Source organism: Pelodiscus sinensis, chromosome 12 (assembly GCF_049634645.1).
Source record: "Pelodiscus sinensis isolate JC-2024 chromosome 12, ASM4963464v1, whole genome shotgun sequence".
Lineage (NCBI taxonomy): Eukaryota > Metazoa > Chordata > Testudines > Trionychidae > Pelodiscus > Pelodiscus sinensis.
The window spans coordinates 15,356,383-15,428,471 of NC_134722.1; positions in this window are offsets into that span (position 1 = coordinate 15,356,383).

Genomic DNA, 72,089 nt, shown 5'->3' on the forward strand with positions numbered 1-72,089 from the left:
GCACAATCCCAGCCGGGAGCAGAGCCTGCAGCTGGGTAGGGAGCCTCGACCTTCCCTTGTCCAGCAAACTCCATTGTTTGAGACCACTCAAGTCCCGAGGGTGCTGGACAAGGAAGGTCAAACCTGAACATCTTTTTTTAAATATGGGTTGCTATGATGGAGTGTCTGCCCTGCACTGGCCTAAGAATGGTTAAATCCAGCCCTGGCAAAGGGCTGGGGTTATGGAACAAGCAGCAGTAGCACATATCAGCCAATTAGAGCCCAGCTGAGGGTTGTATAATTGAGGTCTCCTGGAGGGACCAAATGTCAGAAAAAAAACCTTTCAGAAGTGCCCTAATTCCTTATAAAATGTGTAATTACAGGGCTTCCAAAAGAGCATATCTGCTCTTCCGAAAAAATGTTGTAAGAGCAGACATGTTCCCTGGATGAGGTGTTTTTCTGGGATACCAGAGGTGTAGTGTAGACATAGCCTTAATGTAAGATGGCAGAAACCCTAACACATAAATAGGATACAGTGGGTGAAACACTGGTACGAAGGGGGGCACTCCAGGATTGAATTGAGCTAATTCCCTGAGTGACCAGCAGGAGGCACAGTAGTGGCGAGTCATGCTGTGTGCCTGGTAACCAGACTGTGCAATATGAGGTGTGTGCATACTATGGGTTTATATTGGAATTATATTTTCTGTCATTATCTATTCCTTTTCTAATGCTCCCTAATATTCTTTTGGCTCCTATTTCTGCCACTGAACATTGAGTATTTCCCAGACAACTGTGTGCACTGATCCTAAAATCTTTTATGAGCAATTGTGATGAATTCTCTAGGGTGCAATCCCTTGCAGTACCACTCTGAGGGTATGTCTACACTACAGAGTTAGTTCGAACTAATGGACGTTAGTTCGAACTAACTTTGATAGGCGCTACACTAGCACTCCCCTAGTTTGAACTTAATTCGAACTAGCGGAGTGCTTAGTTCGAACTAGGTAAACCTCATTTTACGAGGATTAAGCCTAGTTCGAACTAGCTAGTTCGAATTAAGGGCTGTGTAGACCCTTAATTCGAACTAGTGGGAAGCTAGCCCTCCCCAGGTTTCCCTGGTGGCCACTCTGGCCAACACCAGGGAAACTCTATTCCCCCCTCCTGGCCCCGGACCCCTTAAAGGGGCACGGGCTGGCTATGGTGCCCGTGCCAGGTGCAAGCCTGCCAGCACCCAGCCAGAAGACCCTGCACCTGGCACGAATCGAGCCAGCCACCCGATGTCCCCCAGCCCTCCCCCTCTTCCCGGGACCAGGCTGGCGGCTCCCGGGAGCTTGCCCGGGACCGCAAGAGGTGGGCACCCACCTGGGTTAGTGTGGACATCGTGTACCCTGTCCGCGATCTCCGCACTAGCCACAGGAAAGTGGCTGGCTAGGGCAGGAGAGCTGCCAGCCTGGCCACCCAGGAGCAGGTGTGCAAGAGAATCAAGGGGGTCCACTGAGACCCCCGACCCTGAACCCTGAGCTTCAATGGCTGTCCTGGGTTAGACCAAAGGTCCATCTAGCCCAGTAGCCTGTCTGCCGACAGCGGCCAACCCTAGGGACCCTGGAGGGGATGGACCGAAGACAGTGACCAAGCCATTTGTCTCGTGCCATCCCTCTCCAGCCTTCCACAAACAGAGGCCAGGGACACCACTCCTACCTCCTGGCTAATACCACTCCATGGACCCAACCTCCATGACTTGATCTCACTTCCCTTTAAAATCTGTTCTAGTTGTAGCCTTCACAGCCTCCTGCAGCAAGGAGTTCCGCAAGTTGACTCTTTGCTTTGGGAAGAACAACTTTCTGTTACTACTTTGAAGCCTGCTACCCATTCCTTTCCTTTGGTGTCCTCTAGTCCTTCTTTATGGGAACTAATGAAGAACTTTTCTGTATGCACCCTCTCCACCCAACTCCTGCTTTTAGAGACCTCTATCCTGTCCCCCTCCGTCTCCTCTTTTCTAAGCTGAGAAGTCCCAGTCTCTTTAGCCTCTCTTCATATGGGACCTGTTCCCAACCCCTGATCATTGTAGTTGCCCTCACCTCTCCCAGCCTCTCTCTTCCCCTCTCCCACCTCCTTTTCCCAGTCTCCCCCAGTTTTGTCCAATAAAGACAGATTCCATTTTTGACCACAATTGTCCTTTATTTTGTACATCAAGAAAAGGGGCTAGGGGAGGGTAAGTGGAAGGAGGCGAGGGAGGAATGGGGTACAAGCCCCCGATGGGGAGGACTGGGCTGGCTCTGCGGGCTTCTAGGGTTGGAAGCTCTCCTGCAGCCTACCAATTGCCCCCTTTCCCCAGATGGCAGCCTGCGGCAAGTGCAGCCGGGCTGATGGCCGAGTGGTGTGATGTGCCCAGTGTGGGCACTTCGGGCACTCCAAGCCAGGACTGGTTTTCAAGCGGGGCACCCCTGAGACCTGTCTGTCCGGGGTGGGGGTCGGGTCCCTTTAAGCGCAGCCCTCGGCTAGCCTGAGACAGCTTCTCCACGCTCTAAGTCCTCCTCTGATGCCCTGCCGGCACTGCTTCCGGCCATCCTTAAGCCCTGTTCAGGGTCCACTTAATGTGGACATGCTAGTTCGAATTAGCAAAACGCTAATTCGAACTAGTTTTTAGTTCTAGACGCGTTAGTTCGAATTAGCTTAGTTCGAATTAACTAATTCGAACTAAGTTAGTTCGAACTAACTCTGTAGTGTAGACATACCCTGATTTACCAGCCTGGGCTCATTCTTGCACTGTCATGCTGTGACAAGCTGCAAACCTCTCCAGGTACTGCACTTATCACAGATATCCAGGGGCAGAGATGTACCCAGCTTGTACTGCATGGCTGCTTTTGCCAGCTGCTAATAAACCTTCAGCAGAGATGCTGCAGCCAATTTCCCATAGCTTCCCAGTTTCTGACCCCAGAGCCTTTTCATTTAAAATGTAAGCGTACCGATCAATGCTGGTTACTAAAGAAATAAAAAGTAAAATTGTAATCTGAGGTCTATAAAATAGAAATCATTTAACTCAAGCCGTGTCTCACCCTGATGGTAAAGTAGAGTTCCTTGATATCAGTCTGGCATTCTCTTTTCCTGCCTGGAAACATCTCTCCAGTTCATTTTTTTTCCTCCACATGTGTTTTTAGACATTCAGTTGTGGGGGGAGTGAGTCCAAATAATGATGACACTTCTCCTCTTTTAAAGCTTCCTCCAGCTTGCTGGAAGAATCTTTTGCTCTGACGCGTCAAGCAGTCCACATTGTTTATGTGCTGTCTTTGAGAGGTCTCCACTGTGTACAGTTCCTAGAGAGATCCTTGTGAATCTGTATTCCCCTTACTAATCCACCATCAGTGTCTGCTTGACTAATTGTTGTACCTGAAAAACTGGTTATAGGCATTTCTAGTCTTGCAGCATATCACAAATGCACATACAATTCCAGAGAATACTGATTTTCAACAGATCAAGGTATTTAAAATGATACCTCACAGGGCATACTTTGTACAAACCTATCATAATTGTAACACTATAATAAATATACATACAGAATGGTGGGATCTAGGGGAGCTGTTACCATTGTGACACGCTATCCCAGGGGGCTGCTTTAGGGGTAGAGTGTCATAATGGTAACATAGACCTCCACCATTCTCTATGTATTTTTTCCAATGTGCATTATTTTGCACGTCAACATGGAATTTCATATGCAATTTTGTTGGCTAGTCACTCAGTTTTGTGAGGCTCCTTCAGAACTCTTCTGAGTCAGCTTTGGACTTAGCTATCTTAAGTAACTTAGGGTGTGTCTAGACTACCTAGTTTTGTCGACAAAAGTGGACTTTTGTCGACAAAACTATACCAGCGTCTACACTACCGCTGAGTTCTGTCGACATAACGTCGACAGAACTCAGCAGTTTTGTCGACGCTGGTATACCTCATTTTACGAGGCATAACACCTTCTGTCGACAGAACTCTGTCGACAGAAGGTGTTATTGCCTGTAACGTTGCGTCCAGACTACGGAGTTCTGTCGACAAAGTAGCTTGCTTTGTCGACAGAACTCAATGTGTCTGGACGCTCTTTGTCGACGGAAGTTTTGTCGACAGTATCTGTCGACAAAACTTCCGTCAACAAAACGCGGTAGTCTAGACGTGCCCTTAGTGGCATCTGCAAACTTTAGCACTTCACTGTTTACCGCCTTTTCCAGGTCACTTATGAATATGCTGAACAGGTTCCATTGCATATCCTTGGGGACATCACTATTTATTTTTTTTTACATTGTGTGAAAATTGATTATTTTTTCCTACCCTTCATTTTCTTTCTTTTAACCACTTACTGATCCATGATAAGACCTTCCCTCTCATCTCAATCCTGCTTTATTGTGCTTGGGCATGGTTTCTTTTCAGAGGTCTTTTAAAAGTCCAAGTAAGCTACTGTATCAGATGAATTATCTTTTTACACATACTTGTTGACACATTCAGGGAATTCATAACATCGATGCATAAATTCACTTTACAAAAGCCATTTTGACTCTTTCCCAACATATTATGACTAATAAAGAATAGACTGGTCAAAGCTTTAACCAATTTTTCTGTATTGAAGTTAGGCTTTCTGGTCTGTAATTGCCTGGATCACCTTTTGAACTTTTTTTTTTTTTAAATCAGCATTGTGTTAGCTATCTTCCACTCATTTGTTACAGAGGCTAATTTAGGTGATAAATTGCAAACTTACTGAATGAGGTATTAAATTTCATATTTTAGTTCCTTCAGAACTCTTGGGGGAATACCATTTAGTTCTGGGGACTTATTACTGTTTATCAATTTTTTCCAAATCTTCTTCTATTGACCCTTCTAATCAGGGACAGTTCCTCAGGTTTGTCACCTGAAAACAATGGATTAGGATTGTGAACATGAGGTCTAACCAGAATCTTCTCTGCATTTACAAAAACTAATCAGTACCAGTGGAAAGTTAGTAAGTTTGTGCTCCATAATAGGGCTTAGTCGTTGTCTGCTATAGTGATATAACAATAAAAGATGAGCTTCTGTGTTGAAGAGCCTGCTTAGGTCTCACCCCTTTTGAAAATGTTCTTACCAGAAAAGTGGAGGTGGTAGAAAAATAAAGGTAGTTATCCTGTCATCCTAAATATACAGTGCAATTGCTATTGTGTCTGGAAAAAAAACCCAGTACTAAATTAGTGAGAGAAATTTTTAAATTAAGGGATTTTTTTTTCCATTGTTTGCCCAAATGTCACCCTTTTGGGCAAAGGTGTGTTATGCATGTTTAGCAGCTACCAAGTATCATTGAGGAATTGCATAGACTAGAATTCTGTAATTTGGGTTGAATCTTTAGTGATCTTTAGTGCATGTCATAGCAATTGTAATTTTACTACAGTCCATGAAAAACATGGGCCTGACTCTCCTCTCATTCTCTTAGGCTATGTCTAGATTGCAAGCCTCTTTTGAAAGAGAGCGTCTAGACTGCATGCGGAACGTTTGAAAAAGCAAGCCGCTTTTTCGAAAGAAAGCAGCAAGTGAGTCTGGATGCTCTCTTTCTAAAAAGCCCTGTTTGCTATCAAGAACACCTTTTTTCAAAAGAGCACTTTCGAAAAAAGGCGTTCTTCCTCGTGAAATGAGGTTTACCGCCGTCGAAAGAAAAGCCGCGTTCTTTCGATTTAATTTCGAAAGAACACGACTGCAGTCTAAACGCAGGTGAAGTTTCTTCGAAAAAAACCCTGAGTCTGGACACAGCCTTATTGATGCCTGTAGAACTACATTATGTGACTTAAGCTCATGTGAGTGGAGAATCATTCATATTGTGACCCAAACAGATGGAGGAAAGCAAGTAATTGAAGTTAACAGATATTTCATCTCAAATTGTGTCAAGGTACCGGGGGGGGGGGGGGGGGGGGAATAAAATAGAGGCTTTGGTGGCATGAATTAACAATGCAGTGTGAGATTTAAGCATCTGGAAAATGAGTGAATTTCTGACCTTCTAGACAGCAGTGGTTCCTAAGGAGATGCAGTCTTCTGTATTAATGTGACAGTCTGTCATGTAGTAATCTGGTGTGTTGATCTCATTATTACACATAACACAGGATTGGGATAATGTTTGAATCTATTGGACCTTGTCTGGGAGGGAATGGGAAATGTTGCATGTTTATGAACATGATAGGGAACATTTTTTTATTCAATATTTCCAAAATATGAAAAATCATCATAATCTGAAATAACTAATAAGGCCTTTTTTGAGACACTATGAACTTTCAGTCTTTATTATTGACTTAAACCAAAATACACTTGAAGTTGTATGTGAGTTATTTAAAGCCCTTGATAGGATTATCCAAACAAAGGAGGATAAAAGCTCTTCTATTTTCATCTATCGTTGCACATTAAAAGGGTGGTTGACCTAAAAGCTTCACTTCTATTGTCTTAATCAGTGAATCTGTATGAAGTAACTACTCTCTCTAGAATGCATTAGATTGATATCTCCATACTTTCCCTAGATAACATAACTGTCATGTCTGGAACTTGACAACAAAAGTATATCCACAGCTGATGTCTATTCTGTTGCAAAAATCATGGGATGTAAGATGATCAAAATTCTGAGAAGAATATGGCCAAGAGTAGCCTGAACTGTCATTTTCACAAATGGGTATCATCTTTTTGATAGAGTTATAGACATCTGAATTTGATTTAGATGTTGCACACATCTAAATCAAAACAATATTAAAACCAAAGTACTTAAATTAAGCATTTATTTTTGTTGCAGGTAAATCCAGAGATAGAAATTATTACTAGAACTCACACTTGCAGCATGCATGTCATCTTCTAAAATGACTAAGGATACATATTATAATACCAATCTGTTTATCTTCCCATTATTTGATATCTAGATACATAGGCACCAGCATATCTTATATTTATCAGTTTATAATGCTGTGTCGGTGAAGAACTTTCTTCTGTATCTACCTGGATGGGTGGGTCTCAGGCAGAGAGGAGGCAGCATTTGTAGCCCTATAAAACTCCTTCTTAAGTCCAGAGAGGTATGTCTGCCAAATTCCAGGGGAGTTGGTTAGTCCCTATGGCTTCAAGAAAGCAGAATTACCTTAAAAGCAAAGCTACACTTTCTTTCTAATCTGTGGATTGCTAGTGAAAATGACGTGGGGTAAATACCATATTCCTGTTTTCTTCAGTTGTTAGTCACAATGTTCTTCTATCTGTGTAAAAGAAGACGTTTTGTAATGAAAATGAGAACTACTAAAATGAAGCAATAAGAAAATGTATCAAATCTCAGCCAGCTTTCATATTGGTGTCAGGTTGTTTGAGGGAACAACCCCAAATAATAAACTGGCACTGTCATATGAATGTTAAATATGGAAGACTAATTAGATCACTTATTTCCTTCCCTTCAGAGTGCAGTGTTGTTCTATAAAGCATATCTCATAGAACTGAGACAATTTTTTTTAAATGGTTTAGTCAATGAGCTATATATAGTAATTTTCCTTGGATGACTATTCCACATTGTAGTCAGTCTCCTTGAGCACACAGATCTTCCTCTATAATTAAATACTCAACCAAATAGTCAAAAAGCAGCAGCATTTATTCTGTAATAATGTAGACCATACATATATTGGAGTATGGGAGAGGGAGCACTGGAACTTCTCTGGTATTTATCTGTTCATTCTACTATTTCATCAAACAAAACTAAGGGAAATTAAGGAAAAGACGAAAAGCAATAGGCACTTAAGTAATGAGAAAAGGACACCTACAGCATTCTCCTGTAAAATGTTTTTAAATTCACTACTTGTTCTGATGCATGAGGGGAAGAGGACTGTTCAAACTTAATCCAATAACTATTCTACAAAACTCCTTGTTTTTCTTTCAAGTCTTGGTGCCTTAAATGTTGATTCTACTCATAAGGTCCCTACTCTCTTATACTATGTTCATCTCTTCAGTGTGCATGTTGACCTTTTGAAGCTGCTCCCCTTCTTTCTCACACTCCCATTCTCTCCCTTCTTTAATCTTTCCATACATATTAACTCCGCAGGATTTTTGCTCTAACCTTAATTTTTCTGCATCCTGAAGCTTCATAGCTAAAAGGTTGCTGATAATCCTTTTTTTCTATTTCTCCTTCCATACAGTGTATTTTGTTCATCCACTTTTATCTCCTGAAACACTCTGTGTACATAGACATTTACTCAGACTTGTGTATGCTCCATAAGAAACTGCTTTCATAAGCCATCTTTAATACATCTGAAGATCACAATAGGGGTCAAATATAGAAAAGTGTCTATATGGTGGGAAACATTTTTCTATTGAAATTGTATTCATCATACATCATTAAAGCTGTACAGTGCTGAGAGTCTATCCACAATGGTAGGGTGTGGATGAAATAACTCTTCTTCACAGGGATAGCAGGCACAGGAGGTCTTTGTACCTGCCCTTTCTTGCCACAAAATTGGGGGACAAGATACTGATCAATGTTTGGTGACAAACAAGGTCTTCAATTATTTGCATTATGTTATACTGTATTCTCTATTTAAAAGTCTCAGAGGTGTAGCTGTGTTAGTCTGTAACTTTAAAATCGAGTACTCCAGTGGCTAATATATATAACCTACTACTTCAGCCAAAAGCTCACGATATTATATGTATGTTTTGGTTGGTCTGTAAGATGCCACAGGGCTACTCCTTGGATTCTCTATATCATTTTACACAAACTAGGAGAGAGGTTGGGGACAAAGGACTTTTAAAACACGCTTCTGTTCCATAGTCCTGGCACCATCCAGCCTCAACTTGTCCCAGGTGCAACATAGAGCAAGATTAGAAAGATTATCTCTTGTTATTTATCAAAAGGAAAAGAACAGATCAGCTTTGATAAAGGCTCACCTGTTCATTGTCCTATGAACCCACAAGTCCTGGTGGGACATACCACAGAGAGTCCAAGGACTTGCCGGTTGGTTGTTAATTCCAGGGAAGATTGCAGAGGTCCTGTGAAGGGGTTTCTGGGACATGTAAACAGTCCTTGGGGAAGACCGTCAGAGCATGCAAGCTACTAGAGAAGAGTTGAGCTTTGTGAACAAGGTAGAGGGTTGGTTTTGACTTATTCAGGAGAGCTGTGTTGTGGAGTAGATGGGCTAGAAATTCCTCTACACCTTATACTTTCTCTAACTCAACACAGTTTTACAAGAACTATTAATAAAGGCTTCACGCAGAAAAGCCAAGGACATATCACTGACCCAAAAGGATCATTTATGCTTCTGGAATTCCAGAAAAGAGAGATCCTGGCAAAGAGGGCTGGTGGTAATTAACAGGAAATTTCTGTATTATTCTGCACATACACTTGTTTATTTGGGTTTCTTTAATTACAGCATGTAGAGCTATAAATCCCTGATGAAGGCTTTACATATAAAATATTGGAAACATACAAGCTTTTTGCTCAAGCATCTGTCCAAACACAGAGGCAACCTGCTCAAGAGGATTAAGCATGTACTTCTTGTCAAGAAATGCTGTATGCAACACTGACCCCACTGATGGCAAACCTTCTCTTGATTTTGCTTAAGTCAGGCTTTCACTCCCTGGGCTCGTCTACACTGGCCCCTTTTCCGGAAGGGGCATGTAAATTTCACCAGTCATCGTAGGGAAATGTGCGGGGGATTTAAATATCCCCCGCGGCATTTAAATAAAAATGTCCGCCGCTTTTTTCCGGCTTTTAAAAAAGCCGGAAAAGAGCGTCTAGACTGGCCCCGATCCTCCGGAAAAAGCGCCCTTTGAAGTAGGAATAAGAGCCTCCGGAAAAGGGCGCTTTTTCCGGAGGATCGGGGCCAGTCTAGACTCTCTTTTCCGGCTTTTTTAAAAGCCGGAAAAAAGCGGCGGACATTTTTATTTAAATGCCGCGGGGGATATTTAAATCCCCCGCGCATTTCCCTACGACGACAGGTGAAATTTACATGCCCCTTCCGGAAAAGGGGCCAGTGTAGATGTAGCCCCTGAGTCTTAATCTTGGTGCCTTGTTCAAAAGCAACTCACACTTAATCTGGTTTTACTTTCCCCAGCTGTTCAATGGGAATCTCAATGCTGTGTGGCCAGGGGGCATTCTTACCATTTACACAGTGCTATGCACAAAAGATGCTACTTATTATGGTTTTGGTTACATTAGAAAGCACCTTTTCAACTGGAAATTGACTGAAAAGAGGAGTGGAACCGGGGTGCTATTTACAACACAGTGGGTGTGTCTAGACTGCATCCCTCTGTTGAAAGAGAGATGTAGATTAGGCACATCGAAATTGCTAATGAAGCAGGGATTTATATATCCTGTGCTTCATTAGCATAAACATGGCCACCACTTTTTTCGAAACGGAGTGTTTTAGGAAAAAAAGGCAGTCTAGATGCGGATCTGTCAAAAATAAACCCTTTTTTGACCGATCCTGTAAACCTCGTTTTTTGAGGAATACAGGATCTGTCAAAAAAGGGTTTATTTTTGACATATTTGTATCTAGACTGCCGTTTTTTCAAAAAAACTCTGTTTTGAAAATGTGGCAGCCATGTTTATGCTAATGAAGCATGGGATATTTAAATCCCTGCTTCATTAGCAATTTCAATGTGCTTGATTTGTATCTCTCTGTTGGGATGCAGTCTAGACTTGCCAGTCAGAAATAATTTCTCTACTGAAATGCATTCACCTCTAGGTTGGAGCAGGAGGGGCAGACGATCAGCCTAGAGGAACCTTATCATCAAAGATGAGAGGTCTCATCAAAATGTCCATGAGGGAACAAATGTGGAGCTTTTCATCACCTGGTGCAAAACATCCACCATCAGGACAATCAACAGAAGCATGTTTTGCTGCAATCAATTGACTAACAGTTGAGCTGAAATTACTAGGATTTGAACTTTTCTCTAAGCTAGTGTTTCTCAAAGTAGTCTGTGAAACCACTAAGAGGGTATGTCTACACTACAAAGATAATTCAAACTAATGGACGTTAGTTCGAATTAACTTTGATAGGCGCTACACTAGCGCTCCGCTAGTTCGAACTTAATTCGAACTAGCGGAGTGCTTAGTTCGAACTAGGTAAACCTCATTCTACGAGGACTAAGCCTAGTTCGAACTTACTAGTTCGAATTAAGGGGTGTGTAGACCCTTAATTCGAACTAGTGGGAGGCTAGCCCTCCCCAGCTTTCCCGGGTGGCCACTCTGGAAATGGAATGGGGCACGAGCCCCCGATGGGGAGGACTGGGCTGGCTCTGCGGGTTTCTGGGGGTGGAAGCTCTCCTGCAGCCCCCCAATTGTCCCCTCTCCCCAGATGGTAGTCTGTGGCAAGTGCAGCCGGGCTGATGACCAAGTGCTGTGATGTGCCCAGTGTGGGCACTCAGGGCACTCCAAGACAGGACTGCTTTGCAAGCAGGGCACCCCTGAGAACTGTCTGTCCGGTGTGGGGGTTGGGTCCCTTTAAGCACAGCCCTCGGCTAGCCTGAGGCAGCAGCTCCACGTTCTAAGTCCTCATCTGATGCCCTGCCGGCACTGCTTCCGGCCATCCTTAACCCTGGTTCAGGGTCCACTTAATGTGGACATGCTAGTTCGAATTAGCAAAACGCTAATTCGAACAAGTTTTTTAGGCTGGATGCGTTAGTTCGAATTAGCTTAGTTCGAATTTACTAATTCGAACTAAGTTAGTTCGAATTAGCGCTGTAGTGTAGACATACCCTAAGACACCGGCTAAATGGCCACTCTGGTGTGTTTATTTACTAGTTTCTCAGCCACGAAGCCTCGCAGCTCCCATTGGCTCAGGGTTGCTGTTTGCAGCCAATGGGACCCACAAGGTTCCATGGCTGCGGAACTGGTAAACACACACACCGGAGCATCTAGTTAGCAGGTTTCTTTGATTGGTTTCATGGGCAACTTTGAGAAACACTGTTCTAAGTTTTCTCTTCTGCTTTTCCACTTCAGTATGTGCTTGTAGAATGTCCAGTTAACACACATCAGAGGGAATTATTTGTGATGTAGGAGGGGAAGGTTCTTCTCCAGTAAATTAACAAACTTGTTCATTTTCGTTAGGTTTCATCAGGTACAAAATAAACGCTCATTAAACCATTTAAAAACTGTCTATTTAAGCAAAATTCCTCCAGGGTGGGGTATGCCAGCTCTTTCTCCTGCAATTAAAGTAACACTGATAAAGCAAATGAAAATAATTAAGATATGAAGGCATGGGGCATGTTTCTGGAGATATTTTTAGGAGCAGGGATCATCTGACAATTATGGGTCCTGCCATGAGGGCAGGGGACTGGACTCGATAACCTCTCCAAGTCACTTCCAGTTCTAGTGTTCTATGATTCTGTGTAAGTCATAAGAATATGTGCAAGTAATCCACCCTGTAAGATTGTCCTTATCTAATTCAGAAAAAAAGCATAATCACACTCATTGTATTTGAGGAGAACAAAGACTACTTCAGTCAAAACTCTAATGCCTGGTCTACACAAAAGAGGAAAGTTGACTTAAGATATGCAACTCCAGCTACATTAATTATGTACCTAGAGTTGATGTATCTTAAGTTTGTGTTTTGGGCTGTCTGCACAGCAAGAGCAAATGCTTCCCCCAAATTCCCTTAGTCCTCATAAGGAGCACTGACAGTGGTGCCCTCTCAGTTCAAATTAGCAGGTCTTTGCTAGACTCCCTAATTTGAACCCCCAAAATTGACTGAATCAATGTCGATCTTCTGTGTAGTGTAGACCTGGCCTAAAAGAGTGGCATGATGGGAGAGTTCTAGGTTCTATCCCAACTTTGTTCACAGTAAGCAGCAGAGTTGGACAACATAAAATGAGAATACTACGACTGGAAGGACCTCAAAAATCATCAAGTCTAGTCTCCTGCAGTTGCAGCCAGATCAAGGACCATCAAAATCACCCCTCACAGAAATTTGTCTAATCTACTTTTATTCCATAACCTCCCTAGTCAATTTACTCCCGTGCTTAACTACCCTGACAGTTAGGAAGTTTTTGCCCAACCTAAATCTCTCATGCTGCAATTTAAGCCCATTACTGCTTATCCTGTCATTTAAGGAGAATAATTTGCAGGGCTGTCCATGCTTCAAGGAAGAGGAAAACTGGGAAATTTTTTCTGCAGCAAAAATGCATAAGGAGCAAAATATTTTATTCATCATCTTTCATTTTTATCAACTTATTTTTAAGTTCTACCTTCTCTCTCTCTTCTCCTTAGAAAGTGGAAAGGTAAAAAGGGTGAGGAGGGACCCAAATTCAAATGTTTACTTCAATTTAAAATCTAGAGGTGTGGGTGTTTTCGTTTTTTTGTGGTGGTGGTGGTGTTGTTTTTTGGGGGGTGGTGGTGTTGAACCACAATATTGTGTTTTTATTCAAAGGAGTTTTGGTGAAAACTTTCTTAGCAGCTGTAAATGTTACAGCCTTATGCATGTATCAGCAGCCATATTTATGTTATGGATATGACCTGGCAACTTTTCCCTCAGAAACTGAAAGCAGTTGAATGTTTCTTTTTAGTGACAATATCAGAGGTTCCCCCCACCCATTTTTTTAATGAGCTCCTCAGTTTTTCAATAAACACTGCAATTTTTCTCCTCTGGCAGAATAAAAATATCTTGCACTCTTTCTTTGCCATTTCAATAGCTTTATATAATTAGGGAGAAAAAAACTGACATGATGATGTCTGACAGTTATAAACATTGCACAGCCAATGAGCGGTGACTGCTCCCCACGTAACCTGGTACAAAGTGATATATTAGTCTAGGATTATAATTTGTCCCCCCAACGGATTTCATTTTTAGAAGCTGAAGCTGATAACGGGTGGCAAAATACTTGCGTTATCCCAAAGTCATTAGTTACCCCATGAACCTGCTGATACAAATGAAGTATGGGTAGCTCATTGCTGCTCTATATTGCCAGTGGTATAGAGTAAACTTTACAGAAATTCTTTCACCTGGAATGTAGAAATCTGTTGCCAGTGCATATTATTTTCATGCATGCATCTTAATACCTGACTTTTTTTCTAAAACTGTTTGCATAGTTGCATATCCAGTTGTCATTAAATTGCATACTAAACTGCTAATCACGCATTTGTAGGTGAAAATGACTTGAGTATGCCTCATACTCACCATTTGTACACCAAAACACCTGGCATCGGGATTCAATCCTAATAATTAGGTGCACAGTTGAATGCATAAACTCTTTTTAAAAAATCAGACCTTTAATCTCTTTGTCACTTGGCTGTATGTGAGCTTTCATGATGAATCTTAATTGTGGTTGTGTCTTTATTTCTATAAACTGAATTCAAAGATAATTTAACCTGACAGTAACTAGTCCAATTTTAATTGTCTCTTACAGAGTCTACTCACATCTGGGGAGTAGGCACTCTTCTATTTTTCTGCACTTCCATTATATTTAAAGATGCAAGCCAAGATATTAGGTCAGAACCACTCAGGGGCTATGTCTACACTGCAGGCTTCTTGCACAAGAACTGTGTTGCACAAGAGTTCTTGCACTAAAGGTCTTGCACAAGAGCACATCCACACTGCTGTGTGCTTTTGCGCAAGACCCTCCATAGCAACATGGATGGTCTCATATGCAAGAAAGCTCTGATGGCCATTTTAGCCATAGGGATTTCTTGCTCAAGAAACCCCTGTGGCCCCTCCATGCTGCCTTCTTGCACAAGAGCTCTTGCGCAAGAGGGCTTATTCCTCGTGGGGAGAGGAATAACTCTTGTGCAAGAAGCCCTCTCTTCTGATGCTTTACTGTAAATTTACATGCGCAAGAACACACGTGCAGCATAGACGCTCTGCAAGTTTTTGTGCAAGAACGGCTGTTCTTGCGCAATAAGCCTGCAGTGTAGACGTAGCCATCATGCTTTATGGAAAGGCAGTGGATCCCCTGAACATGCTCTCTGTGGGCAGCAATGCTCTGTTTTAGATCTGCAGTGACTCTGAATCATGCACACACTTTCAACCTCTATGTGGCAAGTATTATAAAGAACAGAGAGAGCGCAGCATCAGTGTTTTAATAAGCTGGTGATCATTGACTTGTGGAACACTCCTTAGGGGGTGCTGGTTGCTAGTGCAAGATGGAGCAGCTATGGGGCTAACTTAGTTTGAGACAAGCACTAGTAAAGCATCCAAATGGCCACAGTCTAGGGTGGCTAAAAAGTAGCTGGGTGCCATCTTTACCCCACTGACAAGATTTAAGCTGCACCCCGTGTCATTTATATTCAGCCTGGGATCTGAAAACAGTCTCTGTATATTATAGAAAGGAACAGAAGCATATTGCTTGTTAAATTGGGGAGGTGGGTAGAAGAGATGGGAGAAGCCACCACATTTAAGAATAGCAGCATGAGCTCTCCAATGGTTTACATATGAAAAATCTGAACAACTTTTAATATAAATTATATAGTGTCATCTTGATTTTGTTTCTTTTAAACAATCACAGTGAATATTGAGGGACAACACCTTTTAACACCTAAGGATATTGCTACATGGTTGGAGAGAGAACGTAAGTGCAAATGCTATCCAGTAGTCATGAGTGGCATCACTTTAAAATCTTACTGTGCCCCTGAGATCTTCAGGATCTGTCACAACAGCCTTACAAAGAGGGTATTTCCATACCTAACCTACTGACAATTATTTTAATTTGTTTAAATTGTTATAGCCCTGTGGACAGCTTACTTAAAAGCTCCACATGCTATTATGTGTTCATTCCCTAAAGGCTCTTTTTACTTTAGGCAGACTTTATGACTTGAATTAATTATCACTCCAAAATGTACTTTTTGACTCGGCTTAGTTCTAGTCACATGAAAAGCAGTGTGTGGAAAAGTGGTGATTGTCACATACAATAATTTAAAGTCCATAATGGTTTACAAATGTCAGTTCAATTAGTCTCTAAAGGAAACCATGCCCATTGTCCTGAAATTAACTGAACTGAATCTTTAAAGGCTATTAATTGTAATGGCATACAGTCTACTTTAAGCCCACAATAACTCAAAATCTCCACAAGTGGTCTTTTTCATAGAATATTCAACACAGTGACTTTTAAAAAAAGAGATCTGTAGGTCCTCCCTAAATATTGAGATAATTGAACATCAAGAATTGAGCCTAATCCAAAAACCTACTGGAAAGACTCCTGTTGACTTCAATGGGTTTTCATCCACACCATCAGAGGATAACATTAAGGGCCGATGTGCATTAGAAAAGCATCTTCATAGTCAAACGGGAGGAAAGAGAGGGCCTGAACCCATAGCCTTCCCTTCCGTAGTCACAGAGCTCTGCCAAGAATAGAACTAACTGGAGTACCCCACAGAGATGCACGGCTGATGCATGCTTGTGGCCAGAACATACAGACGCATGGTTCATGGGTAGGCTGGAAAAAAAAAAGAGGCAGAACTAATGATCCACCAAATGTTCCTTCCCACAGGGGCAACCAAAGTAGGTGGTACAAAGGATATATCAACCTTAAAGCTAGAGATGGGACACAGAGCAGTGCTATTGCCACTGTGCCTCCTGAATGGTTACCTGGGCAAAAGAAGTTGGAGCAGAATGAATGCTCAGGAAACATCCAGATAAACTATTATCTACAAACACCAATTATCCAGTGGCTACTCAATGAGCCCATTATGAAAAGATGAGACTTACAATCCTAAGCAAGCAATGCCACCCAAAATGTCTCATGTTGGAGAGGACAACAACAGATACAACCTAATAAGATAATAAGGTAGTCCTTATGGGTAATATTGCCATACTAATTATTATTATTGATGGGGAGAGTTCCAGAACACTTCCAGTTCTGATGAGTATTCCTCATTTCTCAGTACATACCACAAAAAAAGTCATAACCTTGGATATCAAAACAGGTGTCAAGGAGTGGGAAGTTGTGGTGTCATAGGACCAGCATAGAGCCTAGTGACAAGTATTATTACCAACTCTGGGAGACTTGCAATAAGTCACTGATATTTGATATCTGTCCTGAAGCCCAAACAGCTGAAATCAAGAAATTGCAAAAAACAAAACAAACTCAGTAGTCCCTTTAAAAATACTGTTGCCCTCATAAATGTAGATAAATACATAAAGTGAGTTGCACAGAAATGGTTTGAAACAAATAAACCCAAAATGTTCACTTTAAAAAACAATGTCAACCAACAATCATTCAACTGGTGTAAAAATAATGAACTTTTGCCTTTTTTAATGTTATGTTGTAGTTATTTTGGGGGGAGGGGTAGAGTTGGTGAATTAAGGGAAACAATAACCATATTTTCCAAATCCTAATGTTTTTCTCCTACTTACGATGGATTTTTAGAGTGTTTACTCTTACGGGGCAGGGGAGATTTTAAAGCTGTGCTCATTAGAAATATCCCAGGAGTACCTGAAGACAATCATTACACTACACAGATGTTTGGCAAATAGTTTTCATTTATACACAGTCAGCAGCAGAAACAATACCACAAGGCAAAGAAGACTGGTCAAATATCACAAATAAATAACAATTTGTGAAACTGCAAAGTAAAGTATATATGCATTAAAAAGTGTTAAAAAGCTGTTGTGAACAAAAAAAATTGTCATAATCATCAAAAACACAAGGGATTAGCGCACATGCAGGCAGACTTGTACAATGGGTCTTATGACAATAAAAATTAAAGTATTCTAGGGTAACATGTACACACAAAGAGACTTGAGTTTATGTGTATGCAAGCCCATTACTATATTTGAGTATGTCTACACAGCAAAGTTATTTCGAAATAACTTTACCACCGTCTACACAGCCAAACCGCTATTTTGAAATTAATTCAAAATAGTGGAGGGCTTATTTCGAAATTGGTAAGCTTCATTCCACAAGGAATAGCACCAATTTCAAAATTGCTATTTTGAAATAAGCGCTATGTAGACACTTATTTCGAAATAGGGGGCCTCCAGCCCTTCCTAGGGTGCCCTGGTGGCCATTCTGGGCACAACCAAGAAAACTCCTCTCCCTCCCGCCCTCCCTGGAGCCCTTAAAGGGGTAGACCACAGTGCCTGTGCCAGTTCCAAGTGCCTGTGCCAGTTCCAAGCCTGCCAGCCCAGAGTCAGCAATTGCTGCACCTGACCCAGTGGCCCCAGCATGATCCAGGCAGCCAGTGCCAGCCAGCCCTCCACCACTCCCCAGGAGCAGTCTGCCAGCTCCCAGGAGCCTGCCAGGGGCCAGAAAAGGTGGGCCTGGTCCAATGCGGAGATCAGGGACCTAACTCAGGTTTGGGGGGATGCCTCCAATGTCCATGATCTCTGCACTAAATGGAGGAACACAACCGTCTACAGGCAGTTGGCTGCCAGCCTGGCCACCAAAGGCCACGTGTGAACTCAGGAGCAGGTTTGCATGAAAATAAAGGAGCCATGACAGGTTCATGCCAGGGCCACAGGGGGCAGCTCCCAACCAGGGGAAGACCAGACCCCTGCCCCTATTTTGATGCCATCGATTGCATCCTGGAGGGCAGGATGGTCCGTGCCCTGCAGGTGGTCATCGACCCTGGGGCAGAGCTTGCTGCCTCCTGCTGCTCCAGCCCCTGATGCCTGCTGCTCCTCCTCCTACTCCTTCTCCCCCTCCTGCTTTTTCCTCCCCACACCTCCAGGGATGCCGAGGCCCCCGCACTCGTGGTGCTGGGAGACAGTTGGGTGGTGAGACCCTCAACCCTGAGCCCTGAGCTTCTCCTCCCCCTGCCAGCTCCCTACTACCAGGTTTTCCCCTCCACTCTCCCACCTTCTTTCCCCAGTCTCACCTCAGTTTCATTCCCCCCCCCACACACACACCCCAGCCTTGTTCAATAAAGAGGCTTTGTTGTAATGAACACGTGTCTTTTATTGTACAGCAGGAAGGGGAGTTAGGGAGGGGTAAGTGGAAGGACGTGAGGGAGGAATGAGGCACAAGCCCCCAGTGGGGTACACCAGGGAGACTGTTACTGGCTGCAGAATGTGCTGCCAGACTCACAGCAACACATCCAGGAGAAGTACCAGAGTGCTCAGGGGCAGCTTGAGCTCCATGCTCCAGAGTGCTGTGGTGTCCTGAGTGAGGGCAACCAGAGCACGCAGAGAAAAAAATGCTTTGTTGTCCCTCAGTGAGGTAGGCAAGCAAGCAGGGATACATTAGAATCAGCTCTCTGGGCGGGTCCCTTTAAGCATAGGTCTCAGATACTTTCTGTGGCTGTTGCCTGCGGCTAACTCCTGACCTTATGCCCTGCCAGAACCGGTTCTGGCCGGCTTTAAATCGATTCAGCGTCCTATCAGTGTGGATGCACTATTTCAAAATAGCAAAATGCTATTTTGAAATGAATTTTGTGTCTAGACGCGTTATTTCAGAATAAGATATTTCGAAATGACGCTGTAGTGCAGACATACCCTTTGATTTCAGAATGGTTTGGAACTAACTTTTCAGTCTTGGTCATATACATGTTTTCTGAAAAGTAGTGATGTGGATCTGACTGCAGATCTATGTAAGTTGCATAAGTGGATTGAGGAGTTGTTACATAAAGGCTGTGTCTACATTGGCCCCTATTCCGTAATAGGGATGCAAATGTAGCTCTTTGGAATAGGCAAATCCATGGGGGATTTAAACATCCCCCGCGGCATTTGCATTAACATGGCTGCCACTTTTTTCCGGCTTGTAGATAAGCCGGAGAAAAGCGCCAGTCTCGACGCGATCCTCGAGTGTAGAATATCTATACTCAACCTCCTAGTGACTTGTTGACCAAATCTGAAATGCAATACTGACTGCTGAACACAATTTTTGTTTACATTGACAAAAGGATTTGATGCCCAAAGAACTTGAATAAAAATATCGTAAGTAGCACTTTAGTGGGTTTTTTTGGTGTAGGCTGGGATGGGTTGGTTTAAATTTAAAATCATTAAGATTGGCTCTACTCTGGACCGTACCATGCTTTTGTAAGGTTAATGTTATTGAAACAGTGCATCTAGTGTAAGACTGCCTTTTGAAGTATCATGCTAAAGGACATACTAGAAAAAAAGAATCCAGGCAATTGATTGATCATGCAATAAGGAACATTGCTGCAGAGTGTTTTGTTTCAAATATGTTATCACAGAGAATATAGTATAGACAAAGGATTCCAGGACTCAATCAGGGGAGAGATACATGTGCTAGCCAAGGTTATCATAAACTACAGCTTCCTCAGCATGTGGCAACATTTCCACTCATTCCAAAACAATCACAATCATTGCAAATCTATTCTGTTCAAGGCTTTCATAACAGATATAATGGCCTCTAGTAGGGAAGGTGCTGTATACTTACTGAGTGCCCCACACCTCCATTGAAATAAATGGAACTTAAGGTGCTTTAAAACCTTTAGAGACCAAGGACAAAACACAGAACAGAAGGAAAATTAAATCTTGACCTTTTCAGGGTCCAACTGGGCTTGGCACAGGACACAAAGAGAGCAAAACACTGGAAGTTTCATGGACTACAAGTTTGGCCTCGGGACTTTGATTTCCCCCTTCCCCACCATGATTCATCTTGATTGGTAATTCTGCACCAGTCCAATATTTGTTCTAAATTATAATGGAAATACAAGGTCTCCTTATTCAACATCTTATCTGTTTAACAGAGCTGGAATCCATTTTTTCAAAGCTACAATGTCAGTTGACCTGGCTTTCCTAGAAAGTTCTGTCTCTACTATTGTCATTGGCAAAGATACTGAGATTGTTTGGGGACAGCAAGAGGCTAACATGAATTGACTACTGACAATGCACTGCTGCCTGTAATTCTTTTATTGCTACTCCTGTTGAGTTTCCTGCAGCTGACTGCTTAGACCCAGATTGAATTTTGTGGGCCATCTGAAACAGATGAGCCCCCCCACAATCTTTCCAGGTGGGGAGAACTACTTTCTGGATCCACAATGTGACTTAACTTACTCCCGTCCATCAAAACTGTAATGCAAGGATATGCTATTAATTTTACTTGCTGTTTGAAACATTCAAGCCACTTATGCATATATCACTTTTTAGGAGCTCTCTTATTCATCATACTGTACCTCAGTGGCCTTTCTATAACATTTAATGATGTGTCATTTTGTGCTTAGGTCTCTCTCTCTCTCTCTTTTTAAAGAAACCTGTATTCCAAAGTGCTCACTCTTAGCATCTTTGATCTAGCCAAAGCAGTAAATTATATTCACAAGGAGTGGGGTTTGCATGGTGAGGGTGAAAAATACATGTCAGTCATGCCCTTTTTGATAAGGGAGCAGGACTCCGTGTTTTCAGTAAAGTACTTTTAAGGTTACCAAACCTCTTTGACACTCAGCTGCTAAATATGTTTGGTTTCTCAAAAGGTTGAGAGACCACCTACCAAAGCTGTACATTTGTAGTTGGTACTCCAATGACTTTGGAGAACACATTGTTTATAAGAGGCGTTTGCTCCTATAGTGAGACAGCCTTCCTGGAGGCTTCCAATGAACTCTCCTCGGATGATGAAAACCTCTTTTGTAGTGGAGAAGTTGAGCCGTTTAAACAGCCATCCTACATAGCTGTTGCTTTCTTTGTAAAATGCAGTGTTCTGCAAGGAGATTGGTTCAGTGTTTTACTTTTAAGGGTTGGTATGTATCCTGTGTTTAGAGAGTGAAATGCTTGAGGAAACAAATCTTAGTTGATACAAGTAACCAAGGTTATGTCTGTACTGCAAGCCTCTTTCGAAAGATACTTTCGAAAAAGCCACTTTCGAAAAAGAGCATCTAGACTACAACCAGTACTTTTGAATAAACAAGTCGCTTTTTCGAAAGAGTACCCAGGAAGTCTGGATGCTCTCTTTCAAAAAAGCACAGTTTGCGTTACATAGTGCCTTTTTTTGAAAGAGCACTTTTGAAAAAAGGCGTTCTTCCTTGTAAAATAAGGTTTTCCACACTCGAAAAACTGCAACTTTTTTTGATTTACTGTCGACAGAATGTGGCAGCAGTCTAGACGCAGGGGAAGTTTTTAAGAGAAAAGGCCACTTTTTTTGAAAAAACCCTTTCGTCTAGACACACCGCTACAGATCTTCTCATAGCTATAAGTATGAGAAGCATATGTGATGAGGTTGCACTCTTTGCAAGTGTAGGAGGCAGGGATACCTGTATAGTAAAGAATATGAAATAATATGCATGATGATGAAATGTGTATTATGGGTAATGAGCTCTCCTCTTTCTCCCTCCCCCCCATATATTGAAATTAAGTCAGAGGGTGCTTGCTCCTTAGGAGTAGTGTTCTGAATGGGACACAGGGGAACTGGGGAAAGTACATGGTGAGGCTCAAAGCAATGCACCCACATGGACTGAACAGTGCATAGGATTTCATTAAGTTCTGTTTGTTCAACATAACTTGCATACAGCTTCATACGTTGCTAATGAATCATGGTGGTGTCGGAGCTGAAAGTTCTCTGAAGGACAGGAGCTGGCAACATGAGCTCTGGCACTCAGTTTGAGGCCCTTTTGGATTTTTTTAGACAAGTACCTAGCCCAGCAATGGACCCGGTGGAAGGAGGAGTTCAAGCTATATACAGACCTGCCCATGTGTGAGTAGGAAAGTTATCTCTTCACAACTCTGTTCAGGGCCAGATTAAGAAAGGGGCTTTAGGGGCTGCAGCTGAGCACTTCACATTAAGGGGGCCCCTCAAAAAGATCTCCAGGCTATCAAAAGTGCAGATATTTTTGCAGATCGTCCTCTTAGGCAAGAGCTATTGGCTGCAGCCACTAAAGCCCCTGCATTCTTGCCCTTCCTAGAGTAGAGGGGGGATCAGAGCTCTGCGCACTGCCCTCTCTCCACCCCACCTGAGATGGAGCTGCAAGCACTGAGAATCTCCATCTGCCTGTAGGCTCTGTTCCTGGGAATCACAACCAATGAGTTACTAGGGGCGGTGCCTGTAGGCAAGCACAGAACCCTCTGCCTCTTCCCTTCCCCCTGGCCTGAACCACCAAAGGGGAGCTGCCCCAGGTAAATGCCCTGCACTCCAAACTCCTGCACCAGCCCTGAGCCCTGTACCGCATCCTAAATCCCACCCAGACCTTGCAGCCCTACCCCAACCACCTGCCCTGAACCACCTCCTGCTCTCCAGTCCCCTGTACCTCAAACCCCCCATCCTCTGCCCCACCACAGAGCCTGCACCCCCACTTGAATCCCCCACTCCTCCCAAACCCCAAATCCCTGTATGAACCCACATTCTGAAGTGTTTATTTTTGGCCCCACCCTGGAGCATGGGGACCCTTGCAAAATCTAGTAGGCCCAGGCACCCTGAAGAATTAATCTGGCCTTGGCTTTATTCCTCACTCCTTCAAGCCTCATAACAGACAGAGAAATTCTGAGGACCTATTTCCCCCAAACATAAAGTTGAGCTACATTCATTAAAAGCCAATCCAAAGGGAAATGGACAGACAACCCTATTTCTTCCTTTCTGCCTGCAACATACAATTTTGAAGACTTTACAGTCTCCCTAATTTGTGACAGGAGAGTCTGTGCAAGGGCGTCATTTTGAAAGGGCTTGGGAGCAGTAGTCATGTGTACCAGTACACTGCTTGCTTTTCTTGCCGTTCCCTTGACTAGCAAGGAGTGAGGGGACAGTACACGGCTTCTGTACATGCCTCTCATTCCTAGCTGGTGAAGGGAGGCATCAGAGTTGTAATTCACAAAATCTGTATATTTTCTCTTTGCTCCCTGATAGTCAGGGAAACAGGGGGGGAAAGCAAGCAGCATCCCGGTATGCACATCTACTGGTCCCTCCCAAAATGGTGCCTTTGAGTCTATGACATGGGATCATTATATGTGGGAGCAGCTACTCCAAGAAGGTGTTACGGTATCTCTTTGACAGAATTAGGGAGGATGTCTTAAGGACAACTTCGCCCGAGAGTTATCCAATAACTCGGCTCATTCGCAAGGGATGGTATATCAGGCAGTGACTTTCAAATCCGTATCTGATCACCGGGAGTGCGAATCTTAGATTTATATGGCGCGCAAATGAAAACTAGAGACTTGGATTTAACTGGAAACCACAAGACTATATTATTAAAAGCAAACAAATTTAACAAGCAGTACCTCAAATGAACAAATGAGGGGGGCAGTCCCCTTTTTACACTAATGGACCATGAATGGTCCCTCCAGGTCCCTCCAGGTCCCTAATGGTCCCTCCAGGTCCCTATACCTACACAGAGTCTACGACGATAGATGGTTGATGCGGTGCTAGCGACCTGCAACCTTTGGGCTAGTTGAAAGCCTTCAGGGAGGACAACTAGGCGTCCCTCGTCAGCTGATCTCGACGCTAGGTGACCTACAATCCGTTGGCTAATTAAAGCCGTGGGAGAGGAACAGCCCAGGAGGTCCCTTGAAGCACGGATGGAGGACGAAGACGGTAGGTCCACCTTCCGCGAAGCCCTCTGGTCCTCGCTGCCTCTTCTCTGCGCTTCGGTGCAGCCAGATCAGACGATGGAAGCTAGACTCCTTCCTATCTATCCTAACTAAATCTAAAAATAAAAACCCTATCTAAACCCGACGAGCCCGACGAACAGACACGAAGACGGCCGACGTGCATGGACCGACGCAACCTGACGTACAAACTCGATGACGGGAGCTAACCTAAGTAAACACTATCTAACTAAATACCTAACCTAATCAGAGTAGGTCTGACCTTCCGTCAGCCTATCCCTGTAAAAGACTAAATTAGACTAAATTGAGGGAGCATGACTTTCTGTCAGTCCCTTCTAAGAGAGAAACCAGTCTTATACAGGGTTTCTCTAAGACCTCACTCATTCGACCTAGGACAAGATTAATGAAGAATCTCACTCTCTCTCTATCTCTCTCAGACCTAGACCCGACGCTGTCTGACCCAAGGATAAGCCTAGGGGCCAGCAGCAACTGCTACGCAGCAAAGCCCTTTTATACTCAACACTCATGAATATGCATGAGGGTTTAAGGTTTAAAATGATTGGTTGGTAAAATGCTCTTGTTACCTGGTTCAAATTGATTGGCTCCTGAAAGATGCGTGTTATAAGCTGATTGGCTGGCACAATAGCTAATGAATATTCATAGTTTATTCAAATCTCGCCAGGTAACTGCATTGCAGTTTTCAAATCTAACAGTTACCTGTGGACGTGACAGAATGTATATTTCAAATGGAGGTCTAAAGAAAGTTCTAAGGTTTCAAAATGGAGTTTCAGACTCCATTTTGAGATATTGCAGAACTCCATTATAATTAAGGTTTTATACATAGTAAGGAGTGTATTAATTCACACAACACCAGTCCTATACACTGTACAAATATTCACAAGAAGAATTTACATTAAATAGCTTACATTTGCATTTAATCACTTGATTTTACTTAAACATAGCCACTCCTGCCTTACAAAGGTAATTTCTTATTGCAGATGATTAAACATGGGATGTACAGTGGAAGCAATAAGAGGGGATGGAAGTCCTAGGAGACACCAAAGCCCCAGAAGCATTTGCTGAGAGACAAAGAGGGCCAGAGTTCCATACACACAGTGAGATAGCGTGAGCAGGAGAAGAAGTGCTGTGCCTCATTGTCAGGAATACAATGAGCTAAGCCATTTTAGCAGAGGGTGCAAGAATGGGGAAGGTGCCAGGAAGATCCAGACAGAGTACAGTGTAGCGGACTGTACTGCTCACATACTTCTCACTCTCTCCCTGTATGTGTGAGAACATTTCAGGTTCAGGATGTCAGGACAGGAAAGCAACAAGGACGATACCAACATTCATATTTGCAAGTATATTAATAGCAAAATGCCCTGAGTAATCAGCTGGATAGTGGAGCCTTATGCAGTTGGATTCTTTGGGACAAATTGGACTCAGACCCATTGCAAATAGCATTTGAAATCTAATGAAGAGTGAGCACATCCAGACTGTAGGAAAATGTGTTCTCACGGTACTATCTGCTATTTGGGTTTGTTACTAACTAAAGTTTAGTGAGGATGGTGGATGCTAAACACCACAAACTCCTTTTAGCTTGAGAGGCTGTGTTTTCTATCGATTTGATTAAGGTGCAGCATCAGAGTTGTATGGCTGCAGTGCAAGAATCAAAATAGAGAGTTCCATGGACAATGGAAACAATTTTAAAGCTCATTTTACAATGAGCTTTCAAAGGTGATTGGGCTTGCTGAACAACTGACAAAGAACATTCCATTGTTCTGATTATATCAACACAAGCCCTATGCTTCTCATGGAGATGGTTATGCTGATATAGTAAGGTACTTAACATCTTCAGGAGAAAGGCAATAGCATATATGCTGACATATTTAAGTCAACATAAACTGCCTGTCTACCTAACTCTGTGGTGTAGACCAAGTTTTACACTTATGTTACTTGATGCACAAAGGTTATCACTTTAATTTTTATGGCAATTACTTTACACAGGTGTAAACGTTAGCATAATTTTCCAGTCTGTGGAGAATCATAGGGATTGTGAATTGATGAGTGCTTCGATTTGTTTACACCAAAAGAATGCTAAATAACTGGATCACTCTGTTGTGACACGGCAGCCCACTTTTAAAAGTTAGCCTTTCAACTTCAATTGATGTGCAAATTATTTTCAGATTTCAAAAGTCATGATGAATTATCTACCAGAGGTGAGGATCCTGATGGTGACAACTGGACCTAAGGTTTCAAAGATAATGAATTAACCTCAAAACAAGTGACCGATTCTATCTGGCTGTAGTATTCTGATTCCCTTTGTAGAGCAAGAGTTAATTGGGTGTTTGTGTGTGGGTTTTTTTTTGCTCTTGTTGCAGATGATTACTTTTGTATGGAGTGCTGTGTACTTTTCAACTGGCTGTATCATTATTCATTATCTTACCTTTTTAATGCCAGAACATAGCTTCTGATCTGACTATTAAAAGAACTTTTTGATTTTGTTTGTAAAAAGCCTCTTTGACTCTGCTTGAGATGAGTCAAATCCAGCAGAGGTATGGTTACAATGTGTATAAATAAAACTACCGTGAGCCATCCCTTTTTACTAGACTACCATTTCTGGTATGAAATCAGCAGATGAAGTGACAGACTTTTCCAGATGAAATCTAGAATACAGTAATTCCTCATTTAATACTATAAATATGTTTCAGAAAATGATTGTGTTAAGTGTAACCCTTCTGCCGGGTAGGCCTGGCAGTAACCAGGGCTGGGTTCAATATCTTGGGGTCAATCTCACAAAGAACCGGCTCGAGCCCCCACCCAGTAATCTTGGAAATTCACGCACCCCCGGGCGCCTCTGAGAGGCAATGCTTCCCCACTCGCAAGCACTGAGTCTGAGTGTAGGAAAGAAACATTTAATGAAACAGAGAGAGAATTCATATGGCATTAACTTGGGGGAAAACACCACACACAGAGTTCATAACCCAAACATGAGCCAAGCCCCCATCCCAGCCAATAATCGCCCGAAGTCCCAAGAGTCCAACACCCCAAAAGTCTCTGTCCTGGGTCCATGCCACCCAGAGTCCCAAAGTTCACCCACAGGGTTTCACTTCCCAACCTGGGTAGAAATGGGGGTGGGAGGATAGATAGGGAGCACCTTATACGAAACTCCGCCACGCTCCACCAGCTGTCTCGTCCCACACCTATGGACGCTCCACTGGGCACCTGCCACCACTCCTCATCTGCTGCCGCCACCGGTCACCGCTCCTCGCCTGCTGCCGCTCCACGTCACGCCGCTGGCGGCCGCTCCTCACCTGCCGCTGCTCAACTCCATGCCACTGATGGCCGCTCCTCGCCTGCTGCCGCTCCACGCCACACTGCTGGTTGCCGCCACTTCACTGGCTGCAATAGGTCTGGCTCTCAGCCAAATCGGTGATTTCAGCTCTCATTGATTTCAACTCTTTAGCCACCAGCTGGGCTGCCAAATGAATCCAGCTTTCACTGGACTAGCAAAAGAAAAGACTCCTCAGGGAGTCTGCTTTAGGTCTGTCCTTAAAACTAAGGGGGAAAGGTGCAGGCTGGGCCAGTCTTATAGCTCACACCTGGCAGGTGTGAAGCAGGCTGACTTAAGTCCTTTAACCCTTTCCCCCAGCTCTGTTCACTCAACTCTGGAAGTGGGGAGGCTTGTTCTTCCAAGACCTCTTACCATGATGGTGGTGTCTCTCCTGCAAGCACTGGTGGCATGTTTTACAGTTCCCACATTTAGGGGTAGCATGATTAGTTACCCCCACAACAGTCCCAAATTATATACACTTCTCCACATTCCATTCCAACACTGACCTTCCATCAGCCCTGGCTGAATGGGATTTACATAGCCACACCTCAGATTCTCTCCTGAGCAGTATTTACATGTCAACAGTTAACAGTTAATTACCTTGCAGAGCTAAACAACTGTAGTGGGCACACCCACCCCTCCTTTTAGCTGTCTGACAGCAAGCAGCAGTTCAGCCCCTGATTACATAAGTGAAAACGTTTTATGTGGGATCAATTTTCCCATTGAAAATAATGGAAAAGGTGGGGGTTGTATTTCAAGTGGTGGTGTCTATTGGGACCGGGACATAAGTTTGAGGGAGAAAGGGGACTGAGTTACAGCAGGGAGGGGAGGTATTTGTCTCTGGGGAAGGGAAGGAGAGGAGAGGGGAAGGGGTTGGGTTGGGAGTATTCCCTGTGACGGGTCTGCTTGGACCCGCACTGTGTCCAGCGAGGGGGAGGTCGCCAGGGAACAGCGGGGCGAGTGGCAAACCCTCCGCCGCTTTGCAGGGAGGTGGGGGAAGCCCCATGCAGCCGCTGGCAAGGGGCCGGCTGGGGAAACCCAGCTGCCAGCCTGCAAGCGGGGGCAGAGGAGAGGAGGCAAGGCGTCTGGTGAGGGGGAGTCAACGGGGAATGGTGTGGCAAGCGGCGAACCCTCCACCGCTTTGCAGGGTGGTGGGGGAAGCCGCGCGCTGCCGCCAGCAATGGGCCAGCTGGGGAAACTGTATTATTCTGGGGACGGTCATGTAATTCAAAAAACGTTCCCCCCAAAAAATCATGGTATCATGAAAACGTGTTAAGCGGGCACATGTTAAATGAGGAATTACTGTAAACTACTTTATATTTTTGGCAAAACCTCAGTACTCTGTCATGCAGAGAGATTAGTCTGATATTAGATTGTGTCAATATGAGTTAAAGGGGGAACCTCTGCTTTATACAGTAACTTTTTAGACAAGAAGTCCCTACAACATCATTTGGTCAGCTAAGCCAGTTTGTCAATATACAACTCCATTCAACCAGTATAGTTAGTTGGCTGGCTTGTTTCACTTGGGTGTCTTCTATATCAGAGAAATTGTTACCTTCAATGTATCCATTCAGTAGTTTTTTCTGTAGTTTCAGTAATACACTACAATAAAATATTTTTTTATCGCATACAAATCCCCATGCTTTGACAATTCCTCTCCTAAATCTTAACTTCATTCACAGTCACTATGTTCAACTTCTGAATGAGCTGAATTGTTTACACTGTTTTATAACAACTAACAACAAGGCTTGCTATGTAATGTTTGTCATTACTCAGCTGTTCCCCATCCACCTGTCCTTGCTTCTAAAAGACATTTCTCTCTTTAGAGGTGGTTTGAAACTTCCACCTACCATTGCACGGTACCAAAATAAGCATGGTTGGTTTGTTTGAGGGGGATCCTGAATAACATCCATTAATAAGCCAGCCACTTTCTCACATTTTTACACCTAATGTGAATTTTCTTCCCTCTAATTTTCACTTTAGATAATTATAGACACTTTGAGTGATAATGTGAACTGCTACAGGAATTCACTTTCCCTCCTAAATGAGAGAGAAAAATAGGAAACATTAAGTGTTCTACATTAGATCCTTTCTATCTTCATCGTAGTATAGTTTCATTTAAAACTCTGTTTATCAAGGAGAAAGAAGTTGTACCAAAGTGGACTGTGCTATAGCTATAAGGAGTCATAATGTATTAATGCGAATCCAGTTCACTTCATAGTGCTCAGCATAATGAATTAGGAACCCTGCATCAGATGTGAGGAGGGGGCAACATGTACATAGCTTGCAAGCAGGTTCTACAACAGATTTTTAATAAAGAAAAATCTAGAGCTATATAAATAATTGGCATTCTTCTTTGTTGTGAGTTTTTAAAAATTGAAATAAGCTTAATTAAAAAAATTCTTTAAATCAGCAAATTGAGAAGTTGGAGGAGAGGGGGAGAAGCATTTAGAATAAAAAAAAACACATTTAATTTGACCTGAAATGTAAAGGTAATGATTTGATTGTGGGCATCTTTAAGTGTTTTTACTAAAAGTGAAGAAAATGAAAGGCTAGCTTCCGAAGTGGGGTTGGGTGCCATTCAAGGAGGAAGAAATGGCATTCTCTTTATACCCCATAGTCTAATGGTTAGGGCACTTGCCCTGGGGGCAAATCCAGGTCCAAATTTCTATGCTAGAGCAGGGACTTGGACCCAAGTCACAGTGTTTCCATTGAGTAAATACTCATCAGATTATGAGTATGAGTAGGATCATCACCTCTAAGGCATGGTCTACAGTGAGACTACATCCCTTTTTCGTAAAAAGGATGTAAATTAGACGTATCACAATTGCTACTGAAGCGGGGATTTAAATCTCCCCCGCTTCATTAGCATAAAAATGGCTGCCACTTTTTTTCGGCACGGAGTTTTGCTGGAAAAAAGCACCAGTCTAGACGCTGATCTTGTGGAAAGTAAAACCTTTTCCAAAAGATCCCTTATCCCTTATTTCAGAGCGGGATAAGGATCTTTCGTAAAAGGCTTTATTTTCCGCAAGATCAGCGTCTAGACTGGCGCTTTTTTCCGGCAGAGCTCCGTGCCGAAAAAAAGCGGCAGCCATTTTTATGCTAATGAAGTAGAGGAGATTTAAATCCCCGCTTCATTAGCAATTGCGATACGTCTAATTTACATCCCTTTTACGAAAAAGGGATGTAGTCTAGACGTAGCCTGGGAGTATAGCCGCATTAGGTCAATTTTCTGAATAATGAGTCCACCAAACCAATCCTGTTCCATCAACTTTAAGGGCCATTAAGTCGATTTTGGTAATCCTGCTTTTCACAAGGAGTAACACTAAATTTGATCTTGCATGGTTGACTTTACAGTAATGAAGATGCAGCACTGTGGAAGACGACGTTCTTGGCCTCCGGGTGGTAGCCTCTGAGAGGAAGGGGTGGGCTGGATTGCTAAGGTTTTCTATTGGCATTTCAATGCCTGCAATGTTAATTTTCCATTGAAAGTTCCAGTTTGGAGCTTTCTGAACAGGCAGGAGTTCCCAAGTATGCATATGTCATGCACCTTTCCCCACTGTCCTATGTTGTCAGTGAATCACCCCTTGTGACCCACCAGCACCTGCAACACCATCAAGAAGTACCCCTTGCAGTTTATGTACTTCTTGGCAAGCTGGCTGGGTAACAAGATGTGCATTCTGTCTATTGCCCCACTACAGTTAGGGAACCCTACCGTGGCAAAGCCTTCCACTATGTCCTCCATGTTTCCCAGAGTCAATACCCTCCATAGCAGAAGGGTATTGATTGCCTTCACCACTTGGATCACAACAGTCCTCACTGTAGGTTTCTCCACTCCAAATTAAATTTTAACACAAGCACTAAACCAGCTTAGACCCCTAATTCCAATAGATTTTAATAGAAGTTAGGTGCCTAACCTGATTAGGTAGTTCAGTAAATTCCACAAGCTGCCTGTCTTCCTCTTTAGGTGTCTAAAAACCTTACTTAATCTAGCCTTTAGGAACTTGTTCAAAGTCACACAGTAGGTAAGTGATGGAATAAGCCATAGCATCTATGTTCCTGGAGTTTAGTATCATGCAACCTTAGTTGATCATTTATACTCAATTTTTGTGGAAGATGCTGCTGCCCTCTGGGTATACGTATTTACTTACATATTTAGAAGGACAAATACTAATTAGGATTTTTTAATTCACATGCACATAAAAGCCTTGTGAATAAGCTCCTTTCCACTACATCATCAACTCCCCATTTTTTAATTCAAACCACTTTTTAATGAGTTATTTATAGTAGCAATTGCAATAGGGCAGGGAGGTAGGGAAGAAAGGTGGTTGGGATGTGGAGGATGTTCATGGAGTTACTTCTGATGTGACAATTCCTGCAACCTGTGCACATTAATGAGTACCTCTTTGTGTTGTACAGGTGGATCTCTGATGCTCTCTGCCAACATTAAACTTATCTCCTGCAGGCTCAGACCCTAAAGTAGGTACTCTAAAAGAGTTAAAACCTTTCCCCATAGGTTTTCAAGTGTCTTTAATTGGTGCCATCCAGTGTGACACTGACTACAGACCTTTAGAAAAGGAGGACCACCTTATAATCTAAACATACTACAGGCAGTCCCCGACTTACGCGGATCCGACTTATGTCAGATCCACAGTTATGAACGGGGCTTTTCTCGCCCCAGAGGACATGGACTGCGGGACCTTGCAGTCCCGCTGCCCATGTATTCCGGGGCGAAAAAAGCTGCTCCGTGTCTCCCTGGTCTGCAGACCAGGAAGATGCGGAGCAAAGCCGCGGAGGGGCTCGGGCAGCAGGGCAGCCCAGGCGCACCTGGGCTGTCCCACTGCCAGCTTCCCCCGAGGCTTTGCAAAGCCGCGGAGGGGCTCGGGCAGCTGGGCAGCCCAGGCGCACCTGGGCTGTCCCGCTGCCGGCTTCCCCCGAGGCTTTGCAAAGCCGCGGAGGGGCTGGGGCTGTGGGGCAGCCCAGGCGCACCTGAGCTGCCCCACTGCCCCAGACCCTCCACAGCTTTGCAAAGCCTCAGGAGAAGCCGGCAGTGGGACAGCCCAAGCGGCTGACTACAGGACAGCTTCCTGTAGTCAGCCGCTGTTCAGTTTCAGCAGCGGCTGAATCTGGAAGCCAGTTCCGACTTACATACAAATTCAACTTAAGAACAAACCTACAGTCCCTATCTTGTACGTAACCCGGGGACTGCCTGTAAATAATGGAGTTGTGTCAATAAATATAAGCATGTTACAAGCAGCAGCTAATTTTCTTTATAAAAAACAAAGCTAGCTGGTCAATTTGCATCAAAAGTTCCTTGTTTATTGGTTAATTTTGTTCAATATTGGTGAAGAAATTATGTAAATCTGAAATTTTAACTCAGTGAAATTAATCTCTTTCAGGGGTGTCTTCAAATATCCATTTCTTCTATCCCAATTATTTTATTTTGTAAATATTTTTCACTCCAGGGATTGAGTATCAATGGTTCTCACTTGAGTATTTGATATTCAGTATACTGTAGTTGCTTAGGTGGCACTGGTCAGATAATTCGCATGCTGCTGCTTCATGATTTGATGAATTTGCTTCTTCTGTGAGTATTCCATGAACTTAAAATGTAATTTCTATGAAGAATCTGTCACCTATGTTCTCAGAAATCTTCTTTCTGTGAATTTTTACACCAGTAAAACTTGATTGTGTGACTGTTTAAGTGAAATAAAAGCATTAAGGGTGCAAAAGCAACCAAACCAAATTTACTGAAATATCCAAGTGTACATATGCAGAAAATCTCTTGCTGAAACATGCTATTACTCCATGCTGTCATTTTTCTCCCTTTATAAGCAAAGTGATGGGAAACAGTAATGGGAATGGGGCAAAAGAGGGATCAGGAAGCTCAAGCAGCATATAAAAATATAATGATATTGTGGTGCTTGCCCAAATTGATATCATAGTAATTTTTGAACACCAAGCCACTTTCAGAGGTCTCAAACTGGCCAGTCAAAGATTGAGTAACCAAAATCAGTAGTCACGTTAATTAAAGGACACTTAGGACTATTTTATAGTGTTTATTTTCTGTTATATCCAGTACTTAGAATCCCAATTTTAACACTCTTAGGACAAAAACAGTTCTATTCTGACCCTTATTCTAAAGAATTTGTTTAGCATTAGTTCACAACAAGGTAATATCTCTTTAAATGAATCCTATAAAAACAAATTCCAGTATATATAAAGAATAATTTTGATAATTCCCCAAATTGTTTTGAACCAATCATTTTGATGCCTGTGCATTTCTGCTTTTTATTTTTCTGTGCAAATCTCAGTGGGCATAATTAATTGTAAAATTGTTTCTCATTTTTTTAACAAGAACATTTGTTATCTCCCCATAAAGATTGGGGCATATTTTTAAATTAATAATTCCCTGAGTTAAAAAAAGTCTACTATCATAACTATATTTCGCCTGCATGACTGGGAGGCAGCAGTCTAACCTACTGTGAATTTCCAACTTATAGACACAATCCTTAATCAAGTTCTGAAATGGTGTAAAGAAGCATAAATCCAGTGAGTTCAGCAATGCTATCTGCCTAGAGCAGCATGTTAACTTTTAGGCCCATGTTTAACATTTTAATGTTTAACATTCAGAATATTAAACATACCAGGAAGTCATTGCTTTTCTTGTTTTCAAAAGTTTCTATAGCTTCTGAATGTGTCGTAAACAAGTTGTATGATAAATTGTCAATTTAAGGTGATCTAATGAATCAGTCCACACAGTAGTATGTTATTAAGTGACACAAAGAACCTTTGACAAGTGCAGTGTACAGCTCTGAAGTTATTCAAAGGTCTTTTTTGTTGTTGACATGATGCAGCTAATTTGGTTATTGCTAATTACCTGTATAAAGGAGGATTTAGTGCGATGGGAGGGAAGACAATGAAAAGAAACTTTCTTTCAATTAAATCAGTCATTGGCATAATGTTTTTTTTAAGAATCTATTTCTCTAAGGCTTTGAAAAGAATCAAGGCAAAATTAAAAACAAAAAACAAAACAAAACAACCTCTAATCTGCTCAGGGAAAAATATAGTGAATGAAAACTAACAATAATTTAAGAGTACAACCAGAATACAGGTGTCTGTAAAAAAGTGTTTTCAACAGCTCAATCTCACAAACACTGAGCATCTTTAGGGTTGCTTCATTTCTCCAAATGTTTGTCTACACATCAAAGTTATTTTATAATAACAGCCATTATTCAAAATAACTATGCAAGGGTCTACACAGCAATAGCATTATTTTGAAATTATTTCAAAACAACGGGCAGCTTATTTCAGCATTAGTAAACCTCATTCTATGAGGAATAATGCCTCTTTCGAAATAGGGGCTGTGTAGACAGGGCAGCTGCAGTTATTTCAAAATCAGGGGCCTTCAGCCCTTCCCATGGTGCCCTGCTGGCCTATCTGTCCACACCCAACCAGACTCTATAGTCCGCCCCTTCCCCATGAGCCCTTAAAGCTGCAGCCTCAGGGGGAAAGACTTGTGACACGCAGGAAGCGTGGGATCCCCAGAGCCAGGTGCCACTCCCAGCCATATCCCTGAGCCTCTCCTCACGCCTCCTCACCCTTCCAGCTCCCTTGTTCCCCACTCCAAGCTTCTCATCCCCCCTTCTCCCTAAGCCCCTCCAGGTTATTTCCCTAGTCACTCTCCAGTTACTTTGATCCCCCCCAAAAACCACAGTTTATTGTTTCAAAAAGAGTCTGTGTTATTGTCTCTGCAGGGGCGTGAGGGAAAGGAGAGAAGGGTCAGGTGTGGGAGGAAAGGCAGAGAAGGGCTGTGCACAGGCCCCTAGTGGGGAGGCCTGGGGAGAGTGTCACTGGGGTCCTTGTAAGAAACTCTCCTTTAGATTCCCAGATGCTCACAGCCCCATGATGGGCTGCCATGCATGGCTGATCGATGCAGTCAGCCTCTTCCCCCCCACCCTGGCAAGAATACTTCCCCCCCTCTGCTCACAAATATTGTGCAGCACACAACATGCAGCCACCACGTGTGGGATGTTCCACTCCCCAAGGTCCAGCCAGGTGAGGAGCCATCTGAACCATGCCTTCAGATGCCCGAAAGCTCCCTCCACCACCATGCAGGCCCTACTGAGCCTGGCATTGTAGCATTACTTGGACTGGTCAAGGAGGTTGGTATAAGGCTTTATGAGCCAAGGAAAGAGAGTGTATGCTGCATCCTCCACCATGCACATTGGCATGTCCATATCTCTAACCCTGATGGTGTGGTTGAGGGAAAAAGTTCCAGCATACAGCTTCTGGAACACACTGGAGTTATGGAAGATGTGGGCACCATATGCCTTCCACAACCACCTGATGAAGATGTCCGTAAACTGACCTCAGTGATCTGTGACGTTCTGCAGGGCCATCGAGAAGTACCCCTTCCAGTTGATGTAGACAGACACTCAGTGACCAGGGGCCCTGATGGGGATGAGGGTGCTGTCAATAGGTCCCCCCCCCCCCAGTTGGGGTAGCCCACGTCAACTAAGCTGGTGATGATGGTGTCCAGGTCACCAAGGTGGATGACCTTGTGCAGCAAGATTGGTGTTGATGGCTCACACACCTGTAGAAGGAGACAGACAGATAACAAATAGAGAACCAGAGGATGGTCACAGCCCTTGGGAGGTTCCCTCCCCCAATCCCTGCCACCTTCCCTCACACACATCAGGACCATCCCCCACTTACATCATCCCCCAATAGGGTTTTGTGAGGGAGAGACTGAAAAACCTACTGGGAGGGGACTTGTACCACTGCCCCACCCCCCCCTTTTCCCAGGGAACCCCATTCCAGCAGTCTACCCCCCTCCTGGGACAATAGCCCAAGAATGCCATACCTTCATGAGCATGTCCCCGACAGTCGATCTACTCAAGCTGAACTGGTTCACCAAGGATTGGTTGCTGTCCAGCATGGCGAGCTTCCACAGGGCAATGGAGACCTGCTTCTGGAGGGGGGTGGCAGGTCTCATGTGAGTGTCTCATCACCTGAGGGCAGGGGCAAGCCACTCACAGAGCTCCAGAAATGTGTCCTTCCTCATCAGAAAATTCTGGAGCCACTGCTGGTCACCCACCTCTCCATGATGAGCCAATCCCAACAGTCAGCACTGGTGTCCAGACACCAGAAGTGGCAGTGCACGGTGCATAGGGGAGGGCGGGTGGGATCCAGAAGCATGAGCTGCACCCACAAAGAGGCGAGGATGGTCTCCAAGTGCATCAGGGAATTGGGTTCCTGCAGGGCGTGGGAGGTAGCCTGCAGAAACTGCCACATGAGGTTCCGCACAAGCTGCAATAGCCGTTGACTGCCCAGAGGCAGCTCTGCCTCCATGTCAAGAAAGCTGAGGTGACCACAAGGGCAACTACAGCAGGCAAAAGAAAAGTCCCTCAAAGAGGTAAACAAAGGGTGAGATGCTGCTGTACAGCGGGGTCGCTTTAAGCAAGACCCTCAGATAGCCAGGCAGCAGCCCCAGGAAGTAACTGCTGTCCCGATGCTGAGGAGAGATTTGAAGCAGGGTCCCCCACATTCTAAATGAGTGCTCTTAACAACAGGGCTATTGGGTATGTGCGGGGAGCTGGATCTCCCCTTCGGTATTTCTTTAGAAAAGGGTTGGCCTGCCTTGGGTGCCTGACTCCAGGGGAGGGTTCACAGCAGTGAATTCCAAGCGTCAATAAGTGCCTCCTGTGATTTAAATTCCCTTTGAGGGTTGAGGAGTTAGGCCTCACCACAATTCTCAACATTTCCTTCTGTCTTGTTTAGACAGGTCTCTGCTAAGTTTCCTGGCTTTGTGAATCCATTTTATAGACACCTAACTCTCACCCCATGTAATGCATGCAGAGCATGATGTTTAAGTCTTCCAAGTGTATCTAGCCCTATGATATTCACATGGCTATCACAGTAAATAGAAGCAAATTATATGTAATTATCCATGCTGTCTCATCTGATTGTAACAATAAGGACTTGATCCAAAGCCCATTGAAGTGAATGGGAGTCTGTCCATTGACTGTAATGGTCAATGGATCAGACCCGAGTAGAGTGGGAGGGGGTGAGGAAGGGAGCAAATGGAAAACATTTGAAAATTGATTAGGGCATGAGGAGTAGAAGTCATTTGCTCAGGCGTGAGGTAAACAAAATTCTCATCCAGCATCCTGCATGAATTCACAGCTGAAAAATATTTACTGAATACATTTAAACAAATGGATTTAAGAGCATATAATCCATTTACAAAACATTTACAACTATCTAACTAAATTGAGCTCATAGTTTGTATGGTTGTCTTTGCAATCGAACTGTAATCATGTGTAAACTGTGTGCAATCATGTGCAGTTCATCTGCAATTACTTACAAACTGTTTTTGTGCAATCCAATTGTATTACCAGTGATAATGAACTTCAATGTGTAATAGTTTGTGAACCTCTTTAAAATGCTTATGAGTGCATTCTCTTATCATACACTAAGACCTTTGGAAGTTAAAGACCTTTTAACTTGGGCTATAACTTTAGGATGACCATACAATGTACGTGATAATAGCCATGTGATATGATTACCCGCATTTAACATGAATTTCTGATCACCTCGTCTGAAGTTTGCCCCATAGCCTGTCCCAGTAAAATACTTTTAACATTCCAAATAGCCATTTTTGCTTCTTTGGAAAAAGTCTGATTTAACACAAAATTATCTTTCACAATTGCATCTAAAATTTAATAGAAAATTAGGGAAAAAAATAGAACTTTTAATATCGCATTATATCCATGACACATTCTAATATTCTGGAAGATTAAAAAAATTAATTGATCATTTTTCTCTATTAAAATGAAATATACAGAGATTTTTCTTTACATTCAATGTTTAACTAATCACAAGTTTAAGGCTCGCCATCAAGAATTGGATACAGCACTGGCTGAGCAATTGGGAAAACTGGGTTCAGCATTTCAGCCACTTTCCTGCTGAATGCCTACCACAAGCCATTTCATGTTGCCATGCCTCTGTTCTCATGCACACCATTCCAGTGTCTGTCAGGTCAAACTGTGCATGTAGGGACTAGCAACAAGGGACTCAATATTGTTCGATGCCTGTATACATTGGAAAAATATATAGTAGTTAATTGAAAAAAAAACCTATTTCATGGGCAACTAGGACTAAAATGAAGTCTTTAAACCACAGGAAACATGGAATCCCCTTTATGAGTTTCTATCCTAGCAGCTGATAAGACATTGGACCTTTACAATAATGCATTTAAATAGCTATTTTAGATCACTTTCAGAGGTTTCTAAACAGTGTGTTACAATTTGCTTCCCCATCAAGGTTCGTATGGGCTAGACTCTTAGTTCTAATACACTCTGTCTCTTACATGGGGGAGAAATGCAAAATATTAATATTTCTTTTCAAATATTCCATAAACTTTCTCTGTACAGTATGTAACAACTCCAAAAGACTGCAGAATGATACAATAGATTGACTTGCAGCCATTAAACATGACTCTCAGAAATCATTTGCAACCTCACCACTTGCATGTAATATATTCATTCCACTAACTCTTATGCCAAATCACGTCTTGGTGTGTTGTCTCTAATCCTAAAGTACATGGAATTGCTCCACAACAGGTTTTTCAGAGTCTTCTTTGGCTTGTGACATAAAATAGCTAAAAGAATAAATCCAGACCCCATTTCAGTTCACTATCTTTCTCCGGTGTATCAGATTGTGGGTGCTGGGATGATTTTTTTTGTTGGGTTGAAGATCAAAAAGAAGAGAGTGGTAGGTAATCTTGCTGGTGTTGGGATTTTGGAAAGTGTGAGCTGCTGGAGTGAATGGAAAGATTAGAATGAGATGGAATGGTGAGCATTTGGTGGGGGAAAGGGTTAATAGGGAGCAGTTGAGCAGTGGGGGAATTTTGGTTTCCTCTCCTGCCACACAGCATTCTGCCCTGGAGAGGTAGGGGAAGGCATTGAGCAGAGCTGGTCTTAGGGATGGTAGAGCCGGGCGGTTGCTCGGGGCCGCCATTTTCAAGGGGCCACCGTCAGAGCCGGTCTTAGGGGCAGGCCACAACCACATTTTGGCCTGAGCTCCCCAATTCTCCCCCCAGGTTTCCATGGTTACTCCCCGACCCCCCCCCTTTTTTTTCCCAACAATTTTTTCCCAGTGTGTTGTTTGTTTGTTTTTTGTCAAGTCGGGTGGTCGCCCAGGGCCAACAATTGGTTAGGACCAGTCCTGGCATTGGGTAGTCAGTTCCTTAAAACATCACTTCCCTTCCCTTGATCTGAGCTTCAGACCTAGTGAGAGAGAATGATAGAAGAGCTATTCTCACACTGAGGCTGTGTCTAGACTACATGCCTCTATCGGCAGAGGCATGTAGATTAGGGTTGTAGGCAAAGGTAAATGAAGGCGCGATTTAAATGATCGCGGCTTCATTTACATTTACATGGCTGCCGCGCTGAGCCGACAAACAGCTGATCAGCTGTTTGTCGGCTCACCGCTAGTCTGGACGTTCCCCCTGTCGACATCAAAACCCTTTGTCGGCAGCCCCGTTATTCCTCGTGGAATGAGGTTTACCGGGGCTGCCGACAAAGGGCTTTGATGTCAACAGGGGGAACGTCCAGACTAGCGGCGAGCCGACAAACAGCTGATCAGCTGTTTGTCGGCTCAGCGCGGCAGCCATGTAAATGTAAATGAAGCCGCGATCATTTAAATCGCGGCTTCATTTACCTTTGCTGAATAAACAAATCTACATGCTTCTGCCGACAGAGGCATGTAGTGTAGACGTACCCTAAGAGGAGAGCAAGAGGAAGGGTCAGTGTAAAAAGGCAGAGCCAGAGGCATTGCATACCACAGTGAAGAGAGAATATTGTTCTACCAGTCCAATTCTTCAACCCTTGACTTCAGTATAATTATTAGTGTCAATGCTACTCTTTCTGAAGGAAGTAAAGCAGAATCCATCTTTCTGCAGAATAAACTTCCTCTCCTTATGTCAGCAACTGTGTGCACTTCTGGCTAAATTGTTGCGTTTTTCTGTAGGTAAAATTTAAATTCTTTAAATTTCCTCCTTAATTTTAGTGGGGTGTTTTCTGTCTTCCAAGACAAATGTCACAGGACAATGTCTGCTTCTAGGAAAAAATGTCAAAGTGAAGCCTACTCATGTATCATCTCTAAACACTGAGGCACAAGAATTTCAGGGGACAAGGTATTTATCATGTGATAGTGTTGTATTATGACTCTATATTTCTGTTCTGCCAAGTGATTGATGCACAGTGTGTGTAATCATTCTTTAGTGCACCAGGGTATCAGTTGCTCACTGTACTTTTGCTAAACTTCTGCATTCTGACTGAGTTCAACAAAAGACTTGACAATTTGAAACTAGGGCATTAAAAATACCAGTGCTCAGGATCAGTATTTAGTAATCAAAAAAGGAGTCTTGATTTTTTTCTTGCACTATAGAACAACTTTGTCATTAGCCTGTACAAAATAGTTAGACGAATGGGATGGGGAATTTATGCATAGTCTGGAAAATGTTACTTGAGAACCCAAATGTGCATTTTGCAATATGGGGCGAGGAGGAATCCTAAGATCGACAACAGAGCCCTATCAAAATGGCTAATTATATTGGGAATTTTAGAGACATTTAAAGCCCATTGTTACACTGTAGCTAATCTTGCTTTATTTACTCATGTGAGTTATCCCATTGAAGCCGATGGGAGTAATTGTAGTTAATGGACAGTCCTTTGTAATTATCTTAATTATAAAGAAAAGGGGAAAAAAAACATTTGTCTTGTGTTTTGAGTTTTAACTAAGGAAAATGGAAATTATACCAATCAATTAAAAAAAGATTTTTTTCTTTCTATGAACTAGTCACAAGAAGATCTTGATTTTTATGAATGAGTTTATCATCTTTGTTAAATATCTGTGGAAACTAAGCCCAGCCAAAGGGTTGTTGGTAAATTATCCATTTCCATCTTCAGCTTGACCTTCCTTTAGTGTTTTTACTAGATGCCAGGGACTTGTAGTATTTTGTCTTCTGTCTGATTTGATGTCTGACCTTTTATTTTAAACAGGAGAATAAATAATGCACTTCAGGTCAGAAATTTCCATCATATAATCATTCTTGCCAAACTTCACGAATCTGTATGATTCAGAAATTTGTTCATGAATAAACCAGGGACTGTCCAAATACTTATAAATAATACGACCTAATAAGTTCCTGCAAACTGAGCTGACCATATATAGTTGCACAAATAAAACCTTTCTTTCTCTTCTCACAGTGATTGGTGGAAAGATGGGGACTATACCTAAAGAAATCAATCATGTACATAGAGTTGCAGTCTTTAGTGAATATTAAATGGAGAATATAACTGTGGCCAGCTCTTACAAATGTTTGTTTTCTTTAGTTGACTTAAGTTAAAAACAAAACAGATACAGTATGTTCATCACACGAGGCATACCGGGGAGGTCAACAAATGCCTTTGATGTCAACCACAGAGCGTCCAGACTACAGCGCTGAGCCAACAAACAGCTGATCAGCACAGCGCGACAACCATTTTAATTTAAATGAAGCGGCGATTACTTAAATCACGGCTTCATTTGGGTATGTCTAGTAACCTAATCTACATGGCTCTGGCAACAGAGCCATGTAGTCTAGACATACCCTTTGAATCCTTCCTACATCAGAGGGAAGGATTCTAGTATACAGCAAGCAGGATTTTCATTCAGGAGATGTGGGTTCTGTTCTTGGTTTGGCCTTTTAGGTGACATTAGACAAATCGCTTCTCCTTCCTGTGCCATATCTCCATCTATAAAATAGGGGAAATGATGTAAAACCCTTTAATGACGGGGGGAAATCTAAGTATTATTTTTGGTGACTGTTAACTAACTTGGCCTTCATCATATTTTGCTTAGGGCCATATTGTGGGTATAATTATTACCCATGTTGTGGGCCCACCATTCCACTCAACACACAAGGCATTATGAACCCAAGCAATATCTTCTTGAGCAAGCTGATATTTTGGTGGAGTACTTTCATTATAACACTCCTTAAGGAGGTGTGGAATTCACACTCCTGCGCAAACCTTCCAGCTCTTCTGGATGGAGTGAATGACGGAACAGTAAATTAGTTGCCTCCTTCTTTTCCCTTCTCATCATTTTGGGGATGGCTTCCTATGCAGAAGAGTTTAACAGGGAGCAGTTTGAGGAATGGCAGCTATGCCAATTGTGGCAAGGGCCCTTCCTTACCCTTGCCAGCCTCTGCACTTCTCCTCTTGGCGAGCATGGCCTTGGGTAAAACTCCCTTTATCTGCTGTGTCTGGGCAGTCAACCTTCCCCTTAGTAGGGGGCTGGGCTGGTAGTCTTTCACTAAGGCAGGGAGTCCATCCTCTCCTGAAGTGCCTCATTCCCCTGATAACTCTTAACTTAGTACTGATGGGCTACGTCTACACTGACAGCTTGTTGAGCAAGAACTCTTTTGTGGAAGAGTTCTTGTGCAAAAAGTCTTCCACAAGAGAACGTCTACACTGGCATGTGCTTTTGCGCAGGATATGTACTTTTGCTCAAGAGCATCCATGGCAGTGTAGATGCTCTCTTGCGCAAGAAAGCTCTGATGGCCATTTTAACCATAGGGACTTCTTGCGCACAAAATTAATGTTGCCTGTCTACACTGGCCTCTTCTGGAAGAGCTCTTGCACAAGAGGACTTCTTCCTGAGAGGGAGCGTCAGAGTTCTTGCACAGGAAGCCCTGATTTTCTACAGTACAAAGTCAGTTTCCTTGCGCAAGAACATGTGGCCAGTGTAGACAGGTGGCATGTTTTTGCGCAAGAGCGGCCGTTTTTGTGCAAGAACGTGCCAGTGTAGACACAGCTTGGTGTTTCTGTGTACCTGTCTCTCCTCTCCTTCCACCCAACAGGGGAGGCTTTAAAAGGTCTCAGGCCAGCCTGCAATGGAATCAGCTGACCCTAACTGATCCAAGATAATCGTGTCCCAACTGGTCCTAATCTGCATGAGGCAACCCCTTGTCAGCTGCTCCTGACTGACCTGCAGGAACCCACTTCTAATTTACAGGGGAGTTGGCTTTTTACCCTTCTAGAGCTGTCTTTTCCCAGTGTATTGAAGCCACCTAGTCTGACTTTGTCACACCATTCATGAGGAGGGAATGAAAGGAAGGATGGACAATTCATACCACATTTCCACAGTCCTTTTTCATTAAAGTATCAGCTAAATTTTGGCCTGATCTTGAAGTTATCATATTAGCTACTAGAAAAATCCAGAACAAAGCTCAATAGTAATGGTACCACCTATAATTTAGGAATGTACAATGTTTGAGTAGGCTTGAAATCCATCAAGATATATTTTTCATCCCTAAGAAGTTGCTTTTTACTAAAGAATTTAATTGTGGTGGAAATGGTAATAGGAAAAAAAAAGATCGGAATCTTTGCTTCTTCATCTAAATACATTTGATTGTTTTTTCCCTTTCAGTCTGAAGAGCTCATTCAAGTCATATATGGAACTGATTGTTAAGGAAACAAGGGTTTGTTTTTAATTCAACAACATATTTTGATAAATAAGACACAACTTTATGACTTTATTGTAATAACTGTATTGTGCATTGCTGTTATTTTGGAAGTAGAGGGAGGTTTTTGTGAATGTTGTGTATGCATGTTTTTTTCCAAAGTTTGAAAGACACTTTGCATCATTTTGGCCTCAATTTATATTTACATTGCTTTATACAATTCAAGTGAATGTAAATTGTACTTACTTTTCTTTGACAGCCTGTTTACACTGGAAGGGTATGTCTACACTAGGAAATTATTTTGAAATAGCATAGTTATTTCAGGAGTTATTACTTCAAAATATTTTGAAATAGCGTGCCCATACTGCAGGGAAGCCTTGAAATTAGTCCGAGGCAGGCTCCCTTAATGTGAAAGCATTACCTCTACTTAGAGCCCCAGGAAGCACTAGGGAGTAATTACTTTAAATGATTCGGAGGGAGTAGCTATTTTGAAATAGCAGCAATGGAGCATCCACACTACCATTATTTCGAAATAACTATTTCAAAATAAGTGTTATTCGTCACGGAAAGCAGGAGTTATTATTTCAAAATAACAGACTTGGTATTGTGGACATTCCGCTTGTTATTTTGAAATAACTACCTAGTCTAGACCAGGACAAAGAGAGCTGAAGTGGTTTCAGTCTAAATAGAAATTTGGGTTGTAGGTCATTTTAAAAAAATCTAAAAATCGTCCAAAGCATAGGGCTTTGGAATTTCAATTATCAAGGCATCTTTTGGGAAAAGAATACAGCATGGCCATTAATTTGTTAAGTTATTGGAATATATTACAGAGAACTTTTGATGGCAAAAGCTGGAGAAAGCTATTAGTTGAGAGTCTATACTAGATTTGATTCTGATAAACAGGGAGGAACTGATAGGGAAATGGAGGGTGGGAAGTAATTTGATCATAAATGGATAAAGTTTGTGATTCTAAAGAATGTTAGGTGGGAAACCAGCAGAATGAACAGAATAAACTTCAAAAAGGCAGACATTAGCAAATTCACAGAATATGTAGATAAGATCCCATGGAAGCACATCCAAAGAACAAAAGAAGAGATGTCAGATCCCTTCCTGACCTACATTTCTATGATTCTATGAAGATCTTGGTCATGGTAGGTCCACACTTCTTACTTGAATGATCATGCAAAACCATTTTTTCCCCTAATGACCTGAAAGAAGAATACTCCTGTACTATTGTCTGGGTTTCCTTGCTTCTTTGGACAACAGATGTGCAATCCCATTAGACTGGCCCCACTTGCAAGAATATATTTCTGTATTTGTATTCTGTTTTACCACACGTTTTCTCAACTTTTTTCAAGCCTATAAAATTAAGATGACCTAGATACAGGCCTGGCTTGACATGAGTAATTGAACATGAATAAGGCCTCATTTTGGGGGAAACAGGGTTAGGTAAATAAATCAGATGGCTGGAAACAAATCTCTGTATTAGCTAACATAATGGGAACACATGAGGGACCACATACAATGGACAAAGTGACAATGAATAAAACAATAAAATAACTTGAAAACATAAAAGTGAGTTAAAAGTTAGCTCTGGACTGTGAGCAGAGAGAACTTGCTATATCAACAAGCAGGTATGATTTGGTTCCATGAAGTAACAAAACTGATCCCAAAATGTGTAAGGCAATGTATAATAAATGCAATGTAATGTGCAGATATACAGCAAACCTCTTCCTTTTATATTTAACATTGGGTATGTGATGTGCCCAATACCACCCCCTACATTTGAGTCTAATCAAGTCAGTGTAGCTTTGCTGCATGCTAAATAAAGAAACATAAATAACAAAACTGGAGTCCAATTGAGCTCTCCAGGATCTGTGTACAAGAGGCCTCATGGAGACCCCAAAACCACTTGCTGAATCAGTGCGGACACACACACCCCGTTAACATACTTTTCATGGTTTGTACTCTCTGAAACTCATGGACAGCCAGATAAAAACATTGCTCAAGTATGTAAAGTGACTCGATTGTACCATTCATTGGCTCTATTATTGGATGTTACAGTTTCAAAGCTGTGACAAGCTAACTGTCAAGAAGACATATATCGATTTGCTCATGCAGATATCTAAATATGTTGGTTATTATGGGATGATAGGGAAATCACATCACAACCGGCAACTTATCAAAATAGAATAATTTTTATCCATTGGCAAATTTCAGGTTTGGCAAAATACTATAGGAACTTTTGGCCCATTGCTGCAATTGCTCTGAGATAAGCAATAGTAAGGCATGCCATTTTCTAGATTATTATTTTGGTAGTCCAGAGAAATATCGGGGAGTAGAAAACACAGTTGTTTTGATATTGAATCAAAGTTGGTGTTTCACAGAGCCCAAACACTCCAATGCCTACTTCCATTTATGAGGAGGAGTTTAATAATCTTAACATTTACTATACTAGCAGTGATGTAAGAAATGAGCAAAATTTTCCATTAATCTTTGCAGCTGTAGAGAAACATAAGAGAGGGAAAGTCCTACTCTTATTGCTATGTGTATGTGTAGTAATTTGCCCTGGAACAAGGGCACCACTCCCAGTGGTATCACAGAGAGCTCAACTGTTGACAGAATTATTGATACTTGTTCACTTCAGGCCTCCTACAAACATGTATGCAGTGTAGTAGGGTCATGAATATAGTAGGTTAGGATTTACTGTCGTGGTATCCTGACAGATCTCGTGCTCTGTCAATGATGATAACCTGAAGGCTGCATGCGTGTAGCTCAGAGAATTGTGGCATCTCAGGCTATGTCTAGACTGCAAGCTTCTTTCAGAAGAAACTTTTCTGGAAGAGATCTTCCACAAAAACATTTTTTGAAAGAGAGCATCCACATAGCAAAAAAGCAATGAAAAAGCGATCTTCTTTTTCGAAAGATAGCATCCACATTGATTGCATGCTAACTTGCTTTTAAGTTGTGATTTGTATGGACGGAGTGGCCAGGGCACCTGTGTTATTTCCTGGCCTCTTCTTTTGATAGAATTCGCTCTTTTGCGTCCACACACTCCTTTTTCCGAAGAAGTTTTTTCAGAAAAAGGCTGCTTCTTCATAGAAAGAGTTTTACCGCTGTCTAAAGAACACAATAGCAGTATGGACGTAAGTATAGTTTTTCTGTTTTTCCAGAAAAATGCTGCAGTGTAGACATACCCTCAGGGTGTGTCTAGACTACAGAGTTTTGTCGACAAAAGTGGACGTTTGTCGACAAAACTATACCTGCGTCCACACTACCGCTGAGTTCTGTCGACATAACGTCGACAGAACTCAGCAGTTTTGTCGACGTATGTAAACTTCATTTTACGAGGAATAACACCTTCTGTCGACAGAGTTTCTGTCGACAGAAGGTGTTATTGAATGGAAACTGTCCTTTGCATCCAGACTACCATGTCGACAAAAGCAGCTTGCTTTGTCGACAGAACTCAATGTAGTCTGGACGCGCTTTGTCGACAGAAGTTTTGTCGACAGTATCTGTCGACAAAACTTCTGTCGACAGAAGCCTGTAGTCTAGACGTACCCTCAGAGTCACTGATAGTGTTCCTGAGACACGATAGAAAATGCTGCCTTTTATTATGGTCTGTGTCCTCATGGTACAATGACTACCATGAAAAAATGAGCTGATTTAAGGACAGTGAATTCTTTGTGTCTTTTACTGCAAGTGAGGCCTCGTTCCCCTCCTTCCCCCACACCATATCTTTAACCAAACATTGAAATGCGTATAATGCCAACAGGTGGAACCAAATCTGGGACCTCTGGAGCTTAGTGCATAAGCCTCTACAGCTTGAGATACAAAGCCAGCTAGCTCTCAGCTAAGGCCATAGAGCAATCTCTCTCTCTCTCTCTCTCTCTCTCTCTCTCTCTCTCTCTCTCTCTCTCTCTCTCTCTCTCTCTCTCTCTCTCTCTCTCTCTCTCTCTCTCTCTCTCTCTCTGCAAGTGGTCTAAGTGCCACTACATGGGACAGTGAACTACACTCAGTAAATTTGTGGGTTACATATGCAAGCTGAGAACCACACTTTCCAGCTCAAATACAAACATACCCAACAAGAGAAATCAGACATCTGTAAGGTGGCAAAGAAGATGATAAAAATAATCTTAATGGATTTAATTCAATTAGTGTATATAAAGAGCAGAAGATCCAGGCTTATTTAAGTCCTACTTATATTCTGTCTTGAGAACTTAAATGCACAGAAAATGGTGCATAGATAATCACCTCACTTGAGTGACAGCAATGTTTCAAATAGAATTGGTTGGAAACTGGAATTTCTGTCCTATGGGAAATGTCAACATTTTGACATATGCTTTCATCCCAAATCAGGATGAAAAGTCAAGATGTGCAATTTTTTATTAAATGAAATCCTTAAAAATTAGAAAACATTGACATTCAATGTCAATTTGAATTGAAATTGAACATTCAAAACATTTCTAAATGAAATATTATGTTCCGCATTGACACTTTTGAAATTAAGCAATTTGTTTCCCAGCAGACTACTAGAACATTATCAAAACTGATATATTTTTCCAATGGAATATTTTAATAAAGCCTCATTTTCCAACAGTGTGTAAAAAACTTTAACTCTCTCTAGTTTTGAGTAAGGACTTTTAGCACTGAAAACAGAATCTTTTAATATCTAAGTTAAAGGACTAAATCCTAACTCAGAATTGTTCAGGTTCACTCTCCATTTTTTTTTTTTCAGTTTAGCTTGCATGGAATCCACTCTCCAGTCACATGCAGTGTTGTTTCAGAGATTTTTCTTTCTTTCTACACAAGATTTTGAAAACTTTTCTGCTGTTTACTTTTTTCTTTTACATTAACTGGGTTTTCATAGAAAAAACAAATCTCCCCAAGCTGAACTTAAAACACACACACACAAACACACACACACACACACACACACACACCTCAACAACCTCTTTATTTTGAAGGCTTCTCAATTAACGTCCATCCTGAGTCCCAAATTGGAAGCATGGAAAATGTCACAAAAATCTGATGGTTAATGGGCTTTTGATTAAACATTTTGATGGGTCTATTTTTACCACTTCTGTTCAAGTGGTCACCAAGACAGAGCTAGGGCTTAAGCTTCTTATCTGGAAGCAGTAGCAGAATCATAAATACATTCGGGTGTATACACCTACTGGACACTAGAGGGGGATAAACAACCCATTCCCCAAGTGGGAGTTGTGTAAAGGGTTTTTTTGTACTGGTTTCTTGCACAAGATGTATCCCACCCATTATGAACAATTTGATTAATAATGATATGTTCTAATTGGATTAAAACAATTTAAAAAGTTGTCAACATGCATATTTTTTTTCTTGTAATTTGGGAAATGTCATTTCTCTTCTGCTCCTTGTTGTCTGGCGAGTAACCCCTACTTTTTTACTCAGCCCACGGGAACTCCTCAAACATTTGTGCTAACTTTGTGAATAATACTCTTCAGGTTCTAATGGCATCATCAAGAGTCATTACTTCATTTTTGGAGTACAAATCATTTTAATAGACTTGACCTTTCTACCCAGGGGTAGGTGCAATAGCTTCCATCTGTCAAAATCTCTTTGCAGGATTTTAATTAATGGTGAAAAATGTTTGCTCCCTATATCATTCAGTTTATGTGAATCTCAAATACTTCGGCACTTCTGACTATCCTGGCACAGTTTGAAAAACATAAAAATCCATGATGAGAACAGATTTCCTGGAGCAAAATCAGGAAAGCAGTAGAACTGACTTCTCCCAGTTGATTTTGATGCCAGAAAATAATAAAAAGTCATTAATCATGTTCAGCAGGCTAGGAAATGATAAATCCAGCTTCTAGAAGACATGTATTGTAGTTAGACAGCCACTTTTTTGAGACAGAACGTGAAAGAGGAACTGGTTAATTTGAATTGCGTGTGTATTTGAGACATTTGCCCTCTTCTTTCCCTCCAATGTTTAGTGTTAACAGGAGTAACAATAGGGTCAAAGGATACAGCTAGAACATGGCCCTGGTCAGATCTCACTCTCTCCCCCTCCTTTTTTTTTACTTTGGTGAAATGCTGTGTTGTACTAATCCTTGCTGTATTTTTTGGGTCTATGTTTCTTTGTCTGTATCAGGGAAAATTTTGCCCTCATGAGAGGGCACAGACTCAGTGACAGACAAGATCCAGGAACAGTCCCAGTCCTTTCTCTTGGAGATCTGAGATGCTGCTCTGAGTGTCCCGGGGATGCACATATTCTCCAAATGGATAGGAAGAAGGCATAGTCAGTTCTCTGCTTTGCTTCCCTGCGCTCCACTCCCACATGGCTGGATGGACAAAAAAGGGTCTGCAAGCTGCATTGTCATAGAATCATAGGGCTGAAATGCTAAATCTAAGCTGCTCTCCTGACAGCTCTCTGACCAGAGTACAAAATTGTCTTAGATGTTGCACCATCCCTTAGAATCATAGAATCAAAGAACACTAGAATGGGAAGGAACCTCAAGACATCATCAAGTCCAGTCCCCTGCCCTCACAATAGGACCAAGTACCGTCTCGACCAGGGCTACTCAACTTTGGAAGCCCCGGAGTTCCAAAATGATATTCACGGCACATGCCTAGGGCCGCAACTTAAGTGTGGTTGCATATACATGCAAATACAGTAAAACTCCGGTGGTCCAGCATCCAGTGGTCTGGTACGTCTGATGATTCTGCACCAACTGCAACCCAGAAGTGCTCCGGCAGCTGCTTCAAGTTGTTAGTCAATTACACTAACTGTGGCTGGATCTGCAGGTGACAGGCTTGCAATTTATCTTTGCTCTATCTATTGCCTCTGGGGGGCGGGAAGGGGAGAGGGAGGAGAAGGGGACCAAGGTCGGCGGCAGGGGCAGGGGCACCAAACTCTCCGTCATGTTGCAGGGTGGTGGAGAGGGGGCAAGAGGCAGGCAGCTGCTTCAGGAATTTCTAGTCAATTACACTGCCCCGGGCTGGATCCACAGCCGACAGGCTCTCAGTCTACCTTTCCTCTCTACTGCCTGGAGGGGGGGCCAGGAGAGGATAGGGGTCGGCGGGGGTGTGCTGAACCCTCCCTCCTCTTGCAGGGAGGCAAAACCTGCAAGGGGCAGAACCGGAGAGTGGGCAAGAGGCAGGCAGCCGCGTTCGGGAAGTTCTAGTCAATTTCACTGCCCCAGGCTAGATCCACAGCTGACAGGCTCTCGATCTAACTTTCCTCTCTACTGCCTGGAGGAGGGGGGGCAGGGGAAGGTAGGGGTCGGTGGGGGAGGGGGCGGGGGTGTGCAAAAGCCTGCAAGCAGCAGAACCAGAAAGGGAGGGAGAGGCAGGCAGCTGTTTCAAGAAGTTCTAATCAATTACACTGCCCCGGCAACAGGCTCACAATCTACCTTTCCTCTCTGCTGCCTAAGGGGGAGGGGGGCGGTGAGAACGAGTAGATCCGTAGGTGACAGGCTGCTGCTGAAACTCACAAGGGAGGGGAGATGACGGGGTATTGGCAGCCCAGCCAGAAAGGGGGCGGGGCCAACCCACGCTGGGGAAAGGCGGCTATCAACCAATAGTGCTGCGCCTCCGGTGCCTGATGGTGGCGCATAGGGGCAGAGCTCTGACCCCTAGGTGCAGTATCCCAGGGCGTGGGGATGCCAGGGGGACAGGGCAATGCACCGTGATGACTCTTGGTGGGTGTAGCCAGACAGGAACCCCATCCCTGTAACATCAATTTTTTGCTTGCCTAGAGCATAGAGAGAGCAGTAAAATCAGTATAGTCTTTGAAGCCTTGACACAAAACCTGGATATGCTGGCTGCTGTGACCCTGGATAGCTGTAAACAGAGATACGCCAATTGTTGACCTCGAGGCTGTGAGAACTGCCTTGGCTGGCACCCATATTGATACAAACACACACTGTCCAGGGGGAGGAATCTCCTGCCCAGTAAAAAAATGTCCAGTACCCACAATTTAGTTATCTCTCTTGCAGGGAAAATTAAGTTGAAACTCCCTTGTAAGAACTGGCGTCACAAAGATGGACCAACACAATTTGGCATCTTAGATAAGAAAGAGGATACTGGCCCCTATGGGTATAAAGATGGCTCCAGCAGCACACTTACTCTGAGAGTCAATCTACCATCTATCTGCTGGTGGGGTTAGGTGTTTGACCTCCTGAGGTTCCACGGGGATGCCCACCTCGTTTTCGTCTTTCCTAGGAATTGAGGGACCAGCCCTGGCCTGATACGCTGGAGTTGAGAGGCACAGAAGGGGGTAAAAATTGTATCTGGATATGGTCCTTTGTCTTAAGTGTACACATAGACTTGGAGCTCTTTAAAGATTAAGCTGTCACTTGGTACCATTATTTCTATTTTCTATCTTTATTTTCTTTGTAACCATTTTTAAGATCTATATTTGCTAGCAGTTAAGAAATAGAGCAATAGCCATTGTAACCATGTGATTTATATGCTTCTTTAATAAACCTGTAACTGTTTAAGCTTTAACCTGACTCCTTCAGTTGCTGTAACAGAACCAAGCACAATTAAAAAGAACTCCAGCTGGTCATAAGGGACAGATACAGGCAGAGCTGGGCATTTGGATCATGGCGCTTCCAGAGGACAGATCCGTAGGGGCATCTCTCAGCGTTTCCTAGGCTGTCTGCTGTAAAGGGATCATGTATCCTAGCAGTCAAAATCTGAGGTGTCATAAACTCTCTCTGTAAACTCTGGGGCATCTGTCATCCTGTTGGCTGCCCACCACGAAGGGACCTGGTCCTAGCAGTAAAAGACATGGACGTTAAACTTCTTGGGGTACCCATCAGCCTTCCCTAGGCTGCCTGCTACGATAGGACCTTGTGTCCCAGCAGTTGAAGAGTCGGGTGTATAACATACACACACAAACGCACACTGCCCTGACCATTGGCTGACAGTGTGCCTGTTGAAAAGGCCGGGGAATGAAGCAGAGGGGTGGCTTGCATGGGAGGAGTCGCCAGGAATCCTGGGGGGAACACTTTACCCCACCCAGGTGGCGCAGCCAACAGAGTCCCCTGGGGGGCCGGAGCAGCAAGACAGGAACCGAAGGAGATGACGGGGCGGTAAGGTCTGGGGGCCCATCTGGAGGAGCCTTCATACAGGAGGGGGATAGGAAGCAGCCCGGCGCAGAGCGCTTTTGGCACCCATGGGCTGACGTGCTTCAGGAAGGAACCCCGTCAGTCAGGTACGGGTTGAACTCCCTGATCCCTTAGGGCCCCAGGCTGGGACCCAGTGGAAAGGGCGAGCCCGGGTCCCCCTAATCCCCCATCCTATATCCTTGCGATAGTCTTGCACATTGTACTAGGGCATATGGAGTGGCAGCCTACTCAGTGGTTGGCCACTGAGTTAGCCTGGACCCTGGGGAAGGATCCACATTTTAGGGGCTGAAGGACCCCATAAGACCCCAAAATACTCATGGCGGTGGGCTCACTGGGCCCCCCCCCCACAGGCGTGGGGTGGGAGCTCGCACCTGTAAATTCACCACACCGCACCTATAAATCCGCCACACCTGCCTAAACCCAAACTGCACCATGGTCCGCAAAAAAACAGGCTTCAGGCCGCATGTGGCCCACAGGCTGCTTGTTGAGTAGTCCTGGTCCTGGTCTAGACCATCCCTGACAGATGTCTTTCTAACCTGCTCTTAAATTGCCAAGGGAGGTTGTGGAATCTCTATCACTGGACATATTTATTTCAATGTTTAACCACCCTGACAGTTAGGAAGTTTTTCCTAATGTCTAACCTAAACCTCCCTTGCTTCGGTTTAAGCCCATTGCTTCTTGTCCTATCCTCAAAGGCCAAGAAGAACAATTTTTTCCCTCCCTTTTGAATTACCTGGAGCTTGTGAGGGGAGCTGTTCTTTGAAGATAGCATGGTTCCTCTACTGAGGGCTATGTCTCAGTGCTGCAATCGAGCCTATGATGTTTGCATTTGTCCACCAAAATTAAATGCAAAATCTAAGCTGCTCTCCTGACAGCTCTCTGACCAGTGTACAAGTCATCTGACTCTTTTGATCTCAGTTTCAGCTATTTTATGATCCTTAGATTTCAGTGAAGACTACTTAAACATTAATAGCTGTTTACATGCTTTAGTGAGACAAGTATTGTGATAGCACCAATATTTCTGAGTAGAAATGCATTCCCCATTTCTATTACTGTTGTAGTGAGCCTTAACACCCTACAGTGGCTCCATATTATAACAAAGCGGTTCCCATCGGTACATAAAGTACATTCTCAGCACGGAAGAGCCATAGCAGTTATAAAACAGGGAGCTTTCAAATGTGTTTGTGTTCAGGCTTCTCTCTCATTAGTCCTGCTGTACAGTTCTCAGCTTCAGCTTCATTGCACCCAGCAAAGGCCTTGCACTCCAGTTAGAAGCAGCACAGAAAAAGACAGTGATAGTATAACAAGACAATCAGGAAGGTTCAGTTCAGACCCAGTGTTAGTTACTGAACAAATACCAATACCAGTGTTCATTACATTGCAGAGACAGATGGTCTGGACTGAGACGCATGCAATTAATGTGCAATGTGTTCTGTCTTGGCATTTATCACAAAATGAACTTTTTTGTCAACTGTCTTATTTTAAGACTTATTTTATTTGGTGACTATAATGTCTGTGTGAGGGGGTGGAGGAAGCTCTCAAACTGCATAAAGAGGAGGAATCACTTTCTTGCTCCTGCCCACTTTCTACACTGTGAGAACTAATTGTTTTGTGCTTTTGAATGATGTTTTTATAACAGGTACAACTGTGGAGCCTTGACATTTTGCCTGTGTTGGAGAGGGTTTCTGGCCTTATAATGTGAATGCCACTGAATAGCATTCAATTCCTGGTTTTTGGAGGTTTTTTAAGACACTTCCTTCTTCCTGCACAACTGGTAGCATTTTAGGACTTCAGGTTTAAGTTTGAGATAGTGACAACACTTCCTTGAGCAGACTGTCAGCAGGTGTTATATATTGTAGTGCTCCACTAATCTGATAAGAATATAGCTTTTTTAGAAACTAAGTATTTTTATTACTTTTATTTTCAGTGAGCAGATCCCAGCTTTCTTCACTACATGCTATCCAACCTGAGCATGGAAAGAACCCAGATAACATTTGGGTATATGTCTAGGTCCCTGTTTCATTGACTGTTTGTCATCCAGTCTGCTTAATTCTTCTCTCAGTTGCACTGGATTTACATTGTTGTAGCGAATACACACCCCAATCACTGATGCACGTGTGCAATTTTATGTACCTGAGCTAACCTTGTTCCGTTAAAAGACAACTGATGTGAGTTAAGTTATGCTGATACTTCACTGCTTGCATGAGTGGGGCCATAATTTGAACCCAAATGAGGTATGTGTCCACAAAATCCTGTGCTTCAATACAGCCCATGCCTCATTCACTCTGCTGTGCTCATTTCCTACAGTGGGCCTTCTAGGTCCTATTTCTTAGGAGGTACTCTGCACCTTATTTAATCAGGACCTGGATGAAACTCAGATCCTGATGATATATGTATATATGATCATGTGGTTAAAATCTTCATAGTCATGGACAAAGATCTGAGTTAAAGTTGATGAGCATCCTCAACTCTGGCCTTATCTACATTCTGAGTGCTTCATTGTGCATCCTTAATTTTTTCTTGTAACTCCTGCATGGCCAAATTGAGTGTTGATGTAAATGGATACAGTTAATGGGGCTAATTTTTATTGGATTTACACCAATAGAGAATTAACCCTGTTAATAAATGAACTGCCCATCTGAGTAAGACCTGCTTGTTTGTGAGAATTTGCAATATATAAGCCCCAGCTGCTGTTACTCGGGTTGAACTGGAAATGCTCTTTCCAATGCAGACAATGGTTTCTTAAGCACAATTGTTTCCGTGGGTATCTTTCTAAATGAGAAGTGATTGCCATGCAATAAATAGAGGAAGGTATTTAAGTATTCGGAGTTGGCAGATGCTGATGATTTATTGGCTTTTTCTGGCACTTGTTAAATCTTCTAACTTTTTAAATTAGCAGCTCCACAAGTCTCATCTCTTTGCTCTTTCTACAAAATGTATAACAATGTGCCTAAGTGCTAGATCTAGGTGATGATAATATTCTCAGCTCTCACTTGCATTATTAATTGTTGTTGTTATGCACAAAAGGCGTGTTTGAGTGTATTAGGTCTCTGTACAGGCTCTGTACCTAGTATCTATATTACCTCCTAGCTCTTCAGTTGATAAATATGATAGCAATAGCTCTATAGAATATTTTAAATGCTTTTCTAAAAACTAAAAAGGTCTATTATTTTCCATTTGACGTCCTCTTTTCTTACTGATTTGTGATAGACTCTGAAATTGTAGACATGACAAGCAGCACAGTAATCACTTGGGTAGCATTGCTTTATGCAGAGCAGCAGTCTATTTCTACCAAAATAAAGTAACAAGAGTAACTAGTGCTTAGCATGTGTTAGATACTTGAAAGACATAGAACCAACTAATTAATTTTTGCACCAACTCCATGAATTAATTGTCACAGGGTTTTGGGACAATTCACACTAGTGAAAGACTGTGTCATCAGTTGCCCTGAAACTCTGAATACCTTTCAATGTAGCTCCCAACCTCTTGGAGTTCACAACCAGCCTACAAGCATCAGGCTATACCCTCATGCATATGTGTGCTACACAGCCCTGGCTCAGCAGCAGTGACCCTGTCCGGATTCCACCAGCCTTGGTTAAAATCAGTGAGGTGACCACAACACATTCCCAGTTCCAAGTACCCCCAGAACTGTGTTCTACAATGTCCAGCTTTCTTCAGGAAAGTTCAGATAAATAATAAGGTTTGTTCCACTGTGAGTTAAAAGCACAGGCTTCCATTTAGATTAAATGTGAGGAAAAACTTTCTAACTGGAAGAACTATGGAGCAGACTGACCAGGGAAGTCATGGAATCATCTTCAAAATAGGTTTTCAAAAAGGCTGTATAACTATCTGTCTTGAATGGTTAAGCCACAAGAAATCCAGCATCCTAAACTTCTGCATGAGGAAGGAAACATTCTTGGAGCTGTGTGCCTGGCTTGCCCCTGCCCTGAGATGACGGGACAGCCAGATGCAAACTTCCATCCCCCTGGAGAAGCAGGTTGCCATCACCATCTGGAAGCTCACCATGCCTGACAATTACGGGTCCACGGGCACCCAGTTCGGCATGGGGAAGTCAGCCGTCAGGGCCCTCCTCATTCAGGTATGGCACTCTCGGGCTACAGTCCCTGGTGGGGGGAGTACTGGAAAGGGAGACCCTAGGGAAAGGGAAGCTTGGAGGAGTGGGGAGGAGGTGACAGTGGGAAGCCCCATCCCTGGGGGTTCTGCTGTCCCATCCTCACACAGTCCTTATGGGGGGGGGGGCTTCATAAGGGGTGGCTCCTGAGGTGTTTGTGGATGGGGTGGGAAGGGCGGAGGAGGTGAACTCCCAAGGGCTCAGGCACCTCCTTTGATTTTCTGTTTGGTTTCTTTGTCTCCTTCTGCATGTGGTGAGGGCTATTAGCACCGTCCTGCTGCACAGGGTCATCCACCTGGGTGACCTGGACCCTGCCGTCACCAGATTTGTCACCCTGGGATTTCCCAACTGTGGGGGGGCTACTTATGGAACATACATCCCTATCTGGGCCCCTGACCACCAGACAGTACAGTACATACACCAGAAGGGATACTTTTCTATGGTCCTACAGGCCCGAGATAACCACTGTGGCTAGTTTACAGACATCTTCATCAGCTAGGCGGGGAAGGCGCATGATGCCCACGCCTTCCGTAACTCGTGTCTTTACCAGAAGCTGGAGGCCAGCACTTTCTTTCTGGAGTGCAGCATCACAGTTGGGGATGTGGAGATGCCACTGTGCATTGTGTGGGATGCCCTCTCATGCCATGGCTTATGGAGCCCTACACCGGCCACCTTGACCCCAGCAAGGACTGCTTCAATGTCCGCCTGGGCAGGGCCCACATGCAGGCCAAATGTGTCTTCGGGCACTTGAAGGTGCAGTTCAGATGCTTTCTAATGCACCTGGCTGTGGGGAAACAGAACATCCCCCAGTTGATATCCACCTATTGTGTGCTCCACAACATCGTGGAGAAGAAGGGGGAGGCCTTCCTTCTGGGATGGAGGACAAAGGCCGGCTGAGAGGGATGGGCTTTTGAGCAGCCACACACACCTGCCCTCAGGTGGGGGTGTGCATGTAGTAACTCTCCCCAGGGACTCCTCACTAGTGGCCTGTACCTTGTCCCTGTCTGCCTTTCCTCCAACAACTCTTCCCTTCCCCCCTCCACTCCTCTTTGCGGCTGACACAATAAAAACAACTGTTTTGTATTGGAAAAAAAAATAACTGTTTGCTTATTTGGGATAGAAGTAACTGGTGGGGTGTGGGGGGGGTGGGGGAGGCCTGAGAACCTGGAAATGGGGAGGGGGAGGAAGCAGAGAAACTTGGAGAGAAGAGGGGGGGCAGAAAAACTTGGAAGCGGGAGGAGAGACTCGGGGCTAGGGGCTGAGAGTGGCACATGGCTGAGGTGCTTCCTCTGCCTCATGTGTGGGGACCTCGGGTGGGGTTGGGCATCTTGGGAGGATAGGGGAAAAGGCAGGAGGTGCAACTGGCGCAGGGTCAGGCATGGGATGGGGGAGCAGGGACTGGAGCAGGAGCAGGAGCAGGGACTGGGACTGGTGCCCGGTAGGTCAGGAGTTCCCAGACAGTCACACAAATGTAACCCTGCTGCAGCAGCTCAGTCCACATCTGGGCTTGCCACTGTGCATTGTCCTGGACCTTCTGGGTCAGTGTATGCTGCATGTCCCTCAGCATGGAGATGTGCTCCCTCATCAGGTCCTCCTGGACCCTCCGGCACTTGTGGCTCCCCCGGGGTCAGGCGGCTAGCTCGGCTGCTGTCGATTGTCCCACAGTCCTGGCTGGTCTGGCTGGGGGGAATAAAGGGAGGTGGTCAGACATCCCTGGAGATGTTATGTCTGAGGCCTTGTCCTCATCTGTGAGCCGAGAGCAACAGTTCCCCAGTCAGAGGATGGTGATGTCACTCTTTGACCCTCTTGTTCTTAAAAAAAAAAAAAAAAAAAAAAAAAGAGCAATCATCGTGATGGAATGGAACCGAGATTAACTTCAGTGAAAATAATATGGATTTGTAATGAGTACATGAATTAGATTCTGACCCTGATGTTGGTTGTTGCAAAAAGCATAGCCAAATGATGCAACGTATGGTTTCTTTCTCATTCTTCTAATGAGAGAAACCACTCCACCTCCCCACCACCACCAATCTGTGGAGATCCCCAGTGAAGTCCTGAAGCTACATTAACTAGATTTGAAGGGAGACATCAAACTGGGCCCTTTTCTAGATCTCTTACTGCTCTCTGGAGTGCAAAGTCAAAGAGTCCAATCAAAGTTAACATAGGATAAGGACAAGGGGGAGCCTATGCCTACAAGAGGCTCCCTTTTTCTTGTATGTGCAACCTTTGTTTTTAATGAGTACATAACATAACTTTTATTCCATGTGTATCCTATTCACTGATATAGCATCCCAATATTCTTCCCCCAATTATTATTTTCAATTAATATTTTATATTAATTTGTAATATTAATTACAGTACTGATAATTTCTTGTTACCTGATGTTACTCCCAATGCTAGCTTTTAAAATCCAAAATGAAACTGGTTTAATGATGTTTATATAAAGACTCAAACCCCATATTGCCAATGGCTTTTTTCTCATGCCTCGGGGCAGCATACAAAGTACAACATCCCTCTTGATTATCTGGATGGCTGAGAGTCATTTTCTCATTATGAACTCATTTACTATGCCAAAATCTCAATATCATCTGTTTTACTAACACTGCTCTCTGAAGCGCTTGCCAGGAGCAGTAACTTAGCGGATGCCATTCTGAGGTTGGCTTCACTGCTGAAGTCACAGGAAGAGACACCTAGTCACTTGGCGATCACATGGCAGAGGGCGCATATGTATGGCAGAACCACTGTGTCACTCATGCACAAGGATGGGACTGCTATCAATTCTGCACACGATGCAGAAGAGCTCTGTGACCGATACTAGGGCAGTGTGGAAATCCATGGGAGGAAGGGGACAGAGGCAGGCCACTGGATGCGGAGGCCATAAAATATCTCAGAGAAGGCACATAAGGATCATTGCTAAACTTGGCCCTAAGCCCTTTTTAAGATTCACAAGAGATTGAAATTTCAGAGCTGAGGGGGAGGGTGTCCTGTGTGGGTCCCTGGCAAAGCTCATTTCCAGGGGCACTAGCAGTGAACTCATGTTTAAAGTGCACACAAGGTCATTTGGTGTGCAGGATGGTATTTTATAGAACAAAATAGTGTCCTCTATGAGGCAGAGGGAATGCAAAGCTGTGTTGTTTGGAGGCTATCCTTTCAAGCCCTAGGCAGCACTCAGTTGAATGGAGCACCTGATGCCCAGTAAACTTTGGGTTTCTTGGAGCCCTGTGGTGTCTCTGGGATCCCTGTGATTGAATGAGTTCACAGTGCCTAATGCCACCACTGTTTAAAGGTAGATTATATCTTGCAGGGTTTGATCATGATTCACGTTTTCAAACTGGTTTAATCAATTTCTAACTGCATTGTTTCATCAAAAATCTTGCTGAAACTGGTGCCAAAATGGCTATCCACTTTTAATGAAAACTGGGTTTTTGATTAACTAAAATTTCATTTTTTATTACAAAATTTATTTTTATTTTATTAAAAATCTGTTAAAATGTTACAAAAGTGAAACACATGGAAATTAAATTTTCCTGCTCCCCCCCCCCCCCCCACCCCAGAACTGGAAACCAGCAGAATTTGGCTACCTAGTGCATGAGCTGAAGTAAACAAAATGTGTTGTGACCCTCACACAGAACACTGATGAGCTGCATGTGTCCTTCAGGCTGTTCACTACTACCTTATGTCTTTTCCTAGCACTAAGCAGTCACTCTGACAACACCTGCCCAGGTGTATGGTGACAAATCACTGGATAAAAACATCAAACTGTTGCTGTCTCTTTTCCCCCATCCCCCTACACCCAGGATACCTCTTTTTAAAAGAAACCTAAAAACCCCTGAAACGCTTTTTGTACTCTGAGCATCTCTCTACACACTGGGCCAACTTCTTTGGGCCTAAAGCTTGGCCATGGTTTCTCTTAGATTCAGTGGTGCCAATGAGATTCTACTGTTCAAAAGGAGCAGCAGCTTAATAGAGCCACAGCTAACCCAACAACTCAGCATCAAGAGGATTTCCATCCACTCAAACCCATAAGGAGAGTTGTGGCCAGATTAGAAATGGGGAAGGAGCAGAGCTTAGGGAAGTAGTCCAATAGCTGCATGGGAGGGAAGCCTGACACAGAGATGCAGTGGATCCACATGTGCATGGGAGGATTTCCCCAGCTGTCTCCCAGTACACATAATGTGCTACCCATTGGGACCGTGTGCTGAGGAGAAGATTTGGAGCACACTGCCTGCTTTGGTATGGACCAGCGTGCAGTGAACAGCACAGACATTAGCAACCACTGGCACAATTATAAATCTATTCCTTGATGGGGACTTCTCTATTCTGGAAAGATACTAAGTATTCTGACAGCAGTGGATGCTTCTTGACATCTTTTCCCTCAGAAATACCTAGCCATTTGACTGAAAAGTACTCCAAATGAGGACTGAGATTTATTTTTTTCCAGAAAGAATTGGTTTTATTTTAGAATGGACAAACCGCAGAATGTTAAGAAATGTCTCAGGACACAGTCCTAAGCAATATAAAGCATGTGAGTAAGTTCACTCATGCGAGCTATGGTAATGAATAGTGAACTGAGCAGGGCTACAATGGGAATACATTTTCTCACATGGGTAAGTGTTAGAAGGATCAAGCCATTAGATGATATCAAGTCAGATATTTTAACATGAAAAATAAAACTCCTATGGTCATTGTCAATAAGTGGGAATCGATCGACATAATACTGTAGCGTCTCAGCAGCTGTCATAGGACACTAGTGCCTTACAACAATGTGATGAGGTTTTAACATTTATGGCATTTTAAAGAAGTTAATTTTGCAATTTCATTACAAAGTGTAATGTGTAATTGATAAAATGTCATAAAACGGATTGTTTTATTTGATTTTAAATGTCATTCAATAAAGCAATTTTCATTTATTCACATGGAATGCAGAGAACCATATGTTAAAATAATCTTGTCTATTGAATGAGCACACTTAGCCTAATAATATGATCACAAAACTGTGAGACTTTCTGCTAAGCACTTTTTTTTTGTATACCAATTTAAAAAATCCTCAAAAATTCATTAGGACCAACCTAATCCTGCAACTGGAAAACCATTCGATTTTTTAAAAATGCATGGTATTTTGATACATAAAATGCATAAAATCTAGCAATTGTTTAGAAATGAAGCATCAGCAAAGATGATTATTGGTCTACCTAAATAATAATACAACCATTAAGAGGATAATGTTTTCCAATTGCAATTACATGCCTTAATTTTAAAGAAGCTATCATTTACAATAATTTGGCAGATTCAGTCCATATTTCTTTCACAAATTTATTTCTTCATTATGCCTCAAAACAAATTTATAGTGCATTTATGTTAGTGGAGATAATTTGCTTAGTTTATTATGAATGGAAATCAGTAATTACATACAATCTCATTTTCTACAGACATAAAGTTAATTCATGATAGTAATTTTACACAGAATATTAGCCTGTGTTAGTTATGATGAAAATGTTACTGTGGCAAATGCCTCTATTATGGTATAATTTCCTTGGACTTGATGAAAAAAGGAAATATTGACTTAGTAATAACACTTCAGTGGTTGATTTCACTGACAAATCTGGGTCATAGTAGTGATTCATTATTGATTATAGACAAAGCTTTTATCTGGCCTTAAAGTAAGAAGTTCTGCTAACTTTTCTGGTAAAGCACAGAAGCTTATTTTAAAAATAAATAAGGCAACATTCACTAAGTCAACTAGTAAAGAACATCAAACTTTATATCCTCAGCACTAAGATACATCAGGCTGTGGGAAACATTCTCAAATACATTTGGGTGATGGGGTGTGGTCACAAAAGTCCCCTTGGGATTATTGTCCAATATGCTGATCATATCACTGATGCCTACCTTCTTCCTCTCTAGGGCACCCACCACCCTGTTCTACTGGGCCAGATCCTCTGGTCTCCCACAGACAAGGCATAGCGCATAAGTAACTACCCTCCTGTAGAATAATGCAGACACTGAACCACTTCAGCTATAGGAGAACATAATTCTAGGGCTTAGCACCCAGGAAACCAATCCTAAAATAGGACCAAAACTCCTCAAATAACTCCATCTTTCTCCGTGTAAATGTTTTACGCTGTGAAAGCTCATCAATGAAAGATATATATATATATATATATATATATATATATATATATATATATATATTATACACACACACAATTATTGTTCCTTCCAGGTAACAGTTATTTACACTGGGCCTGATAGTAAAAACAACAGTGTATTTATGAAGTGCAAACAGTAGGATTTAAGTTGGACATTAGGAAAAAGTTCCTAACTGTTAGGGTGGTCAAACACTGGAATAAATTGCCCAGGGAGGTTGTAGCCCAGGGAGGTTGTAGAATCCCATCTCTGGAGATATTTAAGAGTAGGTTAGATAAATGTCTATCAGGGATGGTCTAGACAGTATTTGGTCCTGCCATGAGTGCAGGGGACTGGACTTGATGACCTCTCGAGGTCCCTTCTAGTCCTAGTATTCTATGATTCTATGATTCTAAGTGGTTGCAGTTTAGTAAAAAACAGATACGTCAAAGTAAGTTACTAAATTAAAATGAATAGAAAATGCATAGATAGTTCTAATCCAGTAAGAAACTTATTACAAGCAAATTCTTACACTGAAGAGCTGTTCTTATTTCAGGCATATTCTTGAAGGTAGAGACAAACTCTTTGGCTATGTCTAGTCTACATCCCTTTTTCATAAAAGGGATGTAAATTAGACGTATCGAAATTGCTAATGAAGCGGGGATTTAAATCTCCCCCGCTTCATTAGCATAAAAATGGCTGCCGCTTTTTTTCAGCACGGAGCTTTGCCGGAAAAAAGCGTCAGTCTAGACGCTGGTCTTGTGGACAATAAAGCCTTTTCCGAAAGATCCCTTATCCCTCTATGAAATAAGGGATAAGGGATCTTTCAGAAAAGGCTTTATTTTCCGCAAGATTAGCGTCTAGACTGGTGCTTTTTTCCGGCAAAGCTCCGTGCCGAAAAAAAGCGGCAGCCATTTTTATGCTAATGAAGTGGGGGAGATTTAAATCCCCGCTTCATTAGCAATTGTGATATGTCTAATTTACATCCTTTTTACAAAAAAGGGATGTAGTCTAGACGTATCCTTTTACTCTGACTTGGATCTCCAGTCCTCTTTGTATCCTTTTAGAGATGGCCAGGCCATTTTCCAAGCCAGCCAGAGACAAAGGACTGATAGTTTCCCATTGCTTTTATTGACTCTTCCTCCAGGGCAAGAATCTTTTGTTTTATATCTTCCCTTCCATGGACATTTACTAGGTTCAAGATGAATTCCAGTACCAAATGGCATAGTCACATGTCTTCTTAGTTCAATCACCTTTGGACTTACAGGACCAACAAGTCTGTTTACAGGTTGTTAAGTTGATCACCAAGTTGATTATTAGGCTTCCTGTGTACTCGTAATGACTCTCATTAGCACATTTAAAACTATAAACAGAATCACACTTTATATTTCTAAATTCACATAAAAGAAAGATATATATACCAAAATAGGATAAACAGATCCAGCAGATTGTAACATTAATATGATAGGTTACATGAGGTATTTTGTCCAAAGCAAGTCCGAGTTATGCATAGTTGTATTCATAAGACAATCTTCATAAAGCATGGTGTGGGGAAGTACTGTCACAGTTCTGTGGCTTGAAAACTTTTAAAGCTAAGATAACAGAAAAAAAATGGTAGTTGGAGTGAACAACTCTGCATTAGCAGGGAGCTAATTTACAGGCCTTTTCCATTTTCTGCCTTTTATTATTCTATGGACAATTGACATTTAGCAAACAAGGCCCATTGTGATAAGGTATTAGGTGCATGATTGCACAGGCAAAATTTGAGAATACTTGCATGCTTAATTTTTTATGGACAATTGCCTCATTTACACATGAAAATAGGTTAAATGTGTACCTAACTGACTCATTATTAAAACTTATGCTCTCAGTTACCTATATGTAGTTCAGTGGTATCATCTGCATGTATAAATAAAGCACAATTGCACAACTAATTATTTGTGCCAACTTAGAATTCCCCTGGTGATGAAGGAAGGCACTAAATATTTGACATTCTTTTTTATGTGATTGTAGATCTCTGTATGCTTCTGGCTTAGGTATTAAAATCAATAAGCCAGTGTCTTCAATGTCTTTGTACCGAGTCTGTGATGCAATTTTCTATTGTAATTAGTGGGGTGGGATCTTTTCTGTTCATGATGTCTTCCAGGCATTTGATCAGATATTGCATTTGAAACCACTTCTGAAATATGTACCTTCCAATTTCAGTGATGGGATTAAAAACAAACAGGGGCAGTAAGCTTTTTGGAAGTCTGAGTTCCATGGGGTAATGGTAAATTGTCTTATTCTTCCAAATACTTTGCTATAAGTAAAGCTTGTGTTCTCCCCACTGAACAGAAGGAACACAAATCTGTCATTAGCCTTTATATCTCAGAATGAATTTTAAAAAATAGATACACGCTGTAAAATGTCTACCATCTCATTAAAAATAAATGAGCTTTGGCAAACTTGAGATGTTTAGAAATGAGACTGTTACCCAAGTGTTTAAACTATGAAGGCTGAATTACTTGTGGGATAGTTTAAAGAACTGTTTGACCCCCCTAAGATATATTATAGAGATTGATTGCTACTGTGTCACATTAATGGAAATATTTATTTAAACAATGAGGCTTGAACCATGTTTAAAGCCAAGAAAGCACAAGGGATTCTGGTAGCATTTGAAAATGTTTATTGCAAGAAGAACTGACATGTCATAAAATATTTCTTGCATAAATTAACGGGATCAGAGATGACAAATACAAACACCAAGATTTTCTGAAGTGATGAGTGATTTTACATGCCTTGGTTGTATAAGCATTCATCTTCAGACCTGTGAGATGTTATTAATTTTCAGAACATGCCAAACGCCCATCCTGTGGTAGCTAGGTTGATTAAAGAACCTCCAGCTAAGGTGCCCCATGATAGAGGCGTCAGAGAAAACGTACAAATTCCTCTTGTTTGTATTAAACCTTCTGCCTATTAATTACATTTGGTGTCTCCTGTTTTTCTATTGTGTAAAAAGTTAAATAACACTTATTTATTCACTTTTTTCATACCATGATTTTATAGACTTTAAATATAGCCCGTCCTCCCTCCTCCCTCCCCGCCCCCGCCCCACACAGACAGTTACTCATCTCTTTTCTGATTTGTACATACCTAATATTTTTAGCCTTTCCTTATACGGAAGCCTTTTCCCTACTCTTACTGTAATCCAGTAAGGATTATGTTGGAAAATATTTCCCAAAATGAATCTCCAGTATTTAAAGGAAATTACAATTTACTTCATTGACCAACTGTGATCTTATTATCACCCTTTTGACAAGACCCAACAAAGTAATCACATATTCCCTCTTATGGGCCTACATATTCATGACCAACTCATAAAACAATTCTTACTCTCATTTCACCCACTTTATATTTTTAAGGTCCTGTGGTTGTGGCCGCCATCCTTCTGAAAGAGCAGAGTTGGATGACGAAGTTCCTTTTATCAATACTCTTTAATTGACTAATTGGCTAAGTCATTTCCTCTCCTACTGGACATAGCTGCTCTGTGTCTATTGGTGAGGGGTGGGATTTTGAGGCCAAGATTGAAAATAGAACATGAGACTTGAACATAAGAGGAGCAGAATGATATAGACAAACTAATGAGGAAATACCTTGAATTAACATTTGTTTATATTTTGAGCAATAGTATTTCACAGGGTTCATTCACTGCTGGGGGGCTTTCTTCGGCTCTGACACCCCCTTCTGCTGTTCATTCACCTCATAGCCGCACTCTTTTTTTCACAGAAATCATAGAAATGTAGGACTGGAAAGGATTTTAATAGGTCATCTAGTATAGTTTGTGTATTGAGCAAGTTTAAGTATTATCTAGACCATTCCAGACAGTGTTTGTCTAACCTGTTATGAAAAACCTACAGTAATGGAAATTTTACATCTCCTTAGGTAATTTGTTTCACTTCTTAGCTACCCTGACAATTAGGAAAAGTTTCCTAATGTCTAACCAAAATCTCCTTTGCTACATGTAAGCCCATGACTTCTTCCCCTGCTCTCAGTAGTTAAGGGGAACAATTTATCACCCTTTTCTTTATAACAACATTTTATATACTGGAAAAATGTTATCATGCCCTCCCACCCCTAAATCTTCTCTTCTCCTGACCAAACAAATCAATATTTTTCAACATTTTCTTGGTCATGTTTTCTAGACTTTTAATCTTTTTTTTCTCTGCTCTGGATTTTCTCCAGTTTGTCCACATTCCTTCTGAAGTGTAAAAGCGACGAGGAGTCCTGTGGTACCTATCAGTATGTCTACGCTACCACCCTAGTTCGAACTAGGGTGGTAATGTAGACAACCAGAGTTGCAAATGAAGCCCGGGATTTGAATTTCCCGAGCTTCATTTGCATCTCACCGGGTGCCGCCATTTTAAAATGTCCGCTAGTGCGGACTCCGTGCCGCGCGGCTACACGCGGCACGGACTAGGTAGTTCGGAAGCCTAGTCTGAACTACCTAGTCCGTGCTGCGTGTAGCCGCGCAGCACGGAGTCCGCACTAGCGGACATTTAAAAATGGCGGCACCCGGCGAGATGCAAATGAAGCCCGGGAAATTCAAATCCCAGGCTTCATTTGCAACTCCGGTTGCCTACATTACCACCCTAGTTCAAACTAGGGTGGTAGTGTAGACATACCCTTATAGACTAACTGAAGTGTTGGAGCATAAGCTTTCATAAGCACTTCATCAGACCCATGGGTCTTTGCCCACGAAAGCTTATGCCCCAACACTTCAGTTAGTCTATAAGGTGCCACAGGACTCCTCGCTGCTTTTGCAGATTCAGACTAATACGGCTACCCCTCTGATATCTCTGAAGTGTGAAGCCCAAAACTAGAAACAGTACTCCAACTGAGGTATTATCAATGCTGAATAGACTGGAAGAGTCCTGTCCTGTCCTGTCCTCTCCTTCCCCCCTTCCTCCCCACGGACTCTTGCTTATAAAACTCCTGCTAATACTAAGCATGCCTGGGCCCTCCATCTAGTTCACCATATAATCTCCCTCTTCTGGCGTACCAAACTCCCACTGGACTGGTTGGCACAATCTTCTGCCATTTCACAGTGGATGGTAGAGGAACCTGGGCTTGCCTCCTACTCTGGGTTCCAGCAGAAGGACCTCACAATAAAGAACCAAGCTTCAACCTTGATGCTCCTTTCTTGGAGTGCTTCCTACTCCCTTAGTGTATGTCTACACTAGCTCGTTAGTTCGAGCTCAGTGGGCAAATGAGGGCAACCGGAGTTGCAAATGAAGCCCGGGATTTAAATATCCTGGGCTTCATTTGCATGTTCCTGGGTGCCGCCATTTTAAAATCCCCCTTAATCCGAACTAACTGCCCACGGCTAGACGCGGCAGTTAAATGTTAATTCGAACTAACTCCTTAGTTCGAATTAACTGTTACTTCTCGTGGAACTAAATCCCGGGCTTCATTTGCAACTCCGGTTGCCCTCATTTGCCTACCTAGCTCGAACTAACGAGCTAGTGTAGACATACCCTTACAGAGGCTTCCTTTACCACCCTTCTAGGTAAATCCTTACATCAGGGCTAGGATCCCAAAGCTCCTCTATTTTCCCGTGTTTCATCCTTTTCCCACTCTAAGTCCAAAGGGTGATTGTTAGCTCAGCGTGACCCTACCCACCTGGCTCTCCCCCCAGTATAACTTCTCAGGTTCATTGTCCTAACCATCTACTCTGCCTTCTGTTGGATGGACACACCACAGAGCATATATTTATATTTTATAAAGAAACTATACCTGGATTTTTAAACTTTATTTTAGGGCTCCTCAGGTGACTAGAAAGCAGTGATGAGCATAATTTTCTAGTAACCTAGAGTTTCTCAGATATTAAGATGGGGGCCATATAATACCTAGATAATGTCCAGGAGAGTGGGGAATTAACTCAGAAAGACAATCATGAAGATATTCAATTAACATATTATGCATCCATTCCATGCATCTAGAGCAGGAGACAAATTTAGTAGGTAGATATCTTAAACACAGTAGTCCTCTATTGTTATAATTAATGCTTGAAAGTTCCTCTCCCCATCTGCCCCCCAAACATATAACAACCAGAAAATCTTGAATTAAGGGCTTCTCTCTGCTCCCACTGAAGTCAATCATCGATCTTGGAAGAAAACGGGCTGTGTGATCATTTAAAAACTTTTTTCAACAAAATTTTGAACTGGCGTATTTATCAAAACTGACCTTTCTCTTTGCACAGGTTCCATTTGGAGGCATCAGCATTTTCTGTTTTAAAAAAAAAAACATCCAAAAAATCACAGAAGTTCTAATCAATGGCCAAACTCCCATCGACTTCTGTGAAATGGAAAAAGTCCGAGTCTCTTTACCCATTCACATAAGGGTAAAAAAACCTATGGCACAACCACAGCTAGCCCAGGCCAGTTGATTCAGGTTTGCAGAGTTTGAGCTTTGAGGCTACAAATGGCTGTTTTGCCATTCAGGTTTGGGTTCCGACCCAAGCTTTGGGATCCTCCACTCTTTCAGAGTCCCAAAATGCAGGCTCCAACCTGAGCCTCAGTTTCTACACAGTAACTTTTCAGCCCTAGAGACCAGGTCAGCTGACCCAGGCCAGACAGCTTTTTAATCTTTGTGTAGGCATAGCTTAAAAGTCAACAGTCAGAATGTGTCTAGACTACATCCCTCTTTCTACAGAGGGATGTAAATTAGGCACTTCGAAATTGCAAATGAAGCCCGGATTTGAATTTCCCCCACTTCATTTACATAATCACGTTATGGCGCTCTTTCGAAAAAGCGCTATTTCGAAATTGATCTCTCAGGCTACATGTGGTTCTTTCAAAAATAGAAGCCTTTTTCGAAAGATCCTGTAAACCTAAGGTTTCTATTTTTGAAAGAACCACGTCTAGACTGCGGGTTCAATTTCAAAATAGAGCTTTTTTGAAAGAGCGCCATGATGCGATTATGCAAATGAAGCACAGGATATTTAAATCCTGGCTTCATTTGCAATTTCAAAGTGCCTAATTTACATCCCTCTGTCGAAAGAGGGATGTAGTTGAGACATACACTAGCATTGGCAGGAAGTTTTTTGCTGGAATGATATTCCAGCATAAAAGGCCCTTTTTGAAAAATCATAATTTTCTCTGGGAAAATTTCAGTTTTACCAAAAAAAAGTTGCTATATATATTTTTTTCCAATCAGGAAAGATTGAAATGATGTTTCCCTGGTTGTCTTATCTATTTTACCTTCAGCCTGCAGGGCAAAAGTGATATTGATGATGAGCCTTCCAGACAGAGAACTCGAGAAAGAACTACAGCCAGGCTACCCAGGAGAATGGGATCTGAGTGCTCTGCACTCCAGCTAACAGAAAGGTAGTTTGTGGTTCTTTGAATGTCCACTTAATGCCTCAGATTTTTCACAGGGAAATGTTATGCTAAATGAAAATTATCCTTAATGAAAGGAGGCCTGAACCTAGTGCCATTTAAGCAACACAATTAGAAAAAATGAGTACTTAACTCAGTAAAATCAAAAAGAAGTCTTCCCAAGGAAACTGTCAGAAACATTTTCTCATAAGTGTGTGGGTATGTGTGTTTAAATTTGAAAAAAAAAAATCCTGAGATATTTTGTAGCTTTGGACCCCCAAGTTCGATTTTTTGCCAATGGGAATGAATTTCATGTCATATAATATTCTGCTTTATTTCTAGGGGAGATATTGAGGTGGCGAATGTCAGTCTGTTCCTTATAATCTTCACAGTCAGTGTCCTTTTTTTATCTTGACTCCAATACTGCAACATATTCAGAACTCTAAGATGTAAGAGTTCTTCTGAAAGACATTATATATATAAAATAGTTAAAAGATTATGCAAATCAGAACATCTCAAGGAGAAGATGAAAGAAATTGGAGATTACAATGTCATTCCAGAATAACTTTTTTGTTTGAGGAAATACTTTATTAGTTCAAAATTAACTCACATGTGAATATTCCTTTGAAGAAAGACTAAATGGACTTCCAAATGGTGCAGTAGAGCATCTAAACAATTACTGTAATGGTTATGATTATATGGACTTTGACAGAGCTAGCTATTGTTAATAAATTAGATCTTTCAAATACAGTGAGTTTTTTAACAATTACAGAATAGACTCAGAGCTGAAAAGCAGTTGAAGAGAAATACAGTGTGATTTCTCCCACTTCCTCAGTGATCAGAGAACTAAACATTCTGAAGTATTCATTTCACCTTCTTGGATAGTGAAAGAAAATCCTACAGTATATAGAATAATAAAAATTTTAAATTCTGAGGCTATTAACAACTTCAAGAAAAGTGTCACCACGTAAAACTCATTTCAACTTGCTTCTCTATGTCAAATAAAAGCCTATTGTATCTGATCATTTAGATCTTTTAAAAGTGTTTTATAGGAGCTAGTGTATAGGAATATGAATGTGGTGTTTCATTATCCAAAGGTTGACAGAAGGCCAATATCCCCTTCTATACTTATATTCTAAAATTCTCTGAACAACTAGCAGGTGGAAATAGTTCCAGAAGTACCT